This window comes from Lepidochelys olivacea (assembly GCF_965140295.1).
Source record: "Lepidochelys olivacea isolate rLepOli2 genome assembly, chromosome: 3".
In the NCBI taxonomy this organism is placed as follows: Eukaryota; Metazoa; Chordata; order Testudines; family Cheloniidae; genus Lepidochelys; species Lepidochelys olivacea.
The window spans coordinates 197,415,598-197,487,686 of NC_140413.1; the positions used below are offsets into that span (position 1 = coordinate 197,415,598).

The 72,089-nt window shown below is 44.6% G+C and overlaps 2 protein-coding genes across 2 annotated transcripts in view; one reads left to right on the forward strand and one right to left on the reverse strand.

Annotated features, from left to right (window-relative positions):
- The window catches only part of TMEM17 (transmembrane protein 17), a 16,550-nt gene extending 12,212 nt beyond the window's left edge, over positions 1-4,338 (forward strand). Inside the window, exons 5-7 of the mRNA XM_084624246.1 lie at positions 1-19; positions 1,359-1,443; positions 2,363-4,338. The exon at positions 1-19 is cut by the window's left edge and continues 61 nt beyond it. Coding sequence (XP_084480372.1) covers positions 1-19; positions 1,359-1,443; positions 2,363-2,395 — 137 coding nt within the window. The 3' untranslated portion in view covers positions 2,396-4,338. The remainder of the gene's footprint in view (positions 20-1,358; positions 1,444-2,362) is intronic.
- A 35,435-nt stretch (positions 4,339-39,773) lies between these two features.
- Positions 39,774-53,350, reverse strand: LOC311518423 (uncharacterized protein). Its single transcript, XM_084624239.1, has 8 exons — positions 51,087-53,350; positions 48,006-49,739; positions 46,844-46,909; positions 44,996-45,096; positions 43,705-43,769; positions 42,822-42,973; positions 42,374-42,526; positions 39,774-40,897 (listed from the first exon to the last, which is right to left on the reverse strand). Exons 1-8 carry the CDS (start codon positions 53,314-53,316, stop codon positions 40,563-40,565), a joined length of 4,836 nt encoding a protein of 1,611 aa, XP_084480365.1. The 5' UTR covers positions 53,317-53,350; the 3' UTR covers positions 39,774-40,562.
- Positions 53,351-72,089: the final 18,739 nt, after the last annotated feature.

Here is a 72,089-nt window from a genome sequence, read left to right on the forward strand (position 1 = left end):
TGTGGCAGAAGCCAAACTGGTAAGTGGATGGCTTGATTGATGTGAAACTGGGAGACCACCTCTGGTAAAAATTTGTGGTGTAGATGTAGGGAGACTTTATCTTTGTGGAACACCATGAAAGACGGGTCCGCCATCATTTAGCTCTGAGTTCACCAACCTGTCTCATGGAAGTAATTGCAAGCAGGAAGGCGACTTTCGTGGAATGGAGGGACATAGAGCATGAAGCTAATTGGTCAAAGGGTGGCTTCACTGGCATAGAGAGAACTAGAGTCAGGTCCCATTGGGATGCAACAGGTGGGAAGGTTCTGATGACGGATTTGTCAAAAGGGAGGTCTTCAATGGTGTTTTGGACCTCCTTAGGAAATCCAGAAGAGTAGACATAGGGCTCTCTACACATGATTATCGTCCATTGCATCTACCACAGATTGAAGGGTAGTTCTGGCCACGAGCTTCCCTTCTTTAACAAGTGCTGGAAAACAAGCGTGATCGTGTTGTGGAAGTCTATCAGCAAACTCCTTGAATTTGGTGTAATTCAGGAAATAGGCTTTGTTAGCCAAACATGGCTAGTTCGTGATCCTAAATTGCAGGCTGGAAAATGAGCATACTTTAAGACCCAGAAGATCTAAGCACTTCCCTACTTTGTCTGCTGAAGTAAATTGAGGGTGCTGTTGTTTAGATCTTTCTGCAGCAGCCTGGGCTACAAGGGAATTTGGACATGGATGTGAAAAAAGAAATTCAGAGCCTTTGGCTGGAATGTAGTAGCATTTTTCTGCTCCTTTGGAGGTAGCTCTGCATGTGGCCGGTGCCATACCATTCTGGAAGGTTCCAGTGTGGCTTCGTTAATCAGCAATGCTATTCTTGCCAGCACCAAGATGTAAAGGATATCCTGAAGCTTGTGCTGGGAATCTTGAATCTCCTCTAAAGGGATTTGGAGTTCCTTCACAACTATCCTGAACAGCTCCTGGAATTCTCTGAAGTCATCTGGCAGGCAAGGAGGTGATGCAGCTACCATGTGATCAGGAGAGGAAGAGGGGAATCTTGCTGATTCCAGCAGAGGTGCTGGAACCAGGCTAAAAAGTTCTTCCAGTATCAGGTCTGTATGCCTGGTGGAAGGATCCCTCAAGGGGGAAGGAGGTAATGGTTCCCTTGTGGATTGGGCCAGTCCCGGGGGGGGCTATTGTGCCCAGGGTACCCAATATGGCCAGTAAGTCAGATCCGATGTAGGTGGTGGGGCTCCCCATGGCATAGGGTACCATCGTCTCCGTGGTGGCTGGGGTGGTAAGTGTTGCCATGGATGAGGTGGTTTCTGTGGTGCATAAGGATGGTAAGCTAAAAGTTGTTCTTCTCCTGGTTCTGAGTCATCAGAGGAGGAGAAGATGGATCCCATTTCTAATGGTGGTATCGTCAGAGCTGGTGGAAGACTGTAGAGCATCGATGCAGCGGGTAAGGGGCCCCAAACTGAGGGCATGTCCCTTGGTGGAGATTTAATCTCTCTAGATGTGGAAGGGCCCGATATGGAGGGGGGGAGGTAACTCCAGATCCAGGAAGGCAAAGACCTCCTGGGGAACAGCTATGGTTCTGGATATTCCTGGTGTGAGAGACACTCTTTCCTTCCCAGTCATTGCAACCAGGTGCTTGGGTCTTTCCCAGCGCGAGAAGGTCCTGAGCCTTGTGGGGTGCTGGGGATGGTGGTACCGATAGATTGGCACCCAGAACCACTGGGTCCCATTGTTTTGGGGTCTTTTTCTAGTGCCTTTGGGACTTAGACTGTACTCCGTTCCCTTGAGCTGAGCTGGTGGAAGGAACTTCCATCTTCTTTTTGATTTGGAGGAAGACTTAGCCCCATGCTTATGGGAGTACTTCCTTATCTCTCGACTAGGCCCCACCCTGGGGGTGATTCCACCGGCACCAGACTTGGATGTAGTGGGAGGTGCACTCCTCCACGAATCAGGCTGATGTGCAGGGAGGGTTCCCTGGCCTGGGTCCGAGTGCAGTCTCATGGCTAGCTCCATGAGATGTTTCCAGAGGCAAAGTGCCCAGCCTTTTCGGGTGTGGCTGGGGAAGGATGGACAAATATTGCACCATGCCGTGATGTGAGCTTCTCCCAGGCAGTGCAGGCAGCATTGGTGGTCATCGCTGCCCAAGAAGGATCACAGGCAGGAGGCACAAAGTTTGAAGCCCGGAGTCCTGGGCATAGTCCAGTACTGCATGTGGGTATGGGGGTAGGGAGGAGTGAAAAACCCTAGTCTATCTAAAACAACTGGCGCTAGCTACTATTTAAAACTTTTAACACTAGAAAGAACTAAATCTTATAATCTACTATAAAAACTGTTTTAAAACTATGTACAACTGTCATGTCCAGAAGCGCATCAGAGACCAGGACACAGAGCTCTGATACAGACCATACGGCGGTGAGAAGGAACTGAAAATGTAGTCGTCCAGCCCTGCCATTTATCACCTTGCACCCTATCTCGCATCATGCTTCCGTTCATGTGCAGACCAATGGACGCTACTCCGCATGCATGGTGTGCGCTTGCGTAACCCACAGTGGATTACAATAGGGACCATCACTAGAAGAAGAATGGATAGTTGGGATGGGTGCCAAAGATCAGTTTTTTGGAAAATGTTTCTATAGGACCAAGAGTGGATTGCAGCAATAAAAGACGACATTGTTAAACACTTTCAAATAAATTTTGCAGACAATATAGGTCTTCTATGGGAGGAAGGTAGAGCAGTAGTTAGGGACAAGTTTATAAGCAAAGCATCATAGAATCATAGAAGATTAGGGTTGGAAGAGACCTCAGGAGGTTATCTAGGCCAACCCCCTGCTCAAAGCAGGGGCAATCCCAACTAAATCATCCCAGCCAGGGCTTTGTCAAGCCGGGCCTTAAAAACCTCGAAGGATGGAGATTCCACCACCTCCCTACGTAATCCATTCCAGTGCTTCACCACCCTCCTAGTGAAATAGTTTCTCCTAATATCCAACCTAGACCTCCCGCCCTGCAACTTGAGACCATTGCTTCTTGTTCTGTCATCTGCCACCAAATGCCATAGCTGTTATACAAAGAGAAAAGAAAAGAAAAGAAAGATTAAAACTAGAACAGGAGTTAAAGTGTTACAACACATTCATAAAAACATGGGTTCAAAAAATTATACAAATAATTAACTAATTAGGGAAGAATTGGCTATGGTGATGACAGGTGCCACTGAAAAAAGCTATTAGGTATATGAGCAGATATTTTATGAAAAAGGAAATAAAAATAAGTTATTGGTTCAAAAACTTTAAGGGTTTCCTGAGCAACTCACTGTTCCACCAATTTAAAAAAATCAGTAAAAACACCCTAATGAAATTCTAGATAAAGAAATAACAGAAAGGACAATACCAACCTCTGTGGCAATGGTAATAGGGCAATGCCATGTGCCGTTTTAGCTGGACGGCGGGGCAACCTGCAATGATTTGGAAACCTGTGAACACTAAATAAATAACTAGCTATTTTTTTTTAAAAAGAGCACATAACAACTTTGTCATGGCAATGAACCACTGCCAAAATGCCGGCAATTGCGTCTCTTGCCCTGGTTCTTCTTCTTCTTACCAAAATGAGAGTCGCATTAGTACGCAACATTAGGTATGGGGCATTGCTCTGAGTTGGGTCCATGTCTTGCCATTGGTTAGAACCAAGGCTGTGGACAGAAACTGGGGGCGTGCCAGGTCAGAACTGGTTTGTTTTAATGAGTCACTGGGCTCATACATTCTGGGGATCCTGTGTGGAAATGGGACAGGCAAGTTCTCCCACTGCATACTGTGAAAGCACTCTTAGAACCGCACCGTTTACTGAAGCGCTATGAACCTTAGGTTGTGCCCCCTGAAGTCTTCAGTCCACACACAACTGAATAGAGCACCAGCATGGATTCAGAGCATGATTCCACACCCTACACCAGTTGTTCTGTAGGACTCCCTTGTGATGGGCTAACACAAGGGAAGACACTTGAGGATAGATCACTCAAGTTAATTCTGTCGGGCAGACCCTTCAATGTTGGGATGAGCAAACTTTGAAAGGTTTGGTTGTAGAAGTACCTGAAGTCCTGGATGCACTTGAATCTTTCTGATATTTCTGTATCCTCCTGGGACTGGTAAATGCAGATGTGCATTAAAAAAAATTAGAAATCCCAAAGCTATACAGCATCTCAGAAAAGGTTTGGCTCAAGTTTTGATCAGTTATTATATACAAACTAGTTCTCTCATCTATCATCTTGGTAGACTGGCTCCTATCCCATCCTTCACTACAATCTAGACACTATATACTCCATGGCAAGCTGAACCAAAATGTATGCAGCAGCTTCAGATTTTTTAAATGTAAAGTTATTGAATTAAATATGAAAATAAATTGTATCAAACAGCAGTGTACTCCTGTGGGGGCTTATTTTACATCATTTTGAGATCTCCATCCTGTTTCAATTTTCAAGATGGCATTGATTGTCAGCTTGAGAACTCAGAATTAAAACTCCATTAAGATTCATAGCTGGAGCAGTTCACACCTGGTCATAGACTCTGTGCAGACTCAGAAAAATATCACTGCATGGTTTTGCACTGTTCAGCTTTTCAAGGTTACCAGCAATCATAAAGACTAAAAACATTTTTTAGTGAAAGCTGAGATCCTGGAGCACACTTCTCTGGCACGGGATAAATTTTGCAATAAATTCCATGCCTGCAGAATTGTGAAATGTAATGGGGCTCTGACGGTATCATACTATTGCTGCCATGCTGAAGTGCTACATTTCAGATACCGAAATACACCATTTCTAGATGTCAGGCCAAAAAACTTATGCGAATGCTTCAGTCCTTTTCCCTCTTTTACCCTCCACACAGATGATTTGTATTTTTTTGTTCATTCATTGTATTCCATAGACATCAGGGATAGGACAATTTACCTGGGCAGATCAGGGGTGTGTGTGTGGGGAAGCCTTGAAAGATACAGGTTCACTCATCACAATCAGTTCAAGGGCATGCAGGTTCCTTTCCCTTTCCCCACCTTTATCAATAGGGATGATCTTTCAGGAGTCAGCTCTGGAGAATGTTGAATTTCTTCCCTACCTCTGAAGAAAATGCAATGCTCCTAAAACAGACTGCAGCCATTAACTACACAACTGGCTTTTTGTTTCTGACCAGCTCTTAGAGTGAGTGAGCATAAAGGGCAGTAGTGACTTTCCTACAGGGGAAAAACTAAAAGCTTTGAGGGTGGAATGGACAAAATAGAAAAAATGAATTACAAAAAACTACTGATAAGGAGGCAGGGAAGGGATTATCCAAGCTGGTAGCAGCCAGCAACAGTGAAATGTGACACAATAAAAACTGGGTCATTGAGTTGGGACAGCCCTAGGACATAAAAGACTGGAATGAAGGAAAGCTCTGGCTTACTTTGTTCTCAAATATTGAATTTTTTTTCAGATGCATAAAGCACGAAATATTACAGTGATAAGCCAAGATTGAAAACACAGCCAAGGGGGGAAAAAAAGTCTTGAAGGGATTGTTTTAAATGTGCTGAAAGAATCATTTGGTTTGGTCCTAAACATCACGAAGAGTAAATTGACACAAGGATTATGCAGAGTGACGAGGCACTGAAGGCAAATGACAACAAGAGCACTGCTGTTTAACTTCTGTATTTGGTATAGGGTGTAGCATTTGATGTGTCAGGGAGCGGTGTCAGAGCTTTGTAATGCAAAGAGAAGATTTGTAAATGTTTGTATTCTTATTAATATTTTCAAGGACAACTTATAATCATCTGTTGGGAAAACAGCTCAGTTTTTTAGAGACTTTAGTGCTCTTCAGCAGAGTACCTTATTCTCCTCACAGCAAACAGGACAGTGTTCGCAAGAAAAAAATGAAGTACATTTTTAACTCAATGCTTGGGAAATAAAGGTGAAATTTCCTCCCTCCCCCCCATTACACAAAGCCCCAATTATAGGTTGCGTGTCTGTCAAGGTTCCTCCCCCACTCTGAACTCTAGGGTACAGATGTGGGGACCTGCATGAAAAACCTCCTAAGCTTATCTTTACCAGCTTAGGTCAAAACTTCCCCAAGGTACAAAATATTCCACCCGTTGTCCTTGGATTGGCCGCTACCACCACCAAACTAATACTGGTTACTGGGGAAGAGCTGTTTGGATGCATCTTTCCCTCCAAAGTACTTCCCAAAACCTTGCACCCCACTTCCTGGACAAGGTTTGGTAAAAAGCCTCACCAATTTGCCTAGGTGACTACAGACCCAGACCCTTGGATCTTAAGAACAATGAACAATCCTCCCAACACTTGAACCCCCCCTTTCCTGGGAAATGTTGGATAAAAAGCCTCACCAATTTGCATAGGTGACCACAGACCCAAACCCTTGGATCTGAGAACAATGAAAAAGCATTCAGTTTCTTACAAGAAGACTTTTAATAAAAATAGAAGTAAATAGAAATAAAGAAATCCCCCCTGTAAAATCAGGATGGTAGATATCTTACAGGGTAATTAGATTCAAAAACATAGAGAACCCCTCTAGGCAAAACCTTAAGTTACAAAAAAGATACACAGACAGAAATAGTTATTCTATTCAGCACAGTTCTTTTCTCAGCCATTTAAAGAAATCATAATCTAACACATACCTAGCTAGATTACTTACTAAAAGGTCTAAGACTCCATTCCTGGTCTATCCCCGACAAAGACAGACTATAGACAGACCCACAGACCCTTTGTTTCTCTCCCTCCTCCCAGCTTTTGAAAGTATCTTGTCTCCTCATTGGTCATTTTGGTCAGGTGCCAGCGAGGTTACCTTTAGCTTCTTAACCCTTTACAGGTGAGAGGAGCTTTCCCCTGGCCAGGAGGGATTTCAAAGGGGTTTATCCTTCCCTTTATATTTATGACAGTGTCGAACTCCACAAGGGCTGGTGAAGATGGAATTTATACCCCGGCCAGGAGCAGGTCAGGGGCTATCAGCCTTTCCACTATCGCCCTTCCTTTCCTCATGCACAGTGGTTCCCAGCTGCTGAATTCCTGTGAGTGTGCACCCCAGTAGCCCCATCCCAAATCTGTATTCCGGGCTGCCTTATTTGGAGCTGGTGTAGAGCACCCTTCCTGGCAAGTAGACCAGAGTGTGACAACCCCTTGTTGCACAGCCTCTCCACTCATACCATTCTGGAGAAGGTTGGCAGCATGTAGGATCCTGTATAAATATCTTCTGGCCCTGAGAGTCCCCCATACCATAAACAAGAAGTAGCTGCATTGAAATAAATGGAGGCGAAAACTTGTGTCATTGAGAGGACAGTCAGGCCCCATTTGGGTAAACAAGCAAGCTCTCAAATAAGAAACCCCAGCATTCAGTTTAGCAGAAGCAGTGCTGATGAGTCCTGCGCTAGGTCCTTGGGTATGGCCAAAATACACAATTCTCCATATGTCTAAACCAATTTTATGTTGGGGTAAATCCTTTGATGTCAGTGGAGTTACAACCAGTGAAAGACTGGTGTAAATGAGTGGAGAACCAGGCTGACAGAATACGAGGCTTAAAGCTCTCTTTTGCACTGCCCTGCTCCTTGGGCGGGTCAGGGCATGTTTGCCTCCCTGAGCTGCACTGCTCTCACTTACAAGGTAATGTCCACCATGGACTGGAAACACAGGGTGCCAGAAGATTGTCCTGACCCCTTTTATAGCTTTTCCACCACTCGGGCTAGCAGCAAGGAACTGCAAGGTGCACCTGGGGGCTCTGTCCCACTGAGCAGCTACCCCACACCCAAGGAACGTCACCCCCATCCTTAGTCTGACTTCATCGTCAGCAAACAGAAGGCAACAAGAACAAGAAAACTGACCAATAGGTAACTCTACTGTTGTTAGAACAATAGGACTAAACGATGTGTTTTCATCATTAAATCTGAGAATCCAGGGGACATTTTTATAATTTCACCACATGGTCGGCTGTCACCTTACTCAGGCTGTTTGATGATGATGATATACTACTGTGGGTTCATCGAAAGCCAATGGCTAGAATCTTCAATAGTGGCTGTCGTCCAGTTGCTAATATAAAAGCCCTTCTGTGACAGAGTGCTGGGCAACAGCTTTTATTGAGTACCGGAGGTGGGCAGCCACAAACCTGCCCACCTCTGAAGGCCCCTCTCCCAGCCTAAGGGGAGGATCGACTAAACCCGGGGCTCAAATTATTTTGGGGGACAATTAATAAGAAAACAGGGACAGGAGTGAGGTCATTGGGCCATAAGCAGGGAACCGGAGGGGGCTACTGAGTAGAGTGCCCCAGACAGCACCCACTGCTCCTCAAAGGTGTCCAGGGAGCCAGCAGATGCAGTGCAGAGGAACTCTGGTCACATGATCGAAGGGAGGAACAGGGGTAGTCCCCACTGTTGCAGAGCACTTCCCTGTCCAGCATCCTCCTCCTGTTGTTATAGATGGCCACTTTGGCCAGCACCAGGAGGAGATTGACAAGGAGATCTCGAGACTTTGTGGGGGCTGGGCAACAGCAGCTGAGCCAGCCCTCTTGTCACTGCAGCTCTAATTAATTACTCCAGAGCAGACCTCATTAAGAAGAGCTTTGCCTAACGGATGAACTGTTTGTGGACTTGAGCAGAGGCAGGAGTGAGCCAGCCCTGCTATGCCTTCACAGACAGGGTATTTGCTACCTCTGCAAAGGTTCTGCTTAGCACCTACACTGTCTGGTGGCTGTCTTCACTCCCACATGGTTTGTAAATATTTAACGTAGACCCTGAACACAGCAACATGGAGCAGGCATTAAAGATACAACTGTCAACTCACTTGAGTGAGAAATGTGGTGTGATTTTTTTTTTCAGCTTCTTTGAGAAGTTCATAGAATATCAGGTTCAGAAGGGACCTCAGGAGGTCATCTAGTCTAACCCCCAGCTCAAAGAAGGACCAATCCCCAATTTTTGCCCCATCAGGGATTGAACTCACAGCCCTGGGTTTAGGAGGCCAATGCTCAAACCACTGAGCTATCCCTCCCTCACAGTTACTAACTTCTACAGATTATTAACCTGAAATTACATAAACTTGAAACTTTTAATTCTAAAAATACAGTTGGTTGGTTTTTTAAATCCCAGAACCTCAGAAATTGCTCTTGTAGTATTTTAACTGATTTAAAAACCTGAAATCTAAAAAACAATAACTGAAAAATACCTGAAAAATCTTTTAGTGACATTTGTTTAAGAATACATTTAAAATATTGCCATGTTTTCCAGCTCTATCTCTAACATATTGTATACTTTTAACTGTGGTCATTACAATACATAACTCCTGATCTTAGTTACAGCCTGTATTAAAGTTATACATGGACTGTATGGTTCATCACAATACAGAGCTATTTAGGCACATTCTGAACATTTCTGCTGGGATTGTTTGCTGAAGTCCTACTTAAGAGCTACTTTCATAGTTGTACTAGAAAGCAGGAGTCAATGTCAACAGTGCAAACTCCTAAATGAAAAGAGTTGAGGTTTGAAGTATTTGATGGTGATCTTAATTGTCTAGAATGCTGAATGAAAGCAAGATTTCTGGAGATGCCCTTCTATAGCAAACATTTCACGTCACCTGCCAGCTGATGAGCATATTGGATTTTTCTGTCAGCAATTAAAAACAATCGGCGATTTAAAATCCGAGCCAAGTATTTACAACTTAATTTTAGGGCTGTGTTAATTTTTAGGATTATATATGGGGAGGCTGTTTGACACTTCACTCAGAACTCATCAGGATGGCAAACCTCACATATTTCTGTCATTTATTAAAGTGAAATGGCCTAGATTTTGAAGAGTTACTAGTGATTTTGGGTGCCCAACTTCATACCTTAGAACGGCCTGATTTCTGAAAGAGCTGAGCACCCATCCTCTGAAAAATCAGGCCCTTTAAGGTGTTCAGTTGGATATCCAAAAATCAAGGCACCCCAGATCACTAGTCATTTTTCAGACATGTAGGCAACATTCAGACCCAGAGTTAAAGGACATGTTGGTATTTCAATCTGTAACCGTGCCTCAGTGGGTGCCAAATTCAGGACAAACTGCTGAGAAACAGGGCAAATACACCCCAAGACTGGTGGCTAATCCCCCACAGGATATACCAACCCTTCAACAAAAGTAAACTCCTGTTTCACCACACTGGCTAATAAGAAGACATAAAGGCAGTTTCCTCTGGCATTCCAGTTCTTATATCACCACCAAAAACACTGGATTCAGAGATGAGTGTGGTTCTTTACACCATGAAAGGTTCTTCTGATCCCAAAGGACCAGCCACACACCCAGGTCAATATATAACTTAGATCTTACCCAAAAATCACGCTGATGCCAATCCTTCAGTATCTAAAATCTAAAAGGTTTATTTATGAAAAAAAAAAAAAAGAAAAGAAAGAAAAAGGTGAGAGTTAAAGTTAGTTAAAAGAATCAAATACATACAGTAATGGCAAAGTTCTTGCTTCAGGCTTGCCGCAGTGATGGAATAAACTGCTGGCTTACGTCAAGTCTCTGGAGTACATCTACAGCTTGGATGGGTCATTCAGTCCTTTGTTCAGAGTTTCAGTTTGTAGTAAAGTTCCTCCAGAGGCAAGAAGCCAGATTGAAGACAAAATGGAGGTCTTCCCAGGGCCTTTTATAGCTTTTGCCATGTGGCGGGAAACCCATTGTTCTTACTGTGGAAAATTACAGCCACAAGATGGTGTTTGGAGTCACATGGGCATGCCCAATTCCGCTCAGTCATTGCAGGAAGCCATTACCTACACTCCACACAGCACATTTACATATAGTCCATTCAGGGTAGATGGGCATTCTGGATGGGCCAGTGTTTCTTGATGAGCCACTTAATTTAAATAGTCCCTCCAAGATGTGCTGGCTAGCTGTCTTGTGGACAGTACTCCAGGAGCAAACATTTGAAATCCAGATATAGAGCCAATATGCATAACTTTGAATAAAAAAAAAGATACATGTGTACAGATAGCAAAATCATAACCAGCAAATCATAACCTATTCATAGACACCTCACTTGGCAACCTTTGTACAAGATTTGCTGCAAATATATAACAGTGGTTGCAACAATGCTCTATATGGTCATGTTTTAATCAGTTAACATCACACAGTCTTACTGCATTTTAATCTTAATGAGGGAAAAGGGTGTGTCCTAACATTGGAGCTGGGAGCTCCCGGCCACCACGGGCAGCGGGGGGGGGTGGGTGCTGTGCAGCTCCTGGCCCCATGGCCAGCAGGGGTGCCCCAGAGCATGGAGCCATTACAGCTGGCAGGGGTGCCCAGGAACACGGAGTGTCGCGGCCAGCCAGGAGTGCCCAGGACCTCTGAGCCAGAGCCACTGCAGGTGGTGCGCGTGGCCTGAGCTTGGAGCCACTGGTGGTGTGGGGACCCTGCAGCTCGGCACCCCTGGGTAATGTGGGGAGCCTGCAGCTCCCCATTTTGTCATGCATATTTTTAGTAAAACTCACCCACAGGTCACAGGCAATAAAGAAACCTGTCTGTGACTTTTACAAAAAATATGCGTAACAAAATCTTAGCCTTAACTACAACATACCAGGGCACAATCCAGACTAGTGGGGGGCTGTGTCACTCCTGTCCTGCAACCTTGGGTGCCTTACAATCCCTTGCTGTAGTAACTCCCATCTGGGGCATCACAAACTGCCTTCCAGGGTACAAGCCACACCCTGAGTGTCTGTGTGTAACTGCAGGTTGCAGCTACACTCTGGCTCTCACCAGCCTGGGTTATACTGGAGGGTGACACCAACACCGCCCCCGTCCCGGATCTTCCCCCAGAAATGTATGTCCTGTATTGCCCAGCCCTCTCCTGGAGGGTACAAATATATTGCCTGTTATTCCTTTAAGGGAATAATATGCCAATTGATTATCTTAAATAGTTACCCAGACACTTCAATTTAAACACACTGGATTAGATAAAACAGTAAAACAAGATTATTAACTACAAAGAGAGAGATTTTAAGTGAGTACAAGTAATAAGGCATAAAAGTCAGAAATGATTACAAGAAAAATAATGACATACTACTCATTAACATTTACTTAAGAAACTATCTTAGTTGCAAAGCAAACTTGCTCACCACATGCTCCAGCAGATTACTGATGAAACTCTCAGGTCAGGAGCCCTCCCACAGAGTCCAGTGACTGTTTCCTTTTGCCTTCTCAGGTGTAGAGAAGGGGGGAAGAGGGAGGGAGGTGCTTTGGGGTGTTGGTCCCTCCTTTTTATAGTTTCGGTCCCCCTCTTGAAGACCATTTCCATCTGAGACCCCCTGCTGTTTTTTTATCTGTTTGAACGTCCTTTGTTTTCCCTTCCTGCTTGATGACTCTGTTTACTGCTTAAATGCAAATTAAGGCAAGCACACATTCCTTCCTTTGTTTAGGACAGACCTGACTTCCGTCTGGACAGGGCTGTGGAGTTTGGAACATGTGTTAACGACATTGTACAGGGGAATCTTATATCTTCACATACAGCGTTGCCACACATTTTACCAGGACAATACTGACCAGCAAATTATGAGTTTTCCAATGATACCTTACAAGGAGTACTTTGTACAAAGATTATTACAATAGTGTGTAGGTGTGAATACAGGGTGTATTCTGTCACAGTGCCATAGATATGTTGACCTAAATTTTAAGTACAGACCAGGCTTGGGGCTGTCATTTTGGAGTATGTGTTTTATCGTTTTATATCTTAGTAACAATTGGCAGGCTTCAAAGCTGTGTTAAGAAAACCCTAAAAGCTGCAGCCTCTACTTAACTCTATGCCATGTGCCAAATATTTTCTCACTCCACCCTCACTTCCCTCTCGTTTGTAAACCAATCTGGATTACAACATGGTTTGGAAAAATAGTTTAAAATGGAATAAAAATAAATAGTAATAAAAAAATAAACAAGGATCACACACAGTTCCATAGACAATTACCTTGGGTCAGTCCAGAAGAAATTGCTCAAATGCTCAAAGTCAATCCAGCCACAGTTAATAGGAGTAATTTCAAGGGCAGATCTAAAAAAGCACATAACGGAGGTCATAAAAATATCTGTGCTGGTAAGAAACTCCACCTCTGCCCCTTCAGAGCAACAAACAAAGTGAGGTCAGTGGAAAATATTTTGAACTGAAGTACCCTGTCAAATGAAAACATTCTTTTCTTTCCTGTATTAACTATTTTGTATTCAGAAAGGGTATGAAAGCCACCCTTATAGAAAAATTCTATAGAATGTACTTGGGATGAAAAAAAGACAATGTTCTGTGGCAATTTGATACGGTTTTATAAAAAAAAGTGACTCCAAATCTATAAACTTTAATAGGGTGACATTCTCTATTTTTTATTAAAAAACATTTTATAGAATTCTATTAGCAGGGATAGAATTCACCACCATATTCTATAGGGCAGTTCAAAAAAATCTATGGAAAGGCTAGTTTTCCCTATAGATAGTGCCTGAGAGGTGCGAAGCAACTGCAACCCCTCTTGATTTTGATGGGAACTGAGGGCACAGAGCACTGCACAGGATCCAACCCATTTTTTCTTGGCATGGATTGTAATAGAACCCGCATTTAGCAGCACGTGGAAGTGAAGGGGGAAGATAAGCCATTGTAGCCATGTCTTCACTGCATGGAGGGGTGGGGGGGAAAAGGAGCAGTTCTTACGTTTGAAGGCAAGAAGTCGAGTTCTTCCAGGAAGCCAGAGGCATTTTCTCTAGTCAACAAATAAGTACAGTCAGTTTTGCTAAGTGTGCAAGTAACCTGGAATTGCTGCCTTCAGTTATACAGAAAGTTTTGCAAAAATCACTTTTTTGCTTCTTCATGGATGGTACTTCTAATATTAATGACTCAAAACAATGGAACCGGAAGCCTGTTGCATTAGAAGCTAAAAGGAATGGCTTGAAGTGCAGTGGCCATATCAGGACACACAGCAGTCCGTAAAATCCAGCAAAGCAGCCCTGCTTTTTGTAAAGGTTCTGCACTGACAGCATGTTACACACAGAAACAACATCAGGTTTCAGCAGCCGTGTTAGTCTGTATCCACAAAAAGAAAAGGAGGACTTGTGGCACCTTAGAGACTAACCAATTTATTTGAGCATAAGCTTTCGTGGCATCTGATGAAGTGAGCTGAAGCTCACGAAAGCGTAAGCTCAAATAAATTGGTTAGTCTCTAAGGTGCCACAAGTACTCCTTTTCTTTTTGAGAAACAACATCTTGATTTTCCTCAGAAAAGGGCCCCTACACGCACTCCAGTCAGATGCCTACTTATATATTGCAACAGCTACAATGCAAGATGTACAGAACATCTCAAAGGCATGCTCCGATTTGACAAATTGAGAAGCTGAGGCATAGAGGGACCCAGTTTGCCAATGCCTAGCACTTTGTGTGGTTATTTACACCTGCGTATAGTGGATGTATCTGTCTAAGGTACTTATATGGCCTCCATCATTGTAGCATCTGAGTGCCTCACAATCTTTAATACATAGATCCTCACAACATCCGTGGGAGGTCAGGCAGTGCTATTGTCCTATTTTACTGAGGTGAGGCTGAAACCCAGATCCAGCTTTTGTCTGCCTATCTGGCCCATGGGCCTGATCCAGTAGGTATGCTTAGAGACCACCTAGCAGATCGGGTCCCATTCAAAATCTGGCTGGAGGAAGAGGTGGTGGCCACTGTATAACTCTGTAGTTAAAGCACTCACCTGGGACAGGGGAGACCTGGGTTTAGTGCCCCCCTCTGCCTGATGGGGAGAAGAGATTTGATCAGGGAACTCACATCTCTGAGCTATGGGCTATTCTGACATTGGGTTCCTTCAATCTCTCCTCTTAAAGCTATTTTACTGTTGATAAATACCATTGGACTAGCAAGAGAGAATGGCTCTCGAGCCTGGGGGTTAGGACACCCATCTGGGAGGTGAGAGATCCAGGATCCACTCCCCCTGCTAAAATGAATCTTTATTTAAATACTGTGGAACAGTTTCAACAAGTTTCCCAAGTCCTAGGCTAATGCCCAAACCACTGGGCCATCCTTCCTCTCTAACACACTGACTGGAATAAGCGACAGGTGAAATTGGATTTGATAGCACTTTACACCTATTTGGCACCAGTGTCAGGCAGTCGAGGCACCATGCAGTGAAAAATCATGTCAATTAAATGATTTGCTCAAGGTTACAGAGCAAATCACTGGCAGAGCAGGAAAAGACCTCCCAGACCCCTGTTTTAACCTTTAGATCACACTGCATTCCTTATGGGGTTGGGGGTGTGGTTTTTGGGGTGAGCGGGGAAGGTGTAGGGGAAGACAACAAAATCCCTGCTCTCCAGGAATTCCCATTCTACATAAAATCTAGAATTACATTTCTGTTATAGTAATTATGTGTATTTCACAAAGCTTAGTGGATGTCACGTGATACAATAGGTGCCATGAAAAGTACTCACTTATTAAGTAATTTATAGCATAATAATTAAAAACTAATCACTTGAAAGTTAAGATTGTCTGGGAGCAGGCCCAATTCACAGCATGTGCTGTCTTTTTCCAGGAAGTCGTGTTATTTATATAGCAAATTTCACCTAGACAAACCAAGACTGTTTTGTACACTTACGAACAGTGTATGCCCCCACTCACACTACTGATAATGATCTTACATCTACGGTATACAACGGTTTCTAAGGAAGAAATCAAACATTCTTCATGCTGCATAACTAACTCTTAGGGAAAGGAAGAGAGAAAGAATACTGTGTACAGTCAAAACAGAAAATAAAGGGAGATAGGCTTAGTATTTGACAAGAATACAGTATAAGAAACAAATATTTTTACAGCTGAATAGCTCTGGTGTGTACTCTTTAACACAGGTACCCATTATAGTGCCTGCATTACTGTGTGCACTGCATCCCCATCCCCCAGTGTGTGTTGTATTCGATGGAGTTATTTGACAGCTAAAAAGGAGGAGAACTAGCTATATAATTAAGTTCCTTCCTTGTTCAGAGTTGCTTGTTTGCTTTCCTCGGTCAACACCATGTAAAACCTGTTAGCATTTCTGAATCAGGCTTCCAGCAGAAGAGAACATATAGTAAATAACATTAAAATAGGACTCGCTAGCACTCAAAAAGCTTAGTGGCCACTGATGAAAATTATGGCCTGTGACCAGCTGAAGATCCCACAAAGCCTGTGGCAAAGCCAGGTCTAAAGGATCCAATGGCTCGAGTCCCAGTCCAGTGCCCTAACTAGAGCTAGGTGAATTTTTTTGCACTAATAGTTTATTCACCAAAAAATGAATAGTTAACCCGAATCTATCAGTAGTTTTGGCCATTTGGGCGGGGGCGGGGGGAGGATCGATTCACAAAACAGCAGGAGGAGCTGCCCTCCTAACTTTTTGTCAAGTGGTTAGAACACTCAACTGGGCACATGGGTTCAAATCCCACCTCTGCCTGTTGTGGATCAGGGATTTGAACTTGGGTCTTCTAGCTCCTAAGAACATCCTGGCTATGGGGTATTCTGAGGCTCTTCCACTTTGCATGCAATACTTGAATAGTTGTTGGGCCAGAAAGAGAGAATGACTCAATAGGTTGGTGGTTAGGGTACTCACCGAAGGCAGAGGGGGAAACCCAAGTTCACCTCCCTGCTCCAATGACTATTCAAGTATTTATACAAATGGAACAGCTTCAACAGGTGAGGCAGAGGGTTCTGCCACAGACTACCCCACAGCCCAGTGCTTAGAACACACACTTGACAGGTGAGACACACCTATTCAAATCCCTACTCCACATGGAGCAGAGGGGGAATTGAGCCCAGCTCTCCCCCACCCCAGCTGAGTGCTCTGACCACTGGGCTAAAAGTTATCAGGGGGATGGAGTCCACCACTGCCTCCTCTGGCCATGTTGTGAATCCAGCCCTTAAAGAGTGCCCAGCAACAAAAATGTTTACAGTTGAACAAAACGTTTTGTTTGACCCCCAAACTGACTGTTGATTCGCTGAAAATCTCTGAATTTTTAAGATTCCATTTGACTCAAACCTAATTATTTTTCTTTGCAATTTTTTGCAACTGCTGGTGAACCAGGAAAAAAAATAATCGGATTTTTACCCAGCTTTAGTCCTAACAACCCCAATTTACAACAGGTATCATCCCTGTTGTACAGAGGAGGAGACAGAGGCACAACGAGGTTAAGTGACTTGCTTGTTCAGCTCTTAATTTTTCCTCAGACTGCAAAGGAAAGCCACTTAAATGTATTTTCTGTACAGGAAAAGTTGCTTGCCTGGAAAGTTAACGTGTTGCCGCTTTTCTCTCACACGGCACTACGTTCCCTCTGACGTCACGGAAATGATCTCACAGAATACCTCGCCTGGCTCTGCTCAAATCAGAGATAGAATGAATCAGCAAGTTTCAAAGCATGAGCCCATGTTTTCACATCACGAATGGGGGTGATGGTGGCATTAAGCAATGGTTGCAGATGCTTCTTGCTACTCTCCAGCCCTCACCCCCCAACACCACAAAATGCAGCAGCTAGGTCTGAGGAGTTGCACAGACAGGTATGTCTACACGAGAGCCGTTACCGTGGCACAGCCAGGTTCTGCAGCTGTGCTGCTGGGCCACCGTCGCGTAGACACTTCCCTACATTGATAGAAGCGGTTTCCCCATCAACGCAGGTTATCCATTGCTCTGAGGCGTGGCAGCTAGGTTAACTGAAGAGTCCTTCTGTTGACTTATAGTGTCTACACTGCGGGTTAGGTCAGCCTATGATGCTCAAGGCACAAATTTTTTCACAATGACATAGCGAGGTCAACGTAAGTTTTAGGTGTAGACCGGGCCTAACCTGTTAACCTGCAGGTATGGGATAGCTTCTGGTGATGTATTCATGCTCCCTGTGCTGCAGGGGCGTTGTTCCAGGGAAATTCAGGTGCGGGGATTAGGGACAAAGTTGTGTCAACATATAGATAGTTGTATATGATTATATCTTGCAAAATCTGGGGGGAGCAAAAAGTGGAAGACATAATGGAGTATATAGACCTGTGAAAAGTCTGGGGGAGCAAATGAAGTTGGGGGGAACCACTCCCCACCATCAGCCTAGTAAATGATAGCCCAGTGGTACTGTAATCCCAATGTAGTTCATGGAAAACTGGTTTGAAAAAAAGTGGGGCCTTTTTTTTCGTTAAGTATTAAAAGTACTTAGTGAAAATTAAAAAAAAAAAAACATTCAGCCAGCACTATAAGTCTATCAAAAAAGCACCAACACTTCCTGTAAAAATTGTTGAAGTTTCAAATATTCAAAAAAAAAAAAAATTCAGGTCGGCTTTAAGTGCATGTTCCACTTTTATCGAGAATAAACACTAGGAGTTTTCCAATAATTTAGTCGACAGGAAGAACAAAGGTATATCAAATATCCCGTTATGTGAAAATACTGTATCCACTTGTAGGGGGGCTGCAGAATACTCAGTACAATTCTGACAGTAATATTGACGATGCAGCCATCTCAGTACTTACTGATGTTAATGGTGGAACAGAGTCGTGTTTTTTCTAGGTTACGATCCGCCACAGAGGCCGGGAAGACATGTAATAATACTTGTGTAAGTAGGGTCTGAATGAGTCCTCCCCTGACAGCAAGCTGGGAGGGGGAGAGACTTCAGGCGCAAACTGTATTTCCATGAACGCATCTACTCTGGGTAGGTATCCAGCAGACCGAAGCTGTGTTGCTCGAAAGTGACCAGCTTTGGTTGGTACTGGGTTACAAAACACGGTAGTACTGAATTCCGGGGTAATGAAATGTTGTTATCCATACTTTTATCTTTACTGAATGAGTAAAGGGCAGAACTGTGCTGAGCCTGTCCTGATTGAGGGGTCACCCTCAGCTGAAAGAAACTTGCAATGCCAGACCCTTGTGACAATAAGAGTAGGTGTGTTCACGTAAATACAGTTTGTTCCTGAAGTCTCTCTCCGTCCCAGCTAGCTGTCAGGGGAGAACTCATTCAGACCCTGCTTACACTTGAAATGGAAGAAGTTTGGTATGCTGTGTCCTGTCATGTGGTCATCTCTGTAGTTAGGCGGCCACGTGCAGGTTAAAGACAAGGGCGGTGAACAGAAACTTTGGACTCTGAAGAGGTACAACAGACATCTGTGGAGACATTCACGCTGCCTGCCCCCTGGCTCCAAATAACCACATCTGTTGGCCTTATCCGTCAGCTCAGCCCTTCAGAGGGGACACAGATGTCAGAGCACAGCACCAGGCCAGAGTTCGCAAGCCAGCGAGGAGAGGACGTCGGCAGGACACACTCCGGTGTGCCATTTGCTGCGTTTGTGCCCATTGACCAGACTCCTGAGATTTATGAAAAGTAAATTAAATTTCTCTTATCTTCTTGCCTGCTGGAAGAGCGAGCGAGCGAGCGAGATCACATGAGAGGCTCTCCAAGGTCCTGGGGGAAGAGACTCAGACCCGATGCCAGATTTTAACATTTAGGTTTCTCCTGCAGCGCATTAACGTTTAATTTAAAAGCCTTAGCCCAAAAGCTGCTCAAGATGCAAAGCTTTAGGGGGCCTCTCAGAGGTGGCCGAGTGCCAGAATGATTCTTTGTCTATCCTCTATTCCTCCCGGGCCCCTCCCCCATACTCTCCCCTTGCCGGGTCCTCACCATTGGGTCTAAAAGGCTGGCACATAGGCTGCTCCCATTTTTTGCAGTATTATACATTCATTCAGAGACAGAGCATAGGCCAGTATAGTGCACAATACTGCACTTGTAAAACTGCAACATCAGCACTCCTTTTGCAACGCAAATTTTCTCCAGTCCATTCAAATGACATTTCATAATGCTGCATTGAGCAATTCCTCTCCTGTAACTACCTAAATGCAGTTTAATCACTCTATACATTCAGACAGATACAATTGGTTTCATTGGGCTGTTTTGAAATTTAACATAAAGACCCCAAAGTTGACTTTTTAACTAAACTTTACATTATACACGGTGGTTTATTTAAGCAACCTGGGCAGTTCCGACTGGCTCGGAGCAGGGGTGCTGGAACAATGTTTACAGTGGGGGTGCTGATGATGGAAACCATGTATCTGGTGTTTGTTATGACTACTTCAAGCCAGGGATGTGGCGGCACCCCTAGTCCTAACACCACTGGCTGGGAGGAGCTGATGCCTGGAGGTCCATCCCAAGGCCAGTAACCCTAGCATGGCTGGTTAATTATTAAGAATTTTCTTGCACCTCATTCATTATTGGTATTATTGTTTAATGCTGAAAATGAGTACATAACCCACACTTTGCTCCTCTCCCCTCCTTCCCGTTAGTGGCCAAGGTACTTAAATATATCCATCTGCTGCTTCTGGCTACAAGGCATAGAGCTGGAGTCACAAAAGGACATGGGCTCCTAATTGCTTCTTTAACCACCTAAATCCAACATGTAGGTGTCAGTGACATTCTCAAGACTACGCCTTAGTTACCATTTAACCCCGTAGGTGCCTGAAGTTTCTTAGGCATCTATGTTTCCAATGCATCCGATGAAGTGAGCTGTAGCTCACGAAAGCTTATGCTCAAATAAATTTGTTAGTCTCTAAGGTGCCACAAGTACTCCTTTTCTTTTTGTGAATACAGACTAACACGGCTGCTACTCTGAAACCTATGTTTCCACTGGTAGTCATGTATCTAGCCACAGCATGATTCTCAAACCAGGTATTTCCTTCCCCTCCACCAGCCCAGTCTCACCTGTGGGACCCAATCTGGTTGGTGTACTCCGAGCATGCTTGCTAGGTCAGACCCTGCACAAAAGACAGCAGGGAATTTTTGTGGCTGGCTGTGTGTGTGCACTGAGCAGGGACCTGATGGTGACTTTTGTACATCCCACGTGAGGGCCCTAACCACTGGAGTAAAGAGTCACTTTCTGTCAGTCTCTCTGGGGCCCAATGAGTAATTATTTTTATACAAGGTGGAACAGCTCCAAACAGGAGAGACTGAGATAACTCCATCCGAGAATGCCCAATAGGCTGGCGATTAAGACGTTCAGCTGGGATGTGGGACACCTGAGTTCTTCCCTGTTCCAGATCAGGCAGAGCAGTGATTTGAAAACAGGTCTCCCACATCCCAGGTAAATGCCCTGTCCACTGGGCTACTGGCTATAATTGGGGGTCTCTCTTTCTCTCATTTTTCATGAGAAAGGGCTAGCCAGGCTTAGTCACCTATCTCTGGGAGGGGGTTCTCCTCTGGCCCAGATTCACTCTGGTTGGCGTAGGTAATCCACCTCCCCAAGAGGCAGTAGCTAGGTCGATGGAAGAATTCTTCAGCTGACCTAATGCTGTCTGCTCGGGGATGTAGGTCGGCTTAACTATGCCACTCAGGGGTACGGATTTTAGTGACTTTTGGAATCCTCTTTGAAAAGCTATTTCTCATTAAAGTACAAAGACTCAAAAACTAACCGGAAAACTAAAAAAGTACTTAAAATGTTTTAAGTACAATCGGAAGCAGGAAGCCTGCCAAACAATCAGTGGGGCCATTGGACGATAGAAGTGCTAAAGGAGCAGTGAAGATGAGGCCATTGTGGAGAAACTAAATGAATTCTTTGCATTGGCCTTCACTGCAGAGGATGTGAGAGAGATTCCCATGCCGGACCCATTCTTTTTAGGTGACACATCTGAGGAACCGTCCCAGATTGAGATGTCTACAGAGCAAGTTTTGGAACAAATTGATAAATTAAACAGTAATAAGTTACCAGAACCAGATGGTATTCACCCAAGAGTTCTGAAAGAACTCAAATGTGACATTGCTATGAAGTGCCGTATGAGACCTTTCATTTAAATCAGCTTCTATATCAGATGGCTGGAGGATAGCTAATGTGACACCAAGTTTTTTAAAAGGCTCCAGAGGTGATCCTGGCAATTACAAGCTGGTAAGCCTAACTTTAACATCAGACAAATTGGTTGAAATTAAAGTAAAGAACAGAAGTATTAGATGCATAGATGAACACAATTTTGGATGAAGTGTCAACATGGTTTTTGTAAAGGGAAATCATGCCTCACCAGACTATTAGAATTCTTTGAGGGGGTCAAACAGGTGGACAAGGGTAATCCAGTTGATACAGTGTTCTTGGACTTCGAGAGAGCCTTTGACAAGGTCTGTCACCAAAGGCTTTTAGGCAAAGTAAGTAGTCATGGGATAAGATGGAAGGTCCTCTCATGAATCAGTAACTGGTTAAAAACCAGAAAACAAAGTGTAGGTCTAAATGGTCAGTTTTCAGAATGGAGAGAGGTAAATCGTGGTGTCTCCCAGGGATCTGTACTGGGATGAGTTCTGTTCAACATATTCATAAATGATCTGGAAAAAGGGGTAAACAGTGAGGTGGCAAAATTGGCAGATGATGCAAAATTCCTCAAGATAGTTACGTCCAAAGCTGACTGTGAAGCATTACAAAGGGATGTCACAAAAGGAAGTGAGTCATGAGAAGATTGCGAAGAGCATAAATCATAGAAGGGAGGGCATGTGGGAAGAAACAGAGAGAGCAGCCTGTTACTGCATGCATGTGTGGTGAATATTTGGTTCTGGCAGATTTTCCCCTCTGCCTGCCTCTGTGTTCTGGGGTGGGGGAGGTCTGTGCATCTTCCTAGAGAGGAAGCGCTATGGAATCTATTCATTCATTTTCACATTTGAACAAAAATTCTTCCATATAACCGAGGCAGGGAAGCAATACAAACTGCTAATGAAGTCCATAATGCAAATAATAATAAAGGTGAATCCAAAGGAGGAGATTACAAAAGGAACAAATAGCAGTGAGGCCCCCCGACTCATAGACTTTAAGGTCATTATGATCGTCTAGTCTGACCTCCTGCACAATGCAGGCCACAGAATCTCACCCACCCACTCTGGTAAGAAACCCCTAACCTATGTCTGAGCTATTGAAGTCCTCAAATCATGGTTTAAGGACTTCAAGGTGCAGAGAATCCTCCAGCAAGTGACCCATGCTCCACGCTGCAGAGGAAGGCGAAAAAACCCCAGGGCCTCTGCCAATCTGCCCTGGAGGAAAATTCCTTCCCGACCCCAAATATGGCAATCAGCTAAACCCTGAGCATGTGGGCAAGACTCATCAGCCAGACATCCAGGAAAGAATTCTCTGTAGTAACTCAGATCCCACCCCATCTAAGATCCCATCACAAGTCATTGGGCATATTTACCGCTAATAGTAAAAGATCAATTAATTGCCAACATTAGGCTATCCCATTATACCGTCCCCTCCATAAACATATCAAGCTTAGTCTTGAAGCCAGATATGTCTTTTGCCCCCACTGCTTCCCTTGGAAGGCTGTTCCAGAACTTCACTCCTCTGATGATTAGAAACCTTCGTTTAAGTTCAAGTCTAAACTTCCTGATGGCCAATTTATATCCATTTGTTCTTGTGTCCACATTGATACTGAGCTTAAATAATTCCTCTCCCTCCCTGGTATTTATCCCTCTGATATATTTATAGAGAGCGGTCATATCTCCCCTCAGCCTTCTTTTGGTTAGGCTAAACAAGCCTGTAAAAGCCAATGGGAATTTGGTGCCTAGATGCCATTCGGGTCTTTGAAGATCTCCCGCAAATGGTGATTATGAGCTGAAATAGCCTGATCTCTTCTCTAGAAATGTAGTAGCAGAGGTGTTTCTTTTCCACCAGTTTGTGAAAACGATTTTCCCTTTTTTCACTCCTCTGCTGGATTAAAATATCAAGCCCACTTGTAGCACGCGCCAAAGTGGCAAATTTCTCCAAGTCTCCTTTGTTGCTTTTGATTTATGGTTGAGACACTGGCAATAGCAACTGCGTGCTAAATTAACTGTCTGGATTTCTTCATTGCTTTGCTGGTGGTACAGATGAAAATGGATTGGACAAGGGCTTTTCCTTTGTGTAGTGTATATATCACTTCATGTATTCTGTCTTTAGCCTGATGATTCATGCTTGATGACAGTGCTCTGCTGCTAAATGAGGCTATTACCATCTGCTTTGAAACACAGAACCTCACATGAATTTATAAGCATTTTGGAAACATAAGTTCAGCGAGGACTTGGTGAATTTGTAAATCAATCCGTGTTCAGAGAATGTCTTTTCCCCTCAGCCCTCCAGGAGACCTCCTAGCTTCCAGGTGAATCACAAGCCTTCTGAAACCTACTTACACGCTGCAATATCTCAGCCACAATGCATGAAAAATAGGTCCCACAGCGTGGCACAAAAGAGCTGCATGCTCCGTTATGTCAGAAGGCTGCCTGAGCCTGTGAAAGAACAGAAGGCTGCAGTGCAAAGGGGCACGTTCAGTCTGGATGAGAGAAGCAGAAAAACAAACAAATCTTAACAGGATTTAAAGCAAAAATACAGATCTACCAATGCAGCAGATTTACTCCTTGTCTAGCTCTATTTATCTAATTCATTCCAATGTGGATTCAAATGGGATCTGTAAGCAGTGCAGCCAGTGGGCACTGATGCCCTGTCACATGATAGGAGTATTAACCTCTGGAACTTGGACTCAGATCACATAACCGGGCCAAGAAATAAAGCAATTTCTTGGCAGAACTCTTGTGTGTCTAACCTTATTACAATACAGGCAGTCTAATGATAGCTCCAAGGGTCCTACTGGTGTCTCAAACTAGACCTTTGTTATTGTAAAATAATTGTTTCCTTATAAAAAAATGAAACTTCAAGTATAATTCAGTACATTGCATTCTAAACCTCAATATGCCAAAATACACAACTTTTAGGAAGGGCTGTGGTCAGATATGCATCCAAACCAAATCCCTAGAGTAGTTTTTAATCTGAATCCAGATATGGGTTCAAACGTTGCATATTGTTGCATACACATGTAACAGTGCAATTGTTACGATCTTATTCTCTCTCAGGGCCGGATATTCACTTGAGGTAAATCAACATAGCTCTATGAAAGTCCATATAGCCGTGCTGATTTATGCCCATCAAGTATCTGTCCCTAGGAATCTGCTGTTTGCAGGATGACCTGCAGTTTGTAAGGCAGAGCTGACACAGCATATTTCAGAGGGAGTTACATGCTGCTCTCTCAGGGAGTCTTTACTTTTGTCTCTGTTCTGTTGTCTCCCCATAATTGAAACACGACATGCTGGACAAACCTCAATAAAGTGAGTTCAACTTTATTGAATTAAGTTTAGAATCTTTGAAGTTCATTGCATAAAAATTGCAAAATCACAGTAGTAGATATATTGAGTTCTTCAGCAGGAAGACAAGATTAATGCACTCTCTGGAAGGCATTAGGAACCTCAAAGGGCTCTTTTAGAACAATACAAGTGAAATGGATTTCCTACTAAGTACCTTAAGGAAAGGAGAATGCAAATTCTCCAAAGCCAACTTTTTAAAGATACACCCTGGGGAGAGACACTGATTATATACTCATTACCTGCTACTGGAAACTCCAAATCAAAAGACCCCAAAACTGTATGAAGGGTGGACTAAACTTGTCATGAGTGTGCTTGTTCTGAGCTGAAGTGGGGATGAATTTGTATCCTCAAGGAATCACATCGGGAGGGCATTTCAAGGACTGCTCCTGCCAGAATCTCTGTTTTATTGTTTGTAATATGATTTTTCTGTCGTGCTTTTTACATTAGAATATAGTAAGCTTGCTTAGAAAGCCTTGTGTGGTACTTCTGTCTGTTGACAAATCACTTTCTTATCAGTCTCCGAAGGGAAAGCAATCAAGTGTCTTCAGGCAACCTGCCTGTGTTAGGAATGACACAGTGAAAGCAGGGAACTGCACAGGCTGGGAATGCCCTGGTCAGAAGGGAGAGGAATGTGGGTTGCCACCCAGGAGAGGCAATGGCTGGGGAGCTGGAAGCCTGAGAGTGAGTGCCCTTGCTGAAGTACTGAAGGGAAACAGTTCCCCATAATCAATTTTTTTTTTTAATTCAGACTGAAGGTAGCCAGCTGCTTTTTGTGTATGCTAACTGGAATACCTCTGCAGTGGATGAGCTGTATCAGAACCCCAGATCCAAATACCCCTGAATCTTGAGGGTGTTTGTCTGAAATCCAGATCAAGATCCAAACTTTGCAGAGCCAGCCCTTTTCCAGTAGTGATAACTGAAGCACAAACCTGAAGTTCTCACTGAGATGAGCCTTGTATTGACATTAGGAAGAGTTTTGCCAGAGTAAGCTTTAATATTTCACAAAAAATATAGAACCCGGTTCTCTAATGCTTTTCACCTTGAGCAGTCACTTACTCCTGACACACTAACATTCTAATTCACTCTCAGCCCAGGATGTTGGCTGGGACATCAGCTGGCCCCAGGAACCATTTCTAAAAGCCTGGGACCATCCTGGTCAAACTGGGACTGTTGGCACCTCTGTAAATCTTTTAGAGGTGTGAGCTGAGACACGTATTAAGATTGTTCTCGCTTTGTCTCCCCCTCCAGCGCTGCACAGCACAATAATTAACTGTACAGTCTAAAATCAATCAGCATTTGCAGCCAGCACTATGTTGCTTGCTTTATCCCCAGTCTGTCAGTAACCATTCTTTGGAAAGCAGCTGGAAACAGCTATCAGTGGGCTCAAATGCATGTACTCTGTGCAGTAACAAGTAATCGTCTAAGGAAATTGAAATGCCATTCACATGGCTCATTCTCTCTCTTCCTCCCTCGGACATGCCTCCAGGAAGGAAACATGGTGTTCTGCACTTTGCAGGTCATGCAGTATGCTGCTCCTGGCAGCAACCTTCCTGTTTACACAGACCACAGAAAAATTGTTCATTTTCTTCTCCATTTTCAACCAAGATGAGATGACAAAGTTTGTCACCTCCGTGACGTCTGATTGTTTATGCCACAGTGCCCATCATGTTCTGCTGAGTGGTCCTCAGGTTCCTGTTTTGCATGTGTGTTGATCATTTAGTAAATATCGGATTGTTTCCAGCATTGGACATGCTGTCACCAGTCCTTTCAGAGAGTGGGGTTGCTCTTATGCTGATTTATAGCGAGCATTTAAGAAGTGCACATGAAATATGAGCAAGTAGCTAGATTTAACATGAAATATTTTTCTCCACAAATTGAAAGACAAGCCACATGCCAAGATTTGTTATCAAATGTAAATGGTAGCAAAAACGAACTGGAGTGATTATCATTCCAGCGTTGGTTAGCCCTGTTTTTAAACTTATGGTTTAGCGCCGCTGTTTTCTTCATCTGATTGAAATAAGAGTCCAAACTGAATCCTCAAATTAAACACCCCAATGTATTTTATTGGCAGATGAGAGGAGGGCTGGGAGGGACAGTCTCAGATCTGAACCTACCGCTGTGGCTTTGGTTCTGGATCAGATGCAGAACAAGAAAGGGCCTACTTTCCCAGTTCTTGTTTGCACATGGCTGGCATCTTGTGAAAACAGCCATTACTGGGAGATTTCCACTATTTGAAGTGATGGAAATCTCACAAGGTCAGGAAAGTTTGTGAGATTTCTGCCATTTGGGGCAGACAGCTCACAGGAGCGGATCACAATATTTTGGCACTCCAGAATCCAAGCTCATACCTTAGCCCTGATTTTGCCCGAACCCAAATCCCATCTGTCACTGAAACCCAGTGCCACTGTGGCCAATCTCTGAGTGTGATGAGGTTTAATAAAATGCATTGATGATTTCACTTACTTCCACATGAGACGCAATGGGCCCATCCTGCAAACACCTGTTGAATGCCCATTTCTCCCATGGAGCACCTCTCATGATTTGGACTGGTAATATCTTCCAGTTCCATAGCCCCTTCTATCCTAGGATGGGAAAGTGCTTTTCAAACATCATCACAGCATCTCCCTCTTACCGATTAGGAAAGAGAAGCAAAGTAAATGTAAGCAACTTGCCCAGAAACCTACCCAACGAAAGAACCCCTCTCAACTTCCTGCCCTGCTATGCTTCCGCTGATAGCAGAAGAAACAATGGCACATTAATTTCTGTACTGGATGTATCCATGTGGAAATGGGGCCCAAGCAAGAACAGTGCAGATGATGTAGTCAGGTTTCCCAGAATGGCATCATCTTTGTTTTCACTTTCCTGCAATACAGCAGATCCGGGCAATTCACACAACCACTGGAGTCATTTCCAGGACTGATTTCTCTGCAAGTCCTGGTGGGTTTGTATTAATCACAAATAGCACTCTGTTAGCAGACAGTAAAGAATCAAATTTCAAGATGGTAAGCAAGCATTACTTCTTGCTTACCGTCAGTGGTGCACTGTAATATTGCTGAGGGTATAGTTTGCTGCAACAGCACTGATAGGAGGATGGACCATTAAGGGGAGATAATTCCACATAGAACAGAGCAGCCAGAAGTCCCAGCTGTGCCTCTGTCTTCTATAAGATGATCTATATTACTGCAATCGGCTTATTAACCACACTGCTATGACCGAATGGGCCAGAAATAAACATGCAGCATGAATCAGAGATTTTTAGCACTTCAAATGCTTAATATCAAATATATCATAAATTCCATGTGGCTTACACTCAATTTCTTCTGAAAGCAGTTGTTAAAAACAATGCCCTACAGAATCAGTGTTTTTACACCATGGGGAAATTTTTTAAACTGGCATCTGAAATACACAAGACTCTCTTGCGGTCCCAAATTGGGTAGTTAGTTGCACAGTTAACCAATGATTTGCATTCCCAGCTTCCGAGGCGATGTTTGAAAATTCACCCTTAGCAGGGTCAAATCCTTCAGTCCTTGTACATTGAAAATTCTCATGGATTTCAAGGTAGGTAAATGCACGACTGGGCCCTCTGCAAATCACTTTCATATATATTTCCAGTATGATGTCATCCAGAGTTTCCGACTTTTAAAAGATACTATTCGTACTGCTAAGACACAGTACACTACTCCTAATTCATTATTTAATAGAACAGTTGGCTTAATGTGCAGTGACTTGCCCGATGATCTTGCAAATTCCTTCTGAAACAAAAGGTTGTTAAACCTGCCTAAGAATGGCTAGTTCTGTGGTTCTCCTCTGGTTAAAAGGCAGGGCCTTCCACATGCCTGGAGCCAGAGAGGCAAAGAGTCCGCATGTCTCCTGCAATCCCTACCCTCCAACAACTGTCTCCTCAGGCCTATGAGGGTAGGAGCTCATCTGTGGCGCCAGAAACTCAGTAAGGTACATGGAGTCAGGTCCACTAAGGGACTTCAAACCATAATCTCAGACTCAGTCTGTGTCCCTACAAAGACATACTGGGAAGCCGACCATCTGCACCAAGCACTGGGCTGCTTCTTTCCGGCCTACTTATGGGAGACAGACTAGCTTTCTGGTAATCAGAGGATGAGGCATTGCAGCAGCCCAAGGTTCCAGCCACACTATGGAAAGTTACTCCTCAATGGTGCTTAGTTACAACCAAGATGGACCACACTTTTAAAACTTGGCTTTGTCATCCCCAATCGTGCAGGGTATTTAAGAAGGTACTTTAAGCTCACAAGTAGTCCCATTGACTTCAATGTTAGTAGCTCTACCCAGGTGCTTAGATACTTTGCTGAATTGGGGTCTTAGTGAAGACAGGATTGAACGGAGCGTTTTGTCGTGTAAACGGGACCTAACTGATGTCACAAAGGCACATGTCACAGTAATCAGATCAGCATGCGACAGACCTAGCTACAGCATGGAATCCTCATTCAGAGCGTAAAGCCCGTTCTCGTATGAAAGCCTTTCAAAGTGATATCAAAGACCTGTTTTAATGGGATGCGCTCTTGAAAATACGATTGCGCAGATAAGTGAACAGTGTGTACTGTGTCACTACTGGAGTTTTCAGAAAGAATATTTGAAACCGATGATGGAAATATAGCCACTAGATACTGATTAAAGACTCCAATCCTGTTTTCAGTGAAAGTCTCCCATTGCCTTCAAAGAAGGGTACTGCACTGAGTCCACAGCCCTCAGATCCTTGCACAGACAAAGCCACTGTTGGAGTTACTCCAGGGACTGGGCCCAACACTAAGTTACTAGCCCCACTGCCTGCAGCCTTTCCCTTTCCCTGGAGGTCTCTCCCAGCTACTAACCCGCCACAATTCTGCTTCTTTTGGGAGGTGTGTCTGGGCACGACAATGGCCGCGCATTGAGCCATGAATAGGATTCAGGTCCTCAAACTCCTCAGGCAGGCCAGGTTCCTGCTACCTCAGAAGCCATCTCAACAGCTATTTTCATCAGGAAGAGAGAAATTGTCCCGCACAGAAGCATGAGACTTCTGAGCAGAGAAGAGGCGGAGCTTTCTTGGAGACGAGCCCACAGCATTGGAATGGACTTCTACCAAACCTCACCCGTTCAGGACAAAATATAAAGCGCAGCTCTTAGCCACACATTTCACACCGTGCTTTAAGAGCTTTACTTTCCTGCATGCCCTCTCCAGCAGCAGAGGAAGAGCACAAGGCCAGAAGTAAATCAGCTTTGATTAAGCCACTCAGTTACATAATAGCTAGAGAAAAATTCAAGGTGAGGTGCTCAGACACTACAGCAATGAGCACTGCAGCAGGAACCAGGCTCTCTCTTTAACAGACATACCACATCTGGACACTAATAACAAGGGCTCCCCACTTCCTAGGGTGTTGTGTTTGGCTTAGGCTCTTAAAAGAGAAAAGCAAAAGCATTAGGCCAACAACAAATCTCGCCTACCGATGGACCACTGGCCCAGCTACTGCTTTGACCATCCTTAACAGCACAGCACAGGAAAAGAAACCAACCATCCCGACGTCAGAGTAGGCTCATCCCATCCTGCTCACTGGGTTGAAAGCCTTGGGTGGACTCCCTTGCCAGTCTTGGAGCTCCTATGGCCTCAGCCAGCCACTGTCAGCAGGTTATATAGATACTTCAAAGGTAGGCTAACAAGAACCACCTACCAAACTAAGCTAATTGTGTTTAACTTCTGCTGGTCCTGAAAAAATCCCTGAAGTAAAAGCAGGGGAAGCAGGGTTTCTTACCCAGGGCCAATTTGGGGCATGGTGCTGTCAACCAACACATCCCCTCACAATCAGTATAAATTACTAAAAAGATTGGGCTAGATAGACCTCTAAGATCACAGCCCAAGGTTGGATACACCTGTCCTCATTTGAGCCTTGTCTTTAATCGGTATAATGATAGTATAATCTTTCACCACACTGTTCTCCAGAGCCCCAGGCCAGGGCTGTGATCCTGAATTCCCCCCTTATGACTTTAGCAGGAGCAGGATTTCAATTAAGGTTGCTTATCTTTGCAATTCAGTGCATGCGTAGCACCTGTGTGGGAGGTCTGTTGGTTTGTTTATCATCTTTGCGCTTGGAGACATGTTATTTCCTTGAGCATTTAAAGAAGTGGAAATAGCGTTGAAAAGGCAGTTAGCCAGATGAACTCTTGAGAGTGGGTTTTGTTTTGATGACTGCAAACATGAAAAGAAACTTTCCCTAGTCTGCATGCCAACTCTGCTCTTGTGACAGAAGCACTGAATTATTTAAAGAAATCAGATGACTGCTACTCAATAACCCTATTAGACGCTCTTTTGTGCGTGATACCTTATTCACATAAAGGGAAGAACAGCTCCCATACATGAGCATCAGCACATTCACAAGCGGGGGTGAGCTTCACAATGCGCTGACCAATCGTTCTTGCAATTCTTGGTGCCCCAAGTTACAAACAGCCTTCTCTGATCACAACAACAGCCTCTTTAAGAGCCAACAAGTTGGTGGTTAGTCTGGCATGCAGCCGTCCTTGTCACATGCAAGTGGGGAGAAAGCTGCAGCTTTTTCAGGGAACTCAGCAAACCAAGAAACAAAGGAGAATGTTTGTAAGGCAGGGAAAGAAAAAGCCAGGCCAGGGAATAGCACATTATTAATGGCATACTGAAATGGCAAAAAGTTGCTAGCAAAAGGTCTCCTCTTAGCATCCCAGTGTAACGCATTGCAGTGAGTTACTTGTCATGCTGGGGTTCCCGTATACAGAATGTGCCTTCGTGCTGAGAATGAAGTAGGTTTCGGGGCTGGCGCACAGGACTTGGAGGCAGAAGATCTGGGTTGTTATTATTTGTATTACTTAGCAGTGCCTAGAGGCTCCAACTGAGAACAAGCCCCCCATGTATTAAACACTGTCCAAATACACAGGAGGAGAAAGCCTCTACCCCCAAGAGCTTACCATCTAAGCAGACTAAAAGTGTTATCCCCATTTTATGGATGGAAATAGAGAGGCTAAGGCCCAGATATACAAAGGTATTTAGGCTTCTAACGCCTATTGAAATCAGAGGAAGTTAAGAGCCTAAATATATTTGTAGATTTCAGCCTTAGTCTCTCTGTTCTCATGGGTAAAATGCGGATAATACTTCCTAAGTGACTTGCCAAAGTCACACAGGAAGCCTGTAGCAAAGCCAGGAATCAAACTTACATCCCCTGAGTCCCAGCCCACTGCCTGACTTCCAAAACTATCCTTCTAGTCACAGATTTGTCCAAGACTTCCCATGTGAACTGGGACTGTCACTTGACTTCTCTCTGCCTCAGTTTCTTCATGTGTAGAATGGAGCTAATCCCCAGCCTCAAGGAGATGGCATGACGACTGATAGTTGTAAAGTGTGTGGAGAGTTTTGCTATATATAACATGCTATTAAATAACATCTGATGGGATGTAGTTCATGAATAGATCTAATGCAATTACAGGATTCATTTCATTCAGGAAATTTGGCTTGGTCACTGCTCAGGGTCAGACTCCTAATCTCACTCAGTTTCACTTTGTTTTATTTTTCTCAACACAGCCTTACATATTAAAATCCAAACATTCTCTTCCTTTACACCTGCTGTATCCAGTCCTTTTCAGAGATCAACCAGAACTGCTAGGCACCAACGTCCTGCAGGAGATTGGAGAGTGACATCAGACAAGGCCTCCTTTGGTTCCTGGGGCCGGGCAGTGTCATGGAAGTAACATCGTGCATATTAGCTGCATTGGCAAGGTTGCTTAAGAGTTCCATGGAGGTCTCCAGCCCCCAGGAAAGGATCTAGGTTCTTCGGAAGGGACTGACTGCTGTTCTCCAGGAGAAAACAATACTGTGGCTGGACAAATTATGAAATGGTATCCCTACGATGAAGGTTCCCAGGGAAAGCCCAGCCACTTGGCCAGACTGACTCAGGCTAATTTATGCTAGTTAGTGCCTTGGCTGGTAGCAGCCCCCTTAACCTTTGCCCCGGGGCAGAGGATGAAATAGAGCTAGAGGGACCAAAAGATAAATATTTAAAAGCCTGTACGTGACAGCCAGAGTTAAATTATTAGGGCAAAACAGAGTAATCATGCTGTGTGCAGGGGAATTCTCTGCAACAAGGAACAGAACTTCCCTCTCTCCCCGCAAGGAAACAGCAGCCAGGACTGCAGCATCAAGGGTGCACCAGATTCTGTTACTGCAGCCAACCCCAATGCTGGCTCTTCCAGCCCCACAAAACCCAGCTTTGCAGCACGCCAGAGCTGCAAATTCATTTTTGCTTGGGCTCTCCACATCCTACTTCCCCACAGCGTGCACTACAAAACAGCTGTCTGTTTGGTTCTAGAGGTGAGGAGGGAGGGGTTTGCTTCTCAGTCTACCCATGCTGGCATGAGAAGCAGCAAAAGGTCAGGGATAGCTAAGGTAGGAAAGGACTCTCTATTTAATCTCTCTACTGTTTACAGTGCCCTTCATGGTAGGCACTTTAGAGAGCCTTGCAACATCAATCGGTTCCTTGAGTGCTGATCTTATCCAGCAGAGCAAGAAATTTCATCCAAATGGAGTAGAAAATGCAAAGGGAGAAGGTCACGCCGGAGCTTCATCCCAGCATTCACCCAGTAGCATTAGAAAGGCAGGCAGTGACAAAGGGCAGAAGCAAAGTGCAGGTACTCAAGATAAGGTCGTGCTTCTGTACCAGATAGGACGGGCTACAGAGCTTGCTTATACACACCAGATGTGTTCATCATAAGATCTTTGAACGCAGCCAGCCATAACTCAAGAAGGTATTTTACACACAGTGCCACCTAGTGGCTGAATGGTACAATACAGTTTAGCATTCCATTGCTTCCATAAGGAGGTGAAGGATGATAAAGGCTGCAACTTTGTCATGGAAGCCATGAGACTTTTCAGGACTTCTCCAGTGGCCGGTGTGGCTGACCCCAGGGCCACCTGAGCAACTCAGGCAGCCCCTGGGCCAGCTGCATCGGCCGCTGCTGGAGCAGTCTTGGGTCACCACACCCTCCCCCCCCAGCAGCAGGTGTTTGGGTGTGGGAGGGAGCTCAGGGCTGGGGCGTGGGAGGGGGTGAGGACTCTGGGTGCCACTTACCTCGGCGGCGGGTGGGCTCCACAGAAGTGGCGACATTCTCCTCCCTCAGCTCCGAGGCAGAGGCCGCACACAGCCTCCGCCTGCAGGCACTGCCCCTTCAGCTCCCATTGGCAGCAGTTCCTGGCCAATGGGAGCTGCAGAGCAGGTACTTGGGGTGGAGGCCACGTACAGAGCTGCCTAGCCGTGCCTCCGCCTAGGAGCAGGGGGAAGGGGATATCGCTGCTTCTTGGGAGGTGTGGAACCAAGTAGGGAGCCTGCCAGCCCTGCCACCCTCCTCCCCCCAGCACCAGTGGGGGTCCCGGACCGCGCGCTGCTGCCCCCCCTCATCCCAGCACCAACGCGGGTCCCAGGCCACCCCCCTCAGCACCTGCGGCACCCCTGGGCTGGCCCCCAGTAAGATTTAGTCAGGGGTATATAGTACAAGTCATGGACAGGTCACAGGCTGTGAATTTACTGCCTGTGACCTGTCCATGAGTTTTGCTATGAAGGTGGCAGGACAAAGCCTTAGCTCAGCCCACCTGACAGGGCCTTGTTACACCTGAACACATTGCCACTCACAGGAGCAGGGTAGGGGCACCAGCCTTCCCCCTCTAACAGGGCCTCAACACCATACTAAATTATCTTCATGGCTGGTGTATAATCCTCCCTAGAGGGCTGCACAGCAGAATAGGAAGTGCCACCCTTGGGCCTTACAGTTGGTGGCTGTGATGCAGAAGTAGGGGAGAATTCTCAGCACCCCACCAGCAATCCAGTAGGGGAAGTATATATAGAAAAACTGTATGAAGAACAACGTGAGAGGGTTTAAGAAATAGGGACAAGCAAAGAAAGTTAATATGAGCATGGGATTACTCCCACCCATTACCACTAATGGATAACCTGTTTCTTTACTGGAAGATTTCAAACCAGTAGTAATACCCAGAAACAGCAGAGCAAGTTTAAGGCACAAGACTAGCTTAAGTCAGACCAACACTGCTATTTTAAACACATCATGTTTAAACACAATACCTGTCTAAGGGGAAGCAGCGTGCATTTGCTAAGTGACAGAAGACTCACTGCCATGATCAGCTGGTTGCAGAGAATTTTCCCCATCCTGTATTATTCCCAGGTTACCTGAGTGAAGTTTAATTTGCCTTGAGGCGAATCTCCCAGCACACTTTATTCATCTTCTGCACCAGGTATGCTAGGTGGGGGTAGGCCTCCTCAGCCACCTCTGGTATGCCAGCTCATTGCCTAGAAGACATTTGAGTCTTACTGTAAATCATCTCCTGAAATATCATTGGTGTCGTTTTCTGTCACTCCCATGAGAGTTATCTGTCCTGGCGTCATGATGAAGTTAACTAGCACATACTGCGTGTGCTCTTATCATAAGCCTTTTTTTTTTTTTTTTTTTTAAAAAAAAAGAACTTATGAGAACCCCTAGTCCCTGCACATGCTCTTCCCATCCCTTCAGCAAAAGCACCCTTAACTACAGCCAGCTGCTGTCAGCATAACTGGATTTTGCTTGGGCCAGAAGGGAAAGCACAGAGCTCCCTCTGCAGAGCAAACAGCAAATCAGCAGTTTGTAGATGGCCGACAAGAGGAGCTGAAGTGATCACCATTTCCCTGCAATGGGACACATTGCCCTCCCCACCACGCCTGAGAGTCACAAAATGGCTAGGGGCTGGGGAAATTCAGACTAACAGCAATGGTCTAAACTTCAGAATCTTGCAGCCTGTGCTAATGAACCTCCTCGAGTCCTCTAAAGAGGAGGAGGAAGGCTGGCCCCAGGCTTACATACAGATTTGGAAGTCAGAAGACAGAGGTTCTTTTCCAACCTCTGCAGCAGACCTCCTGGGTGACCTTGAGCAAGTCTCTTAGGATTGTCAGTTTCCATTAACTGTAATGGGACATGTACAGGCTCAGCACATCTGGAAAAAAGCAGGCAATTGCCATCCATGCCTGTTTCCTTATGTGTAACATGGGAATACACACACATTTATCTCCCACAGAGGTAATGAGTTGATTCACCATTTGTAAATAAATAGGGTGACCATATTCCCCTATGCTGAATACAAGACACCTGGTAAAATTACTCGTGTTCAAGTGAGTTCAATGGCAATCAGAATTATGCAGTACAAACGTTCAAATTAACATCAGGTTGACTGAGCCTCTAAAAAATACTGTTTAGCTGGATTATTTTTATTTACCTTCTTATCTGCAAGGCTTTAGGGTTCACACAGGGAGAGGTCACACACACACACTCCTGTACACCTCTCTCACACAGGGGGAAGAGGCTGACCAACCCCACCCTCCCTGCCTGGCACTCTTCATCCTCCATGCTGGACCCCCAGGACAGAACCATCTCTCCTAGTACCTGGTGCTACATCTTCCCAAGGCAACACATGGGGAGCACACAGGGGCACATGCCCCCCCCCCCGCACAGATTTCTGCCAGGGTTCACACCACAATGCATCCACAGCCTTTTGGCAGCGTGCAGGAGGGAAGGGATGCAAGCTGCTTCCAGCCGCAGGGGAGTGGGAGGGATGACCTGGCCCGTGTCTTTGCAGAGCTCATCTCTTCCCTCCTCCCCTCCCTGGCTTATCCTTTCCTCCATGCACAGTGTCGAAAGGCAGCTAACACCTCCAGCCTGCTGCTGGCCAGTGACATAACTCTGCAGCCTCCTGTCCCCCAGCTACAGTGAAGGCAGGAAGGGGTTAAGCCCTAAGGATGCATTGGGCACCATGGCCCAGGGAACCTGACTGCATGGGCTTCAGTGAACTAGGCCAGAGAGGTGGCTCAGCAGGAGAGGGTGCTCTGAGGACAGAGCAGCCCCGTGCTCCATGGGGGAAGGACCCAGGGTGGGTGGGGGAAGACAGGTGAAGAAGGTGCTAAAGCCCCCGCCCTGGGGGCTGCTGTGGAGCCTGCAGGGTTGGGGCATGATCAGGCTGGAAATCGCTTCACTCCAGAGCTCGGCTGAGGGGCAGAGAGGCTGCCCCATGCCAGCGCTGTGCCAGGCTTTGGCACATGCAGGCCTCGGCTCCTCCTAGCCTGTGCCTTGGGCCGGCGGGTCTTGGGCTTTCCTGGGGCACCAGCCCAGCCCCAGGCAGCGGGGGAAGGAAGGAGCCTGCCGGCCAGGCTGTTGGTGAGCTGAGCGCTCCGCGCAGGGGCTGGTTCTCTGCACAACTCTGAGAGCAGGACACGCCCCACCTAGGGGGGTAGGGAGGAGCAGCGGAGCTGGAGGGGGGCAAAGCAGGGAAGAGGATAGCGAGAGGGGGAAGCACATAAAGGGCACATAGGTGGGCAGCAGAGGCGACGCAGAGCTGGCCTCTGCCTGCACTCCCCCATCACTGCAGCTCACAGCCAGAACCAGGCTGGGGCCCTGCTGCCTGAGAGCTGACAGGCAGCGGGGGGCTATGTGAGGGGGCAGCAGGGGGAGGGGGCAGCCCTGCCTGCTGCAGCTTTGCCCCACCACCAGCCTTGCACCCCAACCCCCTTGTCAACCAACCAATGGACCCCACCACTCATGGCTGGTGGGCAAGTGACTGGCAAGCTGGGTACTCACCAGTAGTGAGGGGGTGGGGGCAGGGGGGAAGACAGAAAATCTGCAACAATTTGTGTTTTAAGAAAAAAAAGTCAGGACACCTGCAGGAGGGCTTAAATAGGGGACTGTTCCTTTAAAAACAGGACCTTGTCACCCTATAAATACTTCACATAGAAGATAGTCTGCAAATGCAATGTTAGTTAATGGGCAGGTATAGTCTACACTTATTGCCAAACCACAGGCAATATCCAATAACGAATTCAGAATGGGATGAACGCCAGGGTGGGGAGGAAGCAACTAGAACTGCTCAGTCCACCTTGTTGGGCAGGAGCTCTCGTGTTAGCACAAAGTAACTTGAACTAGCCTTTTACACCAAAGGAATGCAGTCACCTTGCACCAAAGACACCACTCAGCCAACTTACCAGACAGAGCGGATTAGGCCACCTCCATTTTTGGATGAGGCTTTCATATCACACTCCTATAAGCGTCATGTCAGAAAACCTCAGACACTCTTCCCGAGAGTCACCTGTGGTATTTCACCCCAGTTCAAGTGTTTGTGAACACACAATCCTGACTGATTAAAAGTGGGCAGGCAGCATGTCTGTGCACTGCATTAGTACCTAGGAGAGTCCGTCACAGACCACCATGGAACGATACCAGGATATATGGTTGCCACCTGAAAGAATAAAATAGTTGAAGTAAAGTGCAACAGTAGCTGTAACATTACGTTGAGTGGTATCCCAGCATGGGTGCTCCTTTCCCAGGGCTGGCCTCAATGTCCAAACAAAGAGATGGTCCTTGTTTCAGAGGTAGGATCTTTGTGATGGGATGCTGATCGTTAACCATCCTTTCCCTCCTCCTTGAAAGGAAGGAGATTGAAGTGCATTTCCAAGTTATTAGGCACAGGAAGCACCATCGAAGCAGCACTGTGCCCTACTAGCCGATCAAAGTATACAGCCGGTGATTTTTTCCTGTGGAAAATACTGACCTCTAGTGGTATGACATAGAATTTCAGTGCAATTATGAGCTTTCCACAAGAAAACATTCAAATAGAGTTAGATAAAGATGAGAAATAGTATTTGAGTAGATTTAATGCCATTTGAGAGGTAGGAAAAGGGAGAACTAGGCCCTACTAGAATCCACTGAAGTTTTTTTTTTTTTTACACTTCAGCATAGAAGAATTAAGTACAATTTTGGCTTTAAAACCTCTAGGTAATTGGCATCTGACATGACCGTAGGCATACTACGTGTTACAGAGCAGAAGCTCATGTTAGGGCATATCACTGTGCCCCAGATATGTTTTTTTTTTTTTTAAAAAACCACACAGTCCTCAACTCTGTGGTAGTTGAGTGCCTTACAGGTACCTTGTATCTCTTTGCCAAGAACAGCAAGGTCACGAGTCAAGCTTCTAAATAAGTGAAGTAGTTTAGGAGGAAGCACTGAGCTAGTCCCTACTCCCATGGTGGTCAAGGAGCACCGAGCACTTATGAGAGTCAGGGCACTTGCTCAGAAGCCCTATTTAAAGGTCAGATGGGGGGGGGGGGCCTTCCTTCTGAATAGCGAGGGTGGGGATAGGCTCTTTCCTCCTACCGTGTCTTCTAGTCCCCTTGGGAGAGGACTAGATCTGCCCTGTCACACAGCCCAGGGAATGAGAGACTTGCTTTCCTCCACAGAACAAGCTAGAACATGGCATCAGTGTACTCAAAACATCAGGCATTGGGCTGGAGCCTAGCTCACTGCAGCAGGTTCTCCAGATCACTAGCCCAGCTTTTTCCTTTCACAACTTAACCTTGTTATTAGCACTAGTCAGTCACTGTGCCCAGCACAAGGCACTGCCATCCACAGTGAAACTGGATCAGATAGATAGGGTGTGATAAGAGCAAGCTTACAAAGCCTGAGCAGCTCCAACAAAAGAATAGCCTTACAGGCCTATTTCCTCATTACCTTCAGGCCTCACAATTAATTTGCAGTCATTTTTTAAAGTCTATTTTATTCTAGTGTAATGACAAGGATAAGACATAACAAAGACAACCCCCCTCAAGTAGGATCTCAGCCCCCCCAAAAAAAACCATAAAAATTTCATGAACATATTTTCAGACAAGTCATTTCTATGAAGTTCTAATTTAAAATGATAAAGCTGGAATTCTGTACAGCTAGAGTGTAAAGGTAAGACTAGATGGGACATTTGTTATAAAGACACCACATTTATGTAATTAAATCTGTTTTACATTAGAGCATGCATAGGAGGATTAGGTTGGATGGCAAAGAAAGCAAGGTAGACTGCAGAGTGCCTAGGTAACAAAAACAAAAGAAAAAAGAAAGCAGGTAGCAGGAAGACCAAGGGCAATACAGTTAAGAGATTCCCAGGTACTGCTTTAATTTACTTCTGGTTCTTGTTAAGCAAATAAGTCAACTGAGAGGCAGTTAACTTGCTTAAACTATAATTCTTTACAGGTTTCCCCTCTAACTGAAGTCTTCCATCCTTCCCCACTCCTTGCATCTAATACCAATAGCACACAAGGTGTACATTTTCCATGCATAGTGAGATACCAACTTTATTTACAGGCCAGCTGTTTGAAGGAGTTGTTTCTGCAAGTTACAACAATGAATCAGAGATATGAAACCAGACAATACAAGGTTCAAGTATCCCACCAAGAACTAAAATAAATTCTTTGAGCCACAGCACTATTCACTTCAGCCAACAGAAACAAGTGAAGGAGATACAGGATTGTTCAAGTTCTGTTGAAGGGAATAGGCTATTTCAGCTCATGAATTGTAAATAAGAGGTGATCAGTAGGGAAAAAAAACCAAACTTTCAGCATAGGTTTGCTTTACAAACGTTCAGACTGTTCAATGGAGATTCTATAAGTCTCAGTTGGGTTGGTTCGCACTTGTGATGTCCATTCTGGGGGCTTGGCTCGGAGCTTTGGCCGGAAGGGGTCTAGAACCAGGTGATCACCAAGGGTACTCAGATCAATAGAAGATACAGGCAGTTGAGACTGTGCTGAAGGTGTCCCACTTGCAACAGGCTCCTCAATACAGGAGTCCTTTGTGGGTCTTTTCCTGAGTATTGTGCACACACTGCTTGCCACCACCACGAGGATGAAGATGAAGAATACTGTAGTACCTACCAGAATTTCCATGTAGCTGAAGAAACCACCAATACCTAAAAAGAAAGATGACAGTCTAGATATTCAGCCTCACACCATAGTTTATGGGTCTGTGTTGAGAGGCTAACTGCAGGTGGAGATTTTAGTCTGAAGGCAAAAATCACATTCAGAATGACCCTACACTGCAATCACACTAGGTAAGACTTTCCAAAGCAGGGTGACTTAGGAGCCAAAGTCCTATTGACTTTCAATAGCTCACATTCCATTTTCAAAAAAGTGATTTTGGCGACATTAGTGCATGCAGTGCTGTGGCAGTTCCCAGGATATTAGCGATCAGGTGGAGGAGGTAGAAGTTGGTCCAATAAAAGATGTTACCTAACCCACCTTGTCTCCCTTTGGAGCTATTGGGGAAAAATATGAATGGGACTTTGGCTTCTAAGTCAATTAACTGTATGTTTACTCATTAATTACAGGCACCTTTGAACCAGCTGCTCTATGCTCTGCTGCAGCTGCAAAGAAGTCCAATTGCAGATTCTTACGGTGATGCATGTTATGTAGTCTGGGACAAAGGCAGTTGTCTCCTCATTTCAATCCTCTATTTGGCAGAAGAATTTAGATCTAGGAATGGTTTCCAGATCCAGCAGAATATTTTACTCTGATTCTCTTAATGGGGTAGAGCCCCAATGGCAGAAATCACCAGCAATACTTACAATCCATTACAGTTTGAGACCCAATTTATCTATTCTAGTTCTCATAGGGGAGAGGAAAGCTTGCCTAGTAGTACATGGGCATTGATTTCAACTGCCCATTTATTCCCTACAAATCCCACTGAAATGTTTAGAGTACATTTTGTTCTTGTTAGTTTTGGAAAAGATTCAATATAAACAGAAAAGGTAGTTTGGTTATAATTAGAACTGGCTGAATAAAGGGATTTATGAATATGGGCACAATTTCATTTGACTTTTTTGTTTTTGGCAAAGGCATCTGGCCAGCTAGTTTTGTAAACTGTTTGGCAAATATTTATGAACATTTCAGAAGTCAATTTGTGAAGAGTTAGCTAACAAAGGAAGGGGCTAAATTAACAATTTACAATTATTCAAAGTGATTAGATTAACTAACTCGTTATAATCTGACCCATGATCTGTTTTGCCTTATGCAACCATGCCAAAGAGAGTGGTGTCCACACTGGAAGAATCTGAACCCCTTTCTCGCTGTCATCTGCAGAGTTCCACTAAAATATGAACAATTCCAAGGCAATGTGGACTAAAGTCCAGAGAGAAATACTATTTTACACAGTAAGTGGCTAAACAGTTTTTGCCACTCAGACCTGGAGAGCATTTCACAGTAAGCGTCTGGCCATGAGTTCCTTTGGCATATGTTGTTGAACAATTGTTATTAATTCATTCAGTTGTTGTGCTCTAATATATAGATAGTACTTTAATACCATTTCAAATACAAGAGCACGAAGCTGCATATTTAAGATGCAGCACTATTCAAAGAAAGAATTATACTTGCTCATCTGTCTCCTCTACCTGATTGTGGAATGCGGACGCACAGCTCTCCAGATTTCGTCTGAGAGCGATCTTCATACCCTTTTTTACAGCGACATAAGTAAGTACCATCTTCATTGAGGCAGTCTGCCTCATCACCACACATTCCAATTCCAGAGTTGCATTCATTCACATCTGCAGTGGATAGAACAGGTGCAGTAAGTCTACTGTAGAGCTACACAAGTGCTCTTCAAAAGAGGATTTCCTTGAAATATCAATCACCTTGAACTAATGTGTTATTCCCACCCCAATCCAAGTTTTTTTTTTTAAATGTAAAGGCTACATAAGAACCAAGTTACACATACAGTGATCCAAACCAACTTTATTCAAGCTCTCCTTTTCCCACAAGCCAGATCTATCATGTTGACCGTAAAGCCTATTACAAGGAGCAGCAGCAGCTTTAAACAGTTCAATAATGCAAAGCACATACCTCTAACTGACAATAAAGACATCTGCAACTTCTCAGCTTCTACAGATTTGCCAATGAGATCATTCAGTTGAGAATGGAGTAAAACAGACATATTCCTTTCCTCTGATTTTAAGTGTAACCAGAAAGTGAATGTTGATTTTAGGTCATTTGTCCTGCATTAAAGCAAAGTAACTTCAGCTAAGCTGAGAAGAGAAATGTCCATCTGCATATATATTACTGAACTGGGTTCCATAGCAGGAAGTCACTCTCCATTTATCTACAGATCAAGTACTGGATTCTTCCTCGAATATAGGTCTCAGCCCTAGAGGGACTACTTCTACAGGGGAGGGGAGTTTGTCATTTTCCCTTTCAACTCTTGGTGAGTGGTGATTGAGACACCCCTCCACGTGGAGCTGGATTGAAACCACTAGACTCATTTTTTGCTAGGCCACAGACCTGCCATTAAACAGCTTTCAGTCTCAACCAGCCTTAACTTGGTTTATCTGATGTCCTTGAAAGGGTAAAAAAAACCAAAAACAAACAAAAAACCACACCACATACAACTTGCCCTCAGAGGCCTTCTACTACCACCATGTGTGAAATTTCAACTGGAAACTGCGAGGGATTTTTAGAATCATTCTATTTTAATCCACACCAATAAAGCCTCTGTGCCACACTATTTTCCTACTCAAAGGAAAAGCCATATTTGCAATCTGAAGTAGAAGTCTTGCTAGATCATTGGTAGATGGGAGGAGGGATGGTGAAGTTAGAGCAGATAACTAGCATCTACATTTCCCTTTTATGAAGGACAGTTCTAGATAAGGCATTGCATCAATTGCATTTAAGTGATTTTGAGTGGGTGTAGGTGTCACCCAGTATTGGATTTATAGTCAGCCAGCCATACCTTTTGATCTCCTTTAACTTGATTTCATTGACTTTGTTTACCAAGAGTTTCAGGTTCTTTTGTATCTGCAAAAGAACAGAATGCAGAATGTTGATTTTCATAAGGGGATGGCCAATGCTTAGCCAAGTACTGTGGTCAAGCCTACTCTAAACAGACTTCCTTACAAAGATAGAGGTCTGTATTTTAGTGGTTCTACAGATGGGATGGCTGCCTGGGGAAGAAAAGTTAGTCACCAATCTAAGAGGAGTGTTCCAAAGAATGCAGGACACCTGTCCCCTAGACTAGTTCTCAACTTTTTCCATGCCAGACCACTCCCCACCTCACTTTAGTTTGGACTCCCATACAGCAATATGTGAAGGGCAGGGGGAATTTTAACTCCCCCCCCCCCCTCCAGTACCATATCTCAGAAAATATTAAATTATGTAGTAAATATGTGGCAGCTGTTTTGACTTCAAACAGTAGGCCAGGAGGATTCTGTACCCATTTCTTCCTTGCAATGAGGCTGGCTAGGAGGGGACTGTTAGATTCTCAGTGTTTGGCATTAACACAGCTGTCTTCTCTTCAGTGGGAATTTGCCCAGTTCCAGCCATCAGCTAGCTAGCCACTGGAGTGGCTGCAGTGGTGCAAACCCCCTAGCAAAGACAAGTAAAGCCGCTATCAGCATGGGCGGGGGACTTCTTGGTGCTTGACGCTAGATAAGCTGTGCCCACCGAAGACAGCAGCTTTGCCAGTCTACATTAGGGCACCTATAGCAGTAGCACAAGTCAGTATAAATCCTCAGTGGAGCCACTTTACCCAACCTGGAGTATATGACCTATGGCTGGGTCTTGCATTTCAGACACTAGGCACAGAACTGACCAGGTAGAACTTCATGCCTATAGAGGAACAGGGTGTCTCTTCAAACAGCCACGTGTAGCGGCCTTAAAGGCAAATGTTTGTAGGTCTGCTCTCCGTAAGTTAGGTAGCAGCTAATTCCTTCTAAAAAATGGTGTTAAGGCCGTCAGCTGATCTTTTGTCTGAACGTTTATCTTTGTATCATATTCTAATCAACTTGTAATTTTATAGTACTTTGAAAGTTTACTATAGACTAAGCACTGTCAGAAACACTGAGGCAAGACACTGAAATGGACACTACAGGGTTAGTTTTGGAACAAAATTAGCATATGGTAGCAGGACGCCCAGGAAGGGGCATTTAGAAGGCCTCTGGATGTGAAAGCTGGGATATCAGAGAGCCACAGAGCGCTCTGATGATCTTGTCTCAAAGCAGTTTAGTAGAACACATCCCTCTTACGTGAAGCTTAATGGATTCCATGAGAGCCTTTTTCAGCTCATCTCCACTATGTGGGATCCATCCCTTGTGTTCAATTTCACTAGTTACTTCAAACAAGACATCTGTCAAAAGAAATAAAACCCAATAAGACCTTAGCAAATACCTTAGCAATTGTACTGAATGTAGTGGTGTAATTATGATTTAAGTAACTGTTCTGTGGCTGCCAACACACACAGCAGGGGGCTAGAATGCAGCCAGAAGAGCTAAGCCAAGAACATTCTTGAATAAGTCAGTCCCATATTAGGTTGATGCTTTTAAAAGTTGTGCCAAAGACAGAACAAAATGTTTGAGACACTCACAAGTTCGGTTACTATTATGCAGTAATATTAGTGTTATGGCAAGTATTTACACTTTGACTCTAAATTAGAGTCAGTAACCTTTCTGAGTGAATCTGTATCTCTCCACTCATGACCAACAATACAGTCTCATTTGGGATGACAAGCTGTTTAACACCGATACGTTGGCTCTTCTCAAGTAAAGCTGCACAGAGGGTGGTTTCGGTAGGTAGAATGCTGCAACTGCAATTTGGATAGGATGCCAAAATGAAGACTACCTGAATGCATGTGTGTTACATGTATGTTTATTCAATGACATTTACCTTCTTCATATATGAATGTAGATTAGGAAAAAAATAGGATTTGGACTGTACTTTTGCAGGTTGGTTCTTTGGTTTATTGCTCACAATCTGACTCTATAGTGGGTTTTTTAGGTGCTTTTGGTCATGCAAGGCACAGGTGGTTATATCTGTTCCCCAACTGGATAAGCATCATTTGATTGGGTTTCTGCCTCAAATTCATGGCCAGCAAGTGGTGTTCAAATGCTCTTGAAAGTCAAGAGATTAAATCTGCGGTCTCCCAACAGTCAGGCTGGTGTGAAACTGCCATTCATTCATTCGACTGCTAACAAGTGCATGAATACAACTGAGGCTAGTTCTTCAGTACATAGGGAAGATTTTTGCAGTATCTACCCAGTTCTAATTAATAAGCCTACTCTTAGGAATCATGCTTTGGGATCTTTAACATAAGCAAGCAAGACTTCCTTTTTAAAAAGGCACAGATGAGCGACTAAGCATCTGTCACCCTATCCTGTTCCCACTGAGATCAGATACCTCCAATGAGTGAAAGCACATCAAATGAAGGTCCATCGGCACACTGCACAAACTACTAACGACCGGGCACTAGTTTTAACACCAAAAACTCACAGCTTGGTGCTTAGAGGTATTGATCCCCCAAAAGCACATTCCACTAGGTACGTTCCACTTAATAAGCTCTCTCTCGTTGCAGAGAAGTCCTACTTACTGGACCTGTGCTCCTTTGGAGTTTGAGGATAGCTGTCAATTCCCCAAATGGAGTCAACCTCCTAAATATAACTAAATGGGGGAGCTCTAGGGAGGATTGTTTCCAGATGAGGAATAAGCAACAGGAGCAGATAAACTCACAAAAGGAGGAGGGAGAGAAATTGTTTCCAAGGAGACAAAGAATGTTAAAGGAACAAGTTGGTTGCTAATGTCACATACAGGCTCCCTTTCTCCTTCCCCCCTCATCCCCAGATGTATCAGTTGCTTTTTATTAGTTATAGAGTGCATTGTATTCTGCTGTAGTGTACACAATACAATTTTATTGTTCCTATGTAAGAAGAAAACCCTGACGAGTCTTCAGTTGTTACAATTTAGGACTATTAGCTGAAAGCAAGTGATTAATTCCCCCCCCCCCCGCATCTTTAATCTGGTTTCTGATCAGAAGTTAATGCTGGTCTCATGTTTCAGAACCTCACCCATGATAACACACTTCCCCTGCCCAAGTCAGTTACCTCCAGGATTGTGCTGGGACTCCAACATGGTATCATTTTCAAGAGATGTGAAGATAGAAGCCAGATCTGTCGGGGTGAAAGAGAGAAAGGCTAATTTAGTAGCTGTTGAGGAAGGCTGAAAGGGAAGAATGCAGTTTTATAATTCACTTATACCTTTAACAGAAGGGCCATTTGTGCTAGTGATGCTTTATAAAGAATAGGCCTAGTGATCAGGTTACAGTCTGAGGTGCTTCTGTAATGAAGAGTCCTGAGATGGTCTAAAAAAGACCAGTTACACACTGAACACCTAAAGAGGTTTTCCAGTGTTCCCTTGAACTTGCTAGGGCAGCTGTGCCATAGCACTGTTCTAAACACAGACATTCTACTTATCAAGTAGAGTCTGGTACCATGTGCTGGATCTTCACAATGAGAGGCCAGTAAACTAGGGGCAGGTCTACTCTGCCCCACAGTTTAGAGTTAAAGAGTTAGTGCAAATTTACATTCACACCTACAGCAACCACATGGGGGAGCTACAGCATATTTATGCTCCTGTAATCCAGACTGCAGGGCACCATAAGGCATGCCTTAAATTCTCTCCCCACCTCATGAAGTGGCAGGAGTGTTCAAAATTTTTGAATACTCTAGTGAGCCTCCACTTAAGAGGTCAGTTATGAAGTTCAGTAGGAAAAACCCCATCAGTTACAAACCAAACCTGTGAATTGAGGCAAGTGAAAGTGTGGGTTTTAGTGGAGGTGAGGCAAGAAAACAAGCTGACAAATGCAGACTTTTGCAGTTTTAACTGTGGATAGGCTGTATAAGAATCTCAACAAGTATGGCAGAAATGTAGGCCCAAGTCCTGTGAAACACTATAAAGGCTGAGAGAAGAATGTGGATGTCTAGTGCATAAAACCTTCCTTCTTCAGATACAGCTAGGCACAGAAGAGGTGTAAAGGGGGATGTGTGGTTTACATTCAGAGCAATAGGGATGGTGAAAATCTTCACGTCCAGTCATTCAACACTTCTCAAAGCTATTTCTGACCCTGACAGGAAGCATCTTTCAGACACAATAAAAAAGCCACACCCATAGACACTAGAATCACTGTCTGGGCTATTGCCTTAACATACTATACATCTGCCAATCCAAGCAGAAAAAAATCTAACCATATAAAGTTTGCTTACTTACCAAAGGAATCTTTTTCATGCTCTATTTTCAAGGATGCACTGTCCTTTGATACCCCACCAGAAGAGGGATAGGAAAGATGTGATTTTGTGCTCATGATCAGTGGAGGTTCTTGGTCTTGAGTTACTGGAATGCCAAGGTGTGCAGTAGCAGCAGCTGTCTTTCCCAATGGGCTGCTTCTGGTGCTGCTCAGGAGAACAGGTTTGAATTCAGCAGCAGTGGTCTCTGCGTGGTAACTGCTAGGGACATCCAGTGTGTTGTGTAGGGCAACAGTAACCATGATGGACTCTGTTTTGAGAACTTTCTTAAGCATTCCCAAAGTAAGAGGCTCAACGTTAAGTTTAACATTTTTGAGGACAGAAGCTGGCTTTGAGTACAGATCACCTTTGTCATTTCCCTTTCTGTGTGTTTGATGTTCAATATGATGGTCTTTAATGCTTCTCTCAGAGTTAGTCACATGCTTTAGCTGACTAATTATTTCTTGACCATCCCTGCTCAGCCTGGCATTAGATTGGAAGTCTTCCGCAAAAGCAGGATGCCTGACCACTGTCTCATTGTTCACACAGTTTGACTGGAGCACCTCTCTGTCTTTGATCGATGCAGCTCTAAAGCTTTGAGAGGAGGTCGTTCGAATGCTCTGCTCTTCCCATGTGCCCTGCAGAGATTGCAAACCACGTTGAGGAGTAGAATTTCTATCTACAGCTTGTCTTGCATCTGGCTGTAGGTCTTCCATACTAGCTGGACTCCAGAAAGCAGCTGAGCTGTGCTGGGGTCCTACTGACTTTGTTGTTTTGACACTTCGCATCTCCACAGATTTCATGGGCTCCTTTAAATGCAGAGGCTCAGAGAGCAGGTTCGAGTGGATTGTTGGCCTGTGCATAAGTTTACCAAAAGCAATAGTTTGCTCTTTATTTTGGATGTTTAGCCTCAATATATTTAATGCTGGAGTTACCACGAGGGAAGAAAAACGTTCTGACTTTCCACTACTGTTTTCATTACCCAAAGATTTCATAAACTGCTGCCACTTCAGGTCATGAGTCCTGAAGGTCATGTCCATGTCTTTTAAGAGAGGGATGTGGGTGTTGTTCTCAAGAACAAACCTTAAGAAAGCTTCTAGTCTCGTTGAGCTTCCATTTTTGTCCCAACCTTCTTTGTCAACCATAGGCAGCTTGTTAAGCAGTTGATTTTCATTATGAGCTGTGCTGGTCTTTACAAAATCCAGAAGACCTCTGTAGTGTTTTATGGGTGATTTAGGGTAGAATCGGATACTGCCGTACTTAGTTTTCCTAGTTGTTTTCTGAACTGGCTCTTGAGTATCATTTGTAGATCCTGAAGTTTCATAGTCTTTGAATACATAATACTGTCCTTTGAAATATTTGCGTTCATGGTTTAAGGGATTGCCCTTGGACAGAAACACAACATGGACAGCCAGAGCCTGAGTAGCAAAGATCAGAGTACCTTGGTTCTTACAAGCATAAACTACTTTTCTTTCCACACTTGACGAGACCCCTTGAAAAATTATTTTATCTGTGTTTTCATCACAATCGTCCTTCCCCTGAAATCCCTTTATGTAAATCAGGATGTGTTTTTGGGGGCCTGCCCAAATGGTCCAGTTGCACCAAATGTTGGTTTGAATACCACTATGTGCTGGCGGGGAAAATGTCCCAATTTCATCTTTCAAGGTGACGTGGCAACTTCTTATAGGAAGATACAGCAACAACCAAGGTAATTCTGGCACTGAGGAGGAAGGACAACATGTGGAAGGAAAAGAAAAAATGAAGATCAATTTTCATTGTAGAAACTTTAAAAAACCCACCTTGTTTACAAGCAAAGCCAATTCCTTCCATCATAGAAAGAGACCTGTCTGAGTGCATTCCTACTGCTACGTTGTTTTTCTACCTTCTCTCCTGCTTTAAATTGTTAAAAAAAGTTTAAAGAGGGAATAAAACTATTACTGGGGCTCTTTGTTAGCTATGCAAACCAGTATGGCTCTGCCAGGTCTCTGCACTGTTTTTTCAGTTACTCCTTCCTAATTTTGAAGAAAAAATAAATAATTTTGACCAGCTCTATCCCTAACCATTAATTATGACCAGAGGCAATTTGTCAGTCTAATTTTTAATTGTTTCACCAGCTCTATAGTTGGACAGACTGCTGGGTAAATCATTTGCTTGATGAATTGAAATAAATCAAGTTACTCAACTATTTGCTCTTCAGCCAACTCCATTTAATATTGGCAATATCCACCAAGAACCATGCCAGCTGGATAGCAAGAATTTGTCCCCCAGGTCATCAGGATCTGGCAGTAGCAAAGAGGTTTTAGTGTAAGAAACTTTGCCACTGACACCCAAGACAGGATTGGTGAGGAACAACATAAGTTCAAACGAGTCTCACACTCCCAGGATTGGTGGGAAGATGAGACGTCTGCAGAGGGGCAGGAAGAATATAGAGCTCATCGAGCACCCTTTTTGGTGATCACAAGAGGACATAAATGATCACGCTTCCAGTAATGCCAGTCATGAGTCACAAGAACACTGTAGTCCAAAATTAGATTGGAGAGAGACAAACAAAGTTGTTATTCTATTAGAACCAATCAAGATGGGCAGTCAAAAGGGGACATGTTGCCCTTCGGACTGGTGGGAGGGAGGAAGAATTTTGGCACATGGGTTGCCTAGTTACAAAATGAAACTCAAAACCACAACTCCCTGACTGTTGCTTTAGACTTGAGCCAGGATGTCAGTTCCTGAATCTCAGTCATTAGAATTCCTAAACGATAATGTATTTAGTGCAAAGAAACCCTTATTTTTCAAGATTTCTCTTGGACTCATCTGCTGAATTGATCTCATTAACAAGAATAATGGGAAGCTGGTAATTGCATACTTTGCATGGCAGCCATAAGCATTCAACATCAGAAACTTCTAATTCAGCATCAAATATCATGCTGTAGTACTGCTAAGTAGTTATAACAGCAGAGGGCTACAGAATCCACAGTATCCCCCACTCCTCAACCCAACCATATGGTTACTCATGATTTAAACCAAGAGACAGCAAAAATTTACCTAGATACACAGCAAATGTTAAACATACCAATATAGTTCAGGGGGACTCTTGCTTCTGAAGTTGATGCATTCTCAGGTGCGCGAGCAGAAGAGGATTGGAAAGAATGTGAATCTACGCTCTCTTTTGGTGCCCGTTTCTCAGCTGGAGTCAGAGCGTGACTAGATGCAGTAGCAGAGCTCCGAGAGGCATTGCTCCACTCAGTGGTTTGCTGCACTTTGTGATGTTTCGTGGTATCTGGGAATGTGTGTTTCAGTGGGGTGTTACTCATCTCCTTTACAGGCTCAGTCATTTTAACTTTATTATTCATGGCTATGTGCTCCAGAGGTGGAGTAGCCCTAGGGCTAGAGGCTATAAGGCCAGTTTTAAACATGAGCTCATTTTGCTTTACTCTAGTTGGCCTCGTTCCCACTAAGGGGGTTTTAGGAAGGCTCTCTGTTACAGGAGAAAGGTTACTTGTATGGCCCTCGGATCTGAGGAGCCCAAGCTCAGGTTCTGGTTTTAAGGCTTGCAGCCGAGTTGTGTCTGAGAAGAAGGTGCCAGTGATGAAGTCTGTGATGAAATTCCTTTCCTCAGCCTTTCCAGGTTGTGCAGTTTCTGCCTCATGGATGCTCTCTCTCTCACCTTTCAGTGTTGATTGTTGGACACCGATTTTCTTTTCCTGAAGAAAGAAATTAAGAGACTGTGTTGTACTTGGGAGGGCATGTCTATATTCTGTAGCAGCTAGAGCCCCATAGCAGTCACTGTGTGGCTTTGACCGAGGCTTGCCTTCCAACAGGTCCTCCTCCTCAGCAGCTGGAGGAAGCAGCACTCTTGTACTTAGAGGGATATGAGCTAGCTCTGTGTCAGTGTCAATGTACCGGCCGCTTTTTGTTCTCAAATGGAGCTTGGTTCTAAGTGCACTAGCTCTCTGAGCAGTTGGAGGAAGGGACGCTTCTTTACTTGGGATGACAGGCTCCAGTTCCATAGCAGCCAGAGGAAAGGTCACTTCTGTACCTGGGAAGAGGACAGGGCCTAGATCTGAGGCAGCTAGAGAAAGGGATGGTTCTGTACTTGGGAAAGGGGTGACAGGCTCCAGCGCTGAGGTGACAGGCCCCATTTCTGTGGAAAAAACAGGAAGGGACACTTCTGTGCTTGGGAAGAGGACAGGGCCCAGTTCTGAGGCAGCTGGAGAAAGGGATGGTTCTGTATGTGGGAAGGGGATGACTGGCTCCAGTTCTGTGAGGAAAACAGGAAGGGAGGTTTCTATACTTGGGATGAGCTCTGAGGCAGCTGGAGGAAGAGAAACTTCGGTACTTGGAACAGGCTCCAGTTCCATCACCAGGCCCACCTGCTGGCTGCTTTTCATACCCAAATGGAGCACCTCTGACACATTTACTTTAGCAGCTTGATGCAGGGACACTTCTGTACTTGGAAGGATGCTTTCTAGTTCTGTAGAAGCTGAATCCACATGTTGACTGCTTTGGAGCCTCAAATGGTACTCACTGTCTAACAAACCATATGGTGCTGCAGTAACCAACATGATTTTCAGCTGATCAGTGACTTCCATAGAACTTTCCAGAACAGAAACATCAAGAGGGTTAATATTTTTGAGGGTAGTTGTTCTCAGATCCAGTTCAATTACAGACTTCTCTCCACTGATCCTCTGAGTGGAGCTTATTTGGTAACTTCCAGCTTTATCCATTCCCCTTGTCTCAGGTTGTGACTGATCACCAAGCACAACTTGATCCTGACTGGTCATTCGGAGGCTAGGCAGAAAACCTTTCACAAGGCTATCACTGGGACTGCTCACCACCTTATAAGCCAAGATGTTGGACTGCAAAAGATTATCCTTCACCAAGGTAACCCTGCTGAGACTTTGGGAAGGGGTAGAGCCAGTATTCTTGTCTCCTATGGTTTCCACTCTGTCATGGGCTACGGAATGCAAATATGAGGCCAGGACAGGGTAACTCAGAGGTGTTGGATTTATATTCAGTTGTAAATCTTCCATATTAGTTTGCCTCAAACTAGTGAGTAAAAAGGACATTCTGCTTTCTGGTCCTTCTAACTCCATCGATTTCAAGGGTTCAGTTAGATGAGAAACACTTAAGTAAGAAGTCTCAGAAAGAAAGCCTGGAAGACTTTTTGGCCTGTACACCTGGCTAAAGTCTACCAGGACTTCTTCACACTCTGCGGGTCTCAACTCCCAGATATCAGGTACAGCAGATTGAGGTAGGCTTCCAAAAGACTTTCCTATGCCAAGACTCTTTTCTTTGTCCATTGATGTAGACAAATGAAGAGACTCCAGCAAGCTATGAGCTTCTGTTTTTAAAAGTTGAGACTTTGCTTCATGCTGAAGTTTAAGCTGAAGAGAACTTTCAAGAACTTCAAGATTTTGACCTTCACCCCCTACCTGTAATAACCCTGTGTTATTAAGTACAGTTGTCTTGTTAAGGCTTTTGTTAAGATTCTCAGTACTTAAAGCTGTACTAACGTTTGTATCATCTGAAATCTCTCCATGGTATATTACTGATACTTTGTTAGATCTGGGAGTGCTGTGACTAGTTCTCTTTGATGTTGGAATAGGGGCTTGAGAAACTAAGATATCGTCAGAAGAGGAATCAATGTCACGGTGTTTGAATATATAATACTTTCCTTTAAAGTATTTTTTTCTAGGGTTTGAAGAATACTTAATCAGAAATACTACATGGACAGCCCGGGCATAGGTGGCAAAGACATGAATCTTCTTGTTCCAACAAGCATAAATTACAGTGTTTTCTACTAATGAAGAGACTCCTTGAAATAGGATTTTATCATCATTTGTGTCACAGTCCTCATTGGTCATAAATCCTTTGATATAAATGATTATGTGTTTTCTGGAACCTGCCCATATGGTCCAGTTGCACCAAATATTTAGCTGAAAATGGTTATATGTTGGAGGAGAAAACTCCCCAAGCTTTTCCTTCAGGACTCTATGGCAACTTCTCACAGGGACATACAACAACATCCAAGGGAGCCCCAGGTCTGGAAGACAATATGAGAGAGACAGATTCAAGCTAAAGCCTTCCCAGAAAGGTAAGAAAGTCCCCTCCCCACCCCCCAAATCATCTCAGAAAGATTTCCACTCTCCCACTTTGCACAAAAAAGTCTTCACCCTCCCCTGCACCTTTCCCCTCAGAGGCCAGGTGTATTATAAGACTCCATTGCAAGTAATTTGAGTAGGAGCCAAGGCCCAGATCCTCAGGCATATTTAAGTGCTGAACTCCCATTGAAATCAATGGGTCACACTCCTAAAAAGCCTTTGAGGATCTGGGCTCAGCTGCTGTGGCTTGGGAAGTGGAGAGAGAAAGAAAATAAGGCCATGTCTACACTAGTGAGCTTACAGCTGTACTGATGCTCTCTCATGTAGAGATTCTATGCCAATAAGACAGAGCTCCCCATGGACATTAATCCACCCCCCAAAAAGTGGGCATAGCTATGTCAGCGGGAGAAGCTCTCCTGCTGACATAGCACTGTGCACATTACTACTTATGCCAGCATAATTGAGGTCACTCAGGAAGGTGGAATGTTCACACCTCTGAGCAAAATAAGGTTTGCTGGCATAAATGATCGTGTCAACATACATTTACCTCAGAAGAAAGTCTTAGGCTAACATGGGTGGGGCTTGAGATACCCAAGAGGTTTTATAGAATGATCATACCCTAGAGTGCAGCTCTGAAGCTTTCCAATTCATAGATGAAGAGGGAAAGCTAGACAATCCACATCTAGGTTTATTAGGATTTAAGGAAAAAATCACCTCCTGTACTGGGATGGTTCTAAGAATTACTCATTTCCCAGCTGTACAAACCTTTAAGAGCTAGTCAGGTACTCAGAGGTCAATAAGGTTAGAAATGGAATCAGTAAGCAGTGCTCCATGTGATCCACTGCTTCCCAAGTAAATTTGAGACAGCTTTTACTTTTGGGGGGTAGGGGACCTGGACACTGGTGGCAGGAACTGACAGCATCTAGAAGCAAACAGTGAGAGAACATGTTCCCCTGCCTCTGCCAGTGGGTGGCTGAACCCCAAATGGCTGCTGATAAGTCACTCAGTGGTTTTGTAATATGGGAGATAAGTTACTCAGTGGTTTTGTAATATGAACCAATGTCTGAAGAACAGGTTAAAGCGATCTAACTGCCTGCAAGTTGCAGCATCATCTGCAGATTACCAAGCAACTATACTTGGCACATCCAATTTACCCAGATCATGATGGGACCTTAGTATTGACAGCTACACTGGAATCCATTTGGATGCACCACGCATTCAAAGGAGACGTGCCTTTTGTCACACGGACTGCAGTTAAGCTGCTTTTTTGGGAGACTGCCTAATCTATAGAAACTTCTGCTTTAGAGAGGAAAGCATTGAGAAACAAATGGTGAATTGCCACTTGCATCACTCAGCATTAGGTAAGGTCATAAAAATGCACTTTCACTTAGATTCAAAGGTGTCCCGAAGGCAAACACAATCCACAAGGAGTGAAGTGGTCAACATGTACTTACGCAAACACTTCCATGTATACAGGCACCAAACAGAGGCAAGTGCTATTAAGGCACAATTTTGTTGAGCAAGGTAGCTTTACAACTGCCTCAGTAAGTTTGCCAAGCCCTTTGACAATAAGATGAGACAATCTCTGCTCCTCCAAGTGGAACATTGAGCCCTGTTTGATTTCAGCTCTCCATATCTAATTGCACTCCTTTGACACAGCATTATGCTGCCATAAAAACAAAACAAGCACTGCATTCCACAGCATTTGAGCTTTTTCCAAATTAACTAAGGTGAATGCAATGATGCCATACGGCACGTACTGGTGTAGCGAGATAAAGATGGCAAAAAAAATATATATATAATTTTTGCCCCTTCTGACACTGGTGTCTCCCCTTTAACAAGCAGTAGCAGCTTCCCAAAGGAGGGGAAATCAGTGACAGAGTCTAAGTGTAATTTGTTTTCTTTACATTCATACACTAGTCCTGAAATTAGATGGTCATACAGCACACAGGGAAATCCATTCTTCAAGGAATCTCAGCCCAACACCAACACCCCATTCCTAGGGAGCAGCTTTGCTTTTCTGCTTTGATCTTCTTGAAGCAAACACTCCTGTCGCTTGCACAGATCCTTCTCCCGGGACCCTGCCTCTACACAGAGCCTTGCATAACAAGTAGTGACACCACAGTATCTCTCTCCAGGTTTCAAAACTTGCTCACACAGCAAAGCAAAGTACTTGGAAGACCATAACAGCACCACTTGGTGAGGCCTGCCATAAAACGATGCATGGGGCATTTACTTCCGATTCTATACTTAGATCAGAATTCATAATACAGGAGATATAGAACACTCCCAATAGAGAGGGGGAGTTTTTTGGAGCAGATGACCCAGTAATGGACATCAATTCAGTAGTTTTGGGGTTTGTTTCCCACTCCTAGTCATCATTGTGAAGGAAAAAAAAGGTTAAACTAGGAGTGGTAGAAAGAGGCTAATTCAATGAACTGGAAAACCTATCCCTTGTGCAGAAAAAGGTACATTATTTGCCATAAAAAAAATCTTGAAGAAAGAAGGGCCCTTGAGGCTTAATGGATGTTCAACCTAGAGACCTAGGATTGTTTTTTCAATCTGGCCCTGCCACCTGACTTACTGATTGTTTGAGGTAATAGTATTAGCTGCAGTTAAGTGTTTCTTCCTTAAAGCACCAGTTTTCCAAGAAGAATCTTGGAAGTATTTTGTAGTTTGGTGGTGGAAAAGGGACTTTTCTTTCCCCTAGCTCCTGAGGTAAGGTGCCCCTAAATACCACTCTGCCATATACAAGTTCTGCAGCCATCTTTATTACTGCTAGCCTTTATTCCAAATCCTGGGGAACATGCAAAAATTTTGGATTTAACTGAAAGCTTACTTGCTCTAAACAATAATGGTGTAGTTAAAAATTTAATTCTTACCTGGTTTCAGCTGTTGAGACTCTTGCAGGGAACTGTTTGCCTGTAAAGAAAATAGAGGGTTAGTTCTTGTTACAGGAAAAAGCCACTGTGAAGGTGTTCACAGCTTTCTCCTTACTCATGGTCACTTAAACCAAAACCTTGTAGCAGCTGATCACTACCTCTGCTAGGGTATTAGAAAACTAGCTTTGATGGTTTCTAGCTTCCATCTATGGCGTATGAGGAATAGAGAGGAAAGTAGGATTTATAGAGGAACAAAGACAGGCTACTAGAGAGTTTAGTTTACTGCATTATGGGGTGTCTACATGGCGATACTCAAACATGGACAAGCCTTCTACTGTTCTCTAGTACTTACCCTCCCTTCAGCTTTATTCACATTGGGGCTGGACTTTACTAAGTCCAAGTGAACCTGCTCATTAAATCCCTGTCCCAAAGAAGAAAAGAATAGGAGGAGTAGAAATACTGAGAAAAACAAAGGTTTCATGGCAAAGCTTTACTGAGAAGCTACATTAGAAAGAAAACAAACCAGAACTCCCACCCAAAGAATAAACAACCAGGTCTCCCCAGACACAGTTAGCACAACAAACTCTGTTGCTATAGATTTCCTGGTTCATCAGCTCACCCTCCCTCTTTGGGAAATACCCCCTTATTATAGAAGGGGTAGGGGGAGAGTTAATTAATTTATACACATCCTGTCTACTCAGGTGTTATCTATTATCTAATCAGAGCTGCCAAGTAGCATTCACTAGGAGGAGGCGAGCTCTCTCATTTGGAATGAACTATAATGCATATTTAAAGATTCTCTCCTGCTGTTGGAGGATTTTGCTGTGTGTTTCAATGAGACATTTAAAAGGACACTGTCAGGAGGTTTATACCAAACAAAGACTTTGACCTTGTAAACATTTTTGACATATGCTTAACTCTACACACCTGAGTAGTTAATGGGGACTGTTCACATCCATACAGTTAAGCAGGTTGGGGGGCAAAATTAGAAAAAAATCAATTAAGTTTTTATAAAACCTACTATAAACATCAGTGTTTTCAATAACATTTTTAAACCAGCTGTCAGTGAAAGCTGAGATTTACATCTTTCCCTTACTGTGTTTGTAGCCCAGGCATGGCAGCATTATGCTAGTGGATGAGAAAGGGAATCAGACTTGAAATACAAGTGAATCTTATCTCATTGTATAAACTGATTGAAGCACAAAAAGCAACTAGCTTGAATAGTGACGTGTAAATTAGACGTTTAAAATTCTTTATGCTGTAATACTCTTCACATGTCATTGGTAACCCACACAAGGCAATTAGAGTTGTTAACTTGATAGTGTCAATTTAAAAGGTCAATCATAATTTTGGTTCTTCGAAGGTAAAGCTGATGGCCCTGCTTTTGCAATGAGTTCTGTGTGGGTGGATCCCTGCACTTGTGCACAGCTCCATGCAGGATCAGGGCCTAACTCGTTTAGGCCCTTAGTCTGAAAACTGCACCACCTGCCCACAGCTTCATTGACTTCAGTGGGGCTCCATTGGGGGCACAGGGGCTGCCCGCATGGAGCTCAGGGCAGGATCAGAACCTAAGCAGTTGTACTTTAGCTCAGGGGTGGTTATATTTCATTGGCAGGCGAAGTGATCCCTGCGTATAGCAATTTGTAAGTTGTTTGAAATTAAAGGCACTTATAATGATCGTAACACTTATTAGAGGTAACCTATGAAACATTCATGGTGGTGCAGTAATGCCCTGGCCAGATTACCTGCAAGGATCAAACCCAGGACATCTGGATCTAAATATATAACCCTCTAGGACCAGATCCACTGAAATCAATAGATGTTAGGAGTCTTAATATCTTTGTGGTTCTGGGCTGTAGCGCCTATGTTGAAAGGCAAGGACCATTTTCTTGAGCACAGTAGAAGACACATCAACATTTAAGTCAGTAGAGGGGACAAAGAGATACACAATGTTACATGTGAGAAACATTATTAAGGCTTCAACTTTATACTCTCTGAAGCCTGCAGTCTCTAGTGAGTAATTAGATCAGTCATACTTTCAAGGTGTCGGTACTTAGCCACTAGAGTGTCACTGGACCACACACAGTTGAGCAAGTCTGACATTCCATTCAGCAGAAGGCAACAGCACAAATACACATTGGGGAGGACAAAGACAAACTGAACTAAACTGAGGGACAGTGGCCTGATCCTAAGCCCACTGAAATAAATGGGAAAACTCCCATTGCCTTGAATGGGCTTTGGATCAGGGCCCAAAACCTGAAATCCTAGTTTGGGCAAAATTATTTTTAAAAAAAGAGTTTGCCCAAGAGTGGATGTCAGGCACTGGTTGACTGGGAGTTTTGCATGAATAATGACTGAGTGAAGTGTGGGCAAGGATTTTAGGAATTGTAGGAGACAGGATTGGTGTGCAAATACAGCTCCTTGTTCTTCACTCCCCTCCTCTGTATAAAACAGCAGGCAGCCTATTAAGGAGCATAGATGGCAACTGACCAGTCACACCACCAATCCTCGATTCTGTATGGCTGAAGATTTAGACAAAGCAAATAGCTCGCTAACAGCCCAAAGGCTGAGTTATGTTCTAATAAATTGTTCATCGGACATTTACAAATAACAAGCGAATGTGTAAAAGTAAAAAGTCTGTCTGTTGATAACTCACAAACTGAAAAGGAGGCGACATTCCCTCGATACATTTCAGAGTAGCAGCCGTGTTAGTCTGAATTCGCAAAAAGAAAAGGAGGACTTATGGCACCTTAGAGACTAACCAATTTATTTGAGCCTGAGCTTTCGTGAGCTACAGCTCACTTCATCGGATTTCCCTGAAGAAAACGAACTGCTCTAGTCCTGAGGGAAGACTTCCAGCCAGGATCAGGAGGGTGTTGGCAGCTGTCGGAACATTTGATACAACCGCTGACAGGTGTAGTTTAGTTCCTCCACCCAGGACACAAAGGAGGTGGTACGGATTCTCTAAGTCGGGGGTGACCAACCTGTGGCGCCGGAGCCACGTGCGGCTCTTCAGAGGTTAATATGCGGCTCCTTGTGTAGGCACCGACTCCGGGACAGGAGCTACGGGTGCCAACTTTCCAATGTGCCGGGGGGTGCTCACTGCTCAACCCCTGGCTCTGCCACAGGCCCTGCCCCCGCTCCACCCCTTCCCGCCCCATCCCCTGAGCCTGCTGTGCCCTCGCTCCTCCCGCTCCAAGCCTCCTGCATGCCACCAAACAGCTGATTGGGAGGGGCAGGGAGGGAGGGGCAGTGGCTGCTGGTGGGCGGGCAGGAGGTGCTGGGAGGGGCGGGGCGGGAAGTGAGGGGGAGCTGCTGACGTGTTACTGTGGCTCTTTGGCAATGTACATTGGTAAATTCTGGCTCCTTCTTGGGCTCAGGTTGGCTACCCCTGCGCTAAGTGGAGAGACAACTAGGGATCTAGGATAGAAAAAGGATTAGAGAAAACCTTAGGGACAGCCAAGGTCAAGGCGGAAGTTCATATTGTGCCAACAAATCCAGCCCCCCCCCCCACTTCCCCCTGTCCCAACCCTGGAAGGGGATTGTTTGGATGCTAAGACCCTGATCCTGCTAAGACTTAGGCATGTGCTTAACTGTACACCCTGTGAATACCCCTACAGAACGAGAGATACTCCCAGGGTTTACAGTTAAGCATGTGTGTAAGTCTCAGTCAGGGTCTGTGTGCTCTGCTGACGATGAGGTATGGACTTAACCCATTCATAACTGAGTCTAATCAGAAAAGCTAAAGTTTAATTTCTTTCAGGGATAAGGAATTCACCCACCATGGCTCAGCTTCCCCATTTTAAGATGTTAGGACTCGGCTTTTCTAGTATGTATATTGCACTAGTTTCCCCATTGTCCTGGGCTCTGTCCACACATACAACAACAAAAAAACAGTCCCTGTCCCAAAGACAAGAGACAGCAGGTGGCTGCATCAGCGGGGTGAGGGGAGGTACAAGGTAACATTGAGGTTATAGCAGTGATTAAAAGTACACTAGCTCTCTAATCATTATCAAGGCTTTTATAGGCGTCACAACGGAGGTGAGTTTTATGAGGAGATTTGAAGGAGGATAGTGTAGTGACCTTGCAGATTTTTACAGGGTACTCCTCCCATTCAAAAGGAGTGGCCTGGCAGAAAGCACAAAGGAGCTTGTGGGAATATTGAGCTGATGGTTGACAAAGGTATCACTGGTGGAATGGAAGTGGGAGTCAATGACTGAATAGAATATAGGGGGTGATAGGCAGGGTGGGGATCCAACATGAAGGGCTTTTAAAATAACGGAAAATAATGTGTTTCATGTTGCGGAGAATGGGGAGCCAATGGAGGGATACAGAGATTTGGGGGAGTGACAAGCTTGAAACAACAAGCCAAGGAGATGGTCTTTTCAGCAGCGTTTAAAATAGACTGAGGGAAAAAGGGGGATTAATGGCATTTGTCAAAGCCAGAAAGAAGGAGGTTGCAATCAGCCAGGCTATTCCTGCTTTATAGATAAATATATTTCACAATCTGTCATTCCTCTTCTATCTTCATTTTTCTGGTTGCTGTCAGTGGATGCATATGTCTGGCTCTTTCAGTTAAAACTTCCATCAGAATCTGGAATTTTTCTGTCTGTGAGATTTCTCCATCCATAATCATGTGTGTGATCTTTGCACTCTCGAAAATATGAACTGTCCCTTCTCTTGCGCTTCTGTACTACATGTGTGCCCTTGAAGAGGTAACTGCTGGTTTTGTGGAGAATAGCTTGTGTGGGTGCATAGACCCAAAATAAAATTTTAAAATTGATATTTTAAATGGGTTTCATTTTGATGAGCTTTAAAGCAACCGTTTCATATCAAGATTTAGATTTCATAAGCTGTGTGACCTATAGCCTCGTTAAAAAATAGGAAGTTCACTGCAATTGGTTTGTTTGCAGAAAGAATAAGAACATTTCTCAGTTTCTAGCTTAGTAAATGAGAAAGCGTCGACGATGACATTTATCATAAGTCTGAGTTTATTTTTATTTTGCTGATGAATAAATGTTTGAGCAACAGATTTTTTGGTTGGTTGGGCTGAACCTTTTCCCATTAGTTATTTTTAGAAGGATTTTATTTGAATTTTTCATAACCTCGAGACAATGTCTTTTAGAGAGATGAGATGGAGGAGGTAATATCTTTTCTTGGACCAACTTCTATTGGTGGGAGAGAGACGAGCTTCTGAGCTTGTCTCTCTCGTCAACAGAAGTTGGTTCAATAAAAGATATTACCTCCTCCGCCTTGTCTCTAATATCCTGGGACCGACATGGCTACAACAACACTGCATGTGTCTTTTTAGGACATTTGACCCAGATAAGACCATGTCTGCTTTCTCACGAGTGGTCTTCTATGTGTGGATTTTTGATATTTTGGGGGAGTCAAAGACCAATAGTCTCTGTGATATGAAAAATACTGAATATTTTTTACATTGCTGACTTAAACATGGTTCTTCCAAGTTGACACTTCTAATGCAGCCGATGAAGTGAGCTGAAGCTCACGAAAGCTTAGGCTCAAATAAATTGGTTAGTCTCTAAGGTGCCACAAGTACTCCTTTTCTTTTTGCGAATACAGACTAACATGGCTGCTACTCTGAAACCAGCTAATGATAACTTAATTCAAAGTTGATTGGACTGAGTTACATGGTTCCAAGGTAGGCCTTGCGGCAGATTTGTCCAAAGATCTTGGAGGGAGGTACTGCAAGGCAGAATGAGCAAAACTGTTTTCACTGAAAAAAATTCAACCTGCTCTAAGCGAGAGCTAAAAGAAACACTTTGGGCCAATGTCTATGCAGTTGTAAATGGGGACAGCCCAAAAGAGCTATGCTCATTTACTCCAACACACAGTTTGGCTTTCAATTTTTTGTTGATTATTTTGTGGCTATAGTAGTTACTCTCTTATACACATATGCAAAATTATTCCCTCTTGGGAGACCTCTGTATTTACTACCCTGAGTTAAGCATCCACTGCAACTCCCATTTCTTTGCTTCATTGGTTAGCTGGAATGGTTTTAGGTTTGCAAAGTTCAGCGATCTTAGATATAATGAAATATAAAAGATTTCTCAAGAGATATTGTGTGACTCTTTAATGCATGGATAATTGACTTGACAAACCTTGGTCACCTTGGCCCAGGACTTAGGGCCCAAATACCATTGAGGATCTGGGCCCTACTCCATCCTTCTGAATTGTTCATAGTAATATAGTCATTAGGCTATGTATAGAGCAGTTTTAACATACTAAAGGAATGAGTCTCCAGTTTCCATGTACATGACATAGCTTTATCCACTTTTTATTATTTAATATCTTTTGTAATGCCACTAAATAAAGCCTGGCCACATTTTACAGTCTTCAGATTCCAGAATGAATTAGTGCTTTAGTTTTTCCTGCCAGATAAATACATAAAATAAACAAGCATGATGTTTTTTGGAACAGAAATCTACAGTGAAGCTGTTTTCTCGGGGCTTTCCGATAATTTCAAGCAATTGTTTGTCAACAGTCTATTGTTTATTTTCCCAGAGCTGGAAGACCAGGTCACTCATTACCTGTGAGAGGAAGTCATAGAATTGTGGCAAGGCAGAGTCTTGCTTAAAGATTAGCTATGGTAATCTCCTGAAATTTGTCATATTTACATGCTGAATCATTTTTAATGGCAAGTAAGAAGCTTAACACTTGTATGTTTTCTCTATAAAAAAAATGAGACAGAATGCACGTTCTTGAGAGGACAGTAAGTTGTATAACAGCAATAACTAGCTTTGTTAGCAAACCACATAAATATACAGTGCCAGTGTACAAGGACCTGGCTCCAAAGTAGAGCTGAAACTGGTATGCAGTGGGTTATTTAAAGTCCGCATTCCTCGCTAGGAGAATATCTGTTTCTTTTCAGCTCTGATCGGTTGGCAAGGTTAGTCTGAAATGAAGACTGTTGAATGCAAGCAAAAAAATTGTTGACAGAGCTCCTACAACAGCGGTTCCTGATGTGGCGAAGTTCCAGGCATTGTGAAATGGATGAGCTGCATATGATTAGCAACACAGTCTTAGAATAGTATCCTGATTTGTCAGTAGTAGTAGGATATTTTTAAAGTGGGATTTTTCTTCTATCTTTCTCGATGGGGGGGTAGGCATTTTTCCAGCCTCAAGAAAGCTGGGTAAAGTGGGTCCAAAAGTATGAGAACTACAGACTGTGTGGAAACCTATGTTATTTGGAAATCTCTTCAGCAGATATCCATTAAAGTAGAGTTGGTTGCTAATAATACCAACTGTGATGAGCTAGATCAGAGGTCGGCAACCTGCGGCATGTGTGCCAAAGGCGGCACGCGAGCTGATTTTTAGTGGCACTCTCCTGCCAGCCCGGGTCCCGGCTGCTGGCCCTGCTCAGCCCGGTGCCAGCCTGGATGGACAGAACCCTGGGCCAGCAGCGGGCTGAGCAGGGCCGGTGGCCGGGACCAACCAGCAGGATATTATTAAAGGGAAAAAGGCAAAATACCACATTTATTGTGAATACAGAAAGAATCATAGTAAGCAGTTAGTTATAGCTATAACATTCCATTCAATCTCATATTTATTCACACATTCATTCATACACACACACACACACACAGGTTCTGCAAGGTTGTTATCATAGTTACCAGCCTTAGAGTTGCTCATGCCAAGCCACTGGCCAGGTGGCCTGAACATGAGGAGGGAGCAGGGTCTTGTCAGATGCTCATCTGATGCTCCTGGAAGTTGGTTTGCAGAATCAGACCCCCAAAGTTCTCACTTTCTAGAGTCCATTTTTATAGGAATTTCTTCCTATGCCAGTCTATGGGAATTTCTTCATCATGCTGTTGCTGAATCAATCAGCAGATGGCACATTCCTGACGGCTCCGGGTGCTGCCAGATATTATCTTGTTCTTTGGTTCTCCCATTCTTGAGGCTGTTGGGTGGATTCCAGTCTGCCCTCCGGGGGTCCTCTGGTTATTTCCATTTGACGCCTTCTTCAGCCGATGGACACTGGATTCTTAGGCTGGCACCTCCCTGTTCATTCAGTTATTATCCACACCAAGCATCCACATACATCCTCTATCTCTATTTTAATCACAATTGTTAATACAACAAAAGGGCGGGGAGTCTCTGGGTGCTGTTTCTGTTGTTACAGAGTATTGCTTTGAGTCTCTCTCTGTGCGAATTGCTTTGAGAACAGACTCTGTCTTAGAATGTACTAATGCAATTAGCAGCTTGCAAGTTTCACACATAGAGGGAGAGAAACAGTACCAAAAACCAAGAGACCTCTTAATTAGTAATACCCTGGAATTTAAACTATGGGGAATCAAACTCATTTGTGATTTTAATACAGAACTTCTTTAATATGATCCAACACAGATATCCATTAAAGTAGAGTTGGTTGCTAATAATACCAACTGTGATAAGTTAGATCAGAGGTCGGCAACCTGCGGCACGTGTGCCAAAGGCGGCACGCGAGCTGATTTTTAGTGGCACTCTCCTGCCAGCCCAGGTCCCGGCTTCCAGCCCTGCTCAGCCCGCTGCCGACCTGGATGGACGGAACCCTGGGCCAGCAGCGGGCTGAGCGGGGCCGGCGGACGGGACCCCGGCTGGCAGGGGCCGGCGGACGGAACCCCAGACAGGCAGCGCGGGTGGCAGACAGAACCCCAGACTGGTAACGGGCTGAGCAGCTCAGTGCGCTGCCGGTCTGGGGTTCCATCCGCCAGCCCCTGCCAGCCAGGGTCCCAGCCACTGGCCCCACTCAGCCCACTGCCGGCCCGGGGTTCCGTCCATCCAGGCCGGCAGCGGGATGAGTGGAGCTGGCGGCCGGGACTCCAGACCGGCAGCATGGGCGGCGGACAGAACCCCAGACCGGCAGTGGGCTGAGCTGCTCAGCCCACTGCCAGTCTGGGGCTCCGTCCGCCGGCCCCTGCCTGCCGGAGTCCCAGCTGCCGGCACCACTCAGCCCGCTGTCAGTCTGGGATTCTGTCGGGGGGGCCCCTGAAAATGTAAAATTTATTACTGGCACGCAAAACCTTAAATTAATGAAGATTTGGCAAGCCACTTCTCAAAGGCTGCCAACCTCTGAGCTAGATGTTAGCGCCAAGGTTAGATTGTAGCTACAGGATAGGATGTTTACAGCTCGTTAATGTAATTTAATTTGTGCTAGTTTCACAACTCACTCGTCAAAAATCATACACCAGATAACAGCATGAGGGATGGGGAGGACTGGATTGCTTTTGGGATTTGAACTATAACCCAGAGTTTTCACATCTAAACTAGTGGTTCAAATTTGGCTGGCGTCATAAACATCATGGCTGGCATCATAAAAAGCTGTTTTATACCATCAAGTGACCTGCAATGTGTGAGTGAGCTGAGATCCCTAATTGTAGTGGGAATGCATGCAAATGATGTGCCAGACTTGCCCAAAAAGTACTAAATGAGTCACTGCAATCCAGTCACTGATACCAACCCATAAACAGGCTATTTACAGAGAACAGTGTGGAAGCTGCTTGTGTCCCCCCACGCGCTTGTTTGTGGGTCTCCAGGCCAACTGGCTAACCCATGGGAACAGGAGACTTAGCCAACTAATAAGCTATTACGCAGAAAAGAGAGTGGCTGGAGATCCCATGCCCAGCTGCCGAGGTGTGTTGCTCTGATAGAAGCAATGCCAATGCTAAGTGATGCAGAAGCCTTGTGGGTAATGGCACAGGAAGGTCGTGCTAGGGCAAAATACAAATGGTCAAGTGAAGAGACTTTTTAAAAGCCTAGTGGGAGACAGCCTGAAAGAGGATTTGGGCAAAGGAGCTCTGAGCATTCACGCCAGACCTAATGGCTTTGAAACCATAAGGCCATATAATGAAGTTTTAAAAATGACTAGTAATACCCACTCTATGTAGGGAAAAAGCGGAATTTGCCTCAGTCCCTGTAGCTTGGTACCACGGACAGTGGAGATCGCTGGTACCAGTCCCCTCTCAGAACACTGCACTGTGGAACACCATAGCAGCATGGAACTGGCCGCTGCATCATTACAGGACCAAAATGAATAAAAATGGTAATTTGAATGTAGTTGCTTGCTGAATGTATTCTTCACCTGCTTAATAGGGGTATCCAGCACATAGATCCTGATTCAAGGCTCATTAAATCAATGGAAATGCTTCCATTGACTTCTATGAACATTGGGTCAAGCTCATATTCAGGAGGTTAGTGAATTATATATTTTTTCTTTACAATTCACCTTTAAAATGTGAATGCGAATAATTTTAGGGTCTTATTGATCATAAAGGTCCTTCTTAGCTAGGCCTCTGGCTGGTTCATAGAAACAGTTAAATACGAAACAACATGCTGACATGCAATGAAAGGTCAGAACTCACCCTACATAAATAAATAAGGATAAGGTCTTCTTTTAAGGACCTCAGAATCCTACCTTTAACTCCTCCTGTTTGTGCCTCGGTGTTAAAAGGATAAACACTATTTAGCAGCCCTTTCAGCTACAAAATGCTGAGCCAGCATTAACTAATTCTCAAAACACTCCTGTGAGGCAGGTAATTATGTACGATTACTATTTTACATCTGAGGACACTGAAGGTAAGTGGCTTGCCCAAGGCCACACTGTATGTGTCAGAGATGGAATTACATCTTTGGTGGTCTTGGGTGATATTCTGTGCTGTGCTCAACTCACAGCCGAAGGAGGGGTAGGGGAAGTCTATGGTGACTTTAAGCCAGCCTTGCTCCTACCCCATCCTGGAGTGCTGCAGCAGCTGTAGAAGTCCCCAGCGTAATTCAGACAGCCCTGGGGGCCTGTCTAAGCCTATGCCTACACTACAGTTTATGTCGGTGAATAAACCACCACCACGAGTGACATAAGTTACACCGATATAAGTGCCAGTGTGGACAGCGCTATGTTGGTGGGAGAGCTGCTCCCGCTGACGTAGCTCCCGCCGCTCGCAGGGGCTGGAATAGTTAAGCTGACGGGACAGCAATCCGATGCAGCTGCACTGCTGTAAGCTCTCTAGTGTAGCCATAGCCTAAGTTGCAGCATCCTCCCTGGGACTGCCCTGTGGGCTGCAGTGCTGATTGCCATAGCCTCACATGTCCCCTCTGGCCCCCAGCATGCCCCCTACACAAGAGGCAGGGAGTGGGTCCTCCGATGGCAGTCTTCCACAGTGTCCGTATTGGGGAACCCTCCCCCAGCCAGACCCAGGACTTTCAGGGCCGCTTTAGACTGCTCCACCGATTTTATAGATGTCAAGGGACCATAAGGGTATGACGCTGTCTCCCATTGTCTCCCAGTCCTGTACTTAGACCAGTAGATCACAAATCTTGCTGTCATATTGCATAAGATGACCCACATTTCTGAATTTCCTTTAGGATCCCAGAAAGCAGCTGTTAATTGCCCTGAAGTGCTCTGCCTGGAATTGATACATAACAAAGGAAAAGAGAAAATTTGCACTGAGTATTTATTTACATAGAAGTGGGTATAGCATTGATACGCACGCTGAACATTTCAATTCTGTGCAGATTCAGTCCCAGTGTAATATACAGTGAGACTATGAACCTGGAAGGATCACAGAGAAACAAAGTCGCAGGTTTAGGTCCTTTCCACAGCCACTGTGGTATTCTCCAGAAGCCCTCATCCCTTTTATTTTTACCTTTAAATATTAAGCTTCTAGCCTTTCTGGATGTAACCCAGTACACTTGCCTCTGTTTGCCAGAAGCTGGGAACGGGCAACAGGGGATGGGTCACTTGATGACTGCCTGTTGGGGCTAGATGGACCTTTGGTCTGACCCAGTGTGGCCGTTCTTATGTACACTACTGTCTTGTGGTAGCTGATGAAACAGATTGAAATAACAGCACCAGGAGAGCAGTGTAAGGAAAGGAAAAGAAGGAGCTTTACAAAAAGAGAAGCCTAACCCATTGAAAGAGAATGATATTCTTCACATAGCAACCTCCCCTACAGCTTCTCTGTACATAACATCACTCATAGCTCTGTTACAGCTTTCCCCTCCTGTACCCCCACTAGGCCATAAAATCCTACACGGTCAGCAAGGAATTGTCACTATTACTAAAGGAAGATGGGCCACTACAGACACTTAGGGATGTTTGAATGGAAGGTGCTAGCTAAGTGCAATGTATTGTCTGTAGGAGACAAACTCCAGTTGATACCTTTATTTTTGCTATGTGATTTTTTTCTTCTCTCTAAATGTAATTATGAAGCCAGTGCCTTCACTAACATTTAAAGCAGAGTAAAATGCATAGGAATTGTTGTTCCTTGCACTGTTCTACTCATCCATGATGTTTTGTGATAGAGAAACATAGTGTTCCCATCAGGCAGGCAAAGACCCTTGCAGGCCCGTTTAAGAGCAACCTTTTATTTCATGGACCCTTCAGCAACAGAGCAGTGTCCCTAATACAAGAGCCCTGATACCAAAGCACAGCATTCTACTAGAACTGCATGTCGCTTCTACAGTCTAGCACAAGGTGTCACTGTTGGAAACTATTTGTTGGAAAATGTTGGAAACTAGTTGCTTTACTTTAGAACAGCGTGGATCTCTCAGACCCGGCTTAGTGTTTTTCCAATGCCTCTCAATACCAGCTCCGTGTCAGGAGGGAAAACTCCTTTCTGTTATGTCACTTGTTTTCATTTTATGAAGGGAAATGCGAATGCCCACATTTGCTCATTTTCAGTGGCTATCTTAGAAACTCTAGGCCCAATTCACCTCTGCGCTACTTGTTTTTATGCTGGTGTGACTTTGACCTCAGAGGACACAATGGAGAAGTCAAGTGATGACTCAGTCCCTATTGGGAAATGATTAGCAGTTGTTTCTGCAATTTCTATGTGTGGTTTGTATTCCTTCCCTTGAACATTTTGGTTAGTCTGGTGTGATGCTAAATCTCGTTAGCTCTTTCTGTCTGAATAGGTGGGATCCTGTGTGAAAGTACCGATGACTGAATTCCAAAGCTAGAGAACAGTCCTGTTTACCTACCTCCCAGGTGGTTGTCAGGATGAATTGGCTGATGGCTGGCTGCAAAGTGCTCTGAAGAGGATCTGCAAAAAGAAAAGGAGTACTTGTGGCACCTTAGAGACTAACAAATTTATTTGAGCATAAGCTTTCGTGAGCTACAGCATGCAGTAGAAGAGGATCTGTGATGTAGGACAGCTAAGCCGGGGTGCTATTATTATTACAAACCTGGCCAGGGTCTTAGGACCAGACTGTGCACCTGAGAGCTCCCCAGCACTCCCCAACTCATCATTTTTTAGGAGTATGCAGAAGGTGCTCCTTTGTGCAGCTGATCAGCTCTGCTAGATGGTATGGAAGGGAGCCAGGGACATAATCCTACCTCTTCCCTGCCTCTTTTAGCATGGAGTGCCCCAAACAGCTCTATCAGGGATCATCGTCTGTGCGGTCAGGAGAGTGCAACAGAGCCTGTCACACAAGCTGGGGTGGGGGAAAGCTCCTTGGGAACCTGTCCAGGGACCAACCACCATCTGGCCCCTAAAACATTGTCCCCTACAGGCCTCACCTATATATGTCACGGTGAAGCCCTGGGAATTTATTGCTGTGACTTCGCTGGCCTGGAGCAGGAATTGCTGCTGTGGCTTCAGCGTGGTAGAGACATAAACAGCCTACGGAACGTTCTTGGACTTTCTGAGCTGAGAGCACAGAGGAAAATCTTTCTCCACTTGGACGCTGCCTTCTGGATGAAAGCGATTTGGGGAACCCTTCCATTATTTCTTAAGGGCTTTTCTACAGTGGCAGAAATGGGGGCAGGGGGAGCTCTCAGTGCTCCTGCCAAGAAAGAGGGGGAGCTGCTGCTGCTCAGCCAGACCTGGAAGAGGAGGGAGAGCTGTGTGGGGAGCTGCTGCTAAGCCAGGCCAGGGAGTGGGAGGGGATCTCCCCTCTGCTCCAGGAGGGGAGGTGGTGTTCTCATTTCCCCCCTCCCTGCTCCCCCTTTCTTAAACCCCGGCTGTCTACGTGTGTTACCTTATAAATCTTACCATGTTGGGATGTGTAGGTGTCAATACCAAGCCACATGTCGGCATTTCTGTTTTTTCAGTTTGCTTTTTAAAAATCTTGGAAGTTATTCTCAAAAGAACGACAGTAACTCCTCACTGAACGTCGTCCCGGTTAATGTTGTGACTGATCTATTAGAGAACGTGCTCTTTTAAAGTTGCGCAGTGCTCCTGTGTAATGCTGTTTGGCAGCGGTCTGCTTTGTCCACTGCTTGCAGGAAGAGCAGCCTGTTGGAGCTAGCTGGGGAGGGGTTTGGAACCAGGGTGGGCCAGCAGCCCCCTCATCAGCTCCCCTAAGTTCCCTGTGCCGCAGCCACCCAGCAGGCTACAAATTGCTGAGCAGTTCAGCTGCCCCTCTCCCCACTGACATGTGCTGCTCCTGCCCTCTGCCTTGGAGCTGCTCCCGCTTGCTGATGTCAGGGTGTCCCTCTTCCCCCCGCTTCCGTACCCCAACTCCACAGAGCAGGGGGAGGGGGACGGGACGGGACAGGGCTCAGGACAGAGGGGGCTTGCAGGCAGCTGCTGTCTCAACTTGCTGATCTACTTAAAAAGACAATGTACTTAGAGTGGGGTCAGCATACTTAAAGGGGCAATGCATCTCTCTCTCTCTCTCTCACACACACACACACATCACCCTGCACTTTGGAAAGTGGAGGGAGTGGTGTGCTCCGGTGGGATAGCGTGGGTTCATCATCATGTTCAGTTTCTGCAGGGAACATTTGCCATGCGTCTATTGTGTCTCCTCCCTCCATTTGTGCTGCTTTGTAGAGTGTGAGGTTACATTAACAACAATGTGTTAACCGTTGAGGGCTCAGGTGAGTGCCAATTCATCATTTAGCAGCAAGGCATTCCCTGGGAAATATCCCACCCGCTGACTCCCCCAAGGTTCACAATCATCATTGCCGTGTACAGTATTAAATTGTTTGTTTAAACAATACTCTGTATGTGTGTATATATATTTATTTCCCTGGAACCTAACCCACTCCCCCATTTACATTCATTCTTATGAGGAAATTGGATTCACTTAACGTTGTTTCGCTTAAAGTAGCATTTTTCAGGAACATCACTACAATGTTAAGTGAGGAGT

Excerpts from the sequence above, each read along its gene's own strand:
- LOC311518423 (XM_084624239.1), bottom strand. The coding sequence starts at position 53,316 with ATGGACAAAGAAAAGAGTCTTGGCATAGGAAAGTCTTTTGGAAGCCTA. Across the intron at positions 43,770-44,995 it reads TGGAATCCATTAAGCTTCAC|ATACAAAAGAACCTGAAACT; the intron begins GTAAGAGGGATG and ends GTTCTTTTGCAG. Across the intron at positions 42,527-42,821 it reads GTCTTTATTGTCAGTTAGAG|ATGTGAATGAATGCAACTCT; the intron begins GTATGTGCTTTG and ends TATCCACTGCAG.